This window comes from Haliotis asinina, chromosome 1, assembly GCF_037392515.1.
Source record: "Haliotis asinina isolate JCU_RB_2024 chromosome 1, JCU_Hal_asi_v2, whole genome shotgun sequence".
Lineage (NCBI taxonomy): Eukaryota > Metazoa > Mollusca > Gastropoda > Lepetellida > Haliotidae > Haliotis > Haliotis asinina.
The window spans coordinates 38,210,633-38,282,721 of NC_090280.1; the positions used below are offsets into that span (position 1 = coordinate 38,210,633).

Sequence of the window (72,089 nt, forward strand, 5' to 3'; positions counted from 1 at the left end):
TATAAACGTTTCTCATTCCTGCAAGGGTTATTGGTTCATTCTTGTCCACTTACAACAGGGAGACCATTCGAAAAGGTATGAAATGGTGTTTGTCACTGATAGTACTAAGGTCTTGTGAAGTACCCTGACCTACTTACAGGCCTTCATGGATTCTGATTTTGAATCCTAGGTCAACCTGACCCTCAATAGTGGTACCCTGCAAAAACCTGCATTACTTTGTGCTCTGCTACCACATGATGCCGCTGTGCCGGGATGTAACTGTAATATTGTGCAAAGCGACGATGATTTCTTCACAGACAAGATGCCACAGGGTCTTGTAGCATTCTGATATTGTGGTGAAAGCTCAGATGATATAAGGCAAAATATTGAAGTATGTAAAAAATATATGGAAAATATTTGACAGATTTTGTCAGAAAACAGCACATGTATTTAAAAGCAAACATACACTTTGTAACAGTAATATCACTTATTTGAGCTTGTGAGGAATTAAGGTGAGAAAATAAAAGTGGTTTCTATGGCAACAGTGACACCCAAATTTTGATGGGTTGCCATGGTTAGCATTATCAGCGGTGATATATTCTTTTACAGAGTGGAAATGTGGCAACACTGGAAAACACTGATGGTTATATTGATTACTGCTGTAAATATAGTGCTGATTCAGTATGAATAAAATAGCAGTAATAGGTATTAGTGTTTGTTTGAATGTAGATGTCTGCATTATCAGTTTACAAGCTGAGGTGTCAAGGATAGTGTCCGATTCATAGTTTGTTTAATTTGTTACTGTTTTGAGGTACTTTTTGAAACTAAAGAGATCAGAGTCTTTGCAAGCAAATCAAGCACTCAAAATATTTTTTGCGTGTTTGTATTTTGGAAGGCAGTGGGGAGGAATGCAGGTTTGTGCATTAGCAGGAACACTGCTGATAACGATCTTGGTTAGGATTAGTCATCAGCAACCCATACTTTTGTACATGGTGACTAGCAGGTCTGAATGGTCAGGCTTGCCGACTTGGTTGACACGTCATGGTATCCGTACTACATAAACTGATGCTGATGGAACACTGGATTGTCTGGATATTTTGGGGGGGTTTCTGCATCCACTTTCTAAACATACTCGTGCATCGGGTAAAACCCTGAGGTTGACTAATGGAATCAGCCTGGCTCATGGACTTAGCTGTCCAAAGTAATCATACCCCAGTTTTATTGTTTGATGCCGGTAGCATGGTGATAGAATCTTCATCTTCAGTAGTTCCCAATTGCGCCGATCAATGCTCCTGCTGTTGATCACTGGATTGTCTGGTCCAGACTCGAATATTTACAGACCGTGCCATATAGCTGGAATATTGCTGAGAGCGTCGTGAAACTAAACTCGCTCCCTCACTCACTCACTCACTCAGTAGTTGCTTAGTGAGAACAGTTATGGGTTGAAACAAATAGGCCCCAAACAACTGCTTGTTACAATGGAATCAGATTTGCTTGATTATTTGCAAGATTAACTGCAGACTACAGCAGAAACCCATTTACAAACGGAAGTTAACAAGTAATGCACCAACAATGTAACATTTTACATTTGAAGCACATTTAACTGGGGCATTTTGGAAGTTTCAGATACACCCTGTTGTTCAACAGGACAAAACAGACATTTTTAAATTTTTATTTGGTTATACTGTGAAAGATAATACGAATCAAATTCTAAGAAGTAATACATATACCAGGCATTACAGTATGAATGAACTAAGCATATATAAACTGAAGGAAACAAATAGCAACACAGGAAAATAAGGCGTTCCTTTAATGTTTTCCCGTTCTCATCACTAGATTTGAATAGGGCCTTGACAGGAAACATGAGAACAAGTAAACACTGGTATTCCCTTATTTGTCTTCCCCTGATGTGAACAAATACTAACACTGCAAAAACCACAATGTCACAAATGAAAACATCAACAACCCTATCACTGATAATTCCTCAAAGAAGTGATAGCCAAGTGGTCAAGGCATTCGCTCGTCATGCTGAAAACAAGCTCCACTCCTCACATGGGTTCAATACATGAAACCCATATCTGATGCGCAGCAACATCATAGCAATGATCCAGCAATATTATAGTGGGAACACCAAAAACGGGCTTCACTCATACTTGAACTTAGGTCTTCAGTGCAACAATCGAAACCTTTAACAACTAGGGCACAGGCCCAGTCAAGTTTTGATGGTCAAGCACAAACAGTGTCCAATGATAGGTTATTTGGAACATTCACACAGCACAAGCACGAGAAAAAAGGGTGAAATAATTATACAGTTCAGAAACTCACAGAAATTTAGAATTTGGGGTGCAACTTACAACCTGCATTGGTGCATGTTAACAATGTATGGCTGTAAGTGTAATCATAAACTTAATGTATAAAGAAGTACTAACTACCATATCATGTACAAAAGAACGCAAGTACAAGCCAAAGCAAAAGCAATCCAGGATCCCGTTTCACAAAACCCTTATAAGCTTAAGATCTCGTAACTTTTCTCGTAGCATTTGCACCTCCTATGTAACAGTATACCAGGTACAAATGTTACGAGAAAAGTTACGAGATCTTAGGCTTATGAGAGTTTTTTTAAATGGGCCCCAGGGAGAGAACTGAAACTTTTGTCAGTCCTTTATCTGCAGCTCACCTGTTTAAGTAGCCACTGAAGGAAGCCTCTAAAGCTGTTCATGGAAGTTGAGTGGGTTCAGTTTTACACCTCACTAAACAATATTCCAGCTATATAGCAGGGGTCTGTAAATACACACGCCAAACAAGTCAGTGAGTCTGACCATCCAATCCCTTATGGTAATCATCGGTCACTGAAGGCCAACATTCTAATCCGGACCTTCAAGTATTAACGGAGGTTTGCACTGACAGCAAATGTGGGTTTCATGCTTCTTCTGCAATATTCCATCAATATCATGGCGGGGAAAAACCAAAAGTGGGGAATCGAACTCGGGTCTTCAACATGACAGGCAAATACTTTACCCACTTGGCTACCCCAGCATCCCACTGTTAGTATGTTCTTTCAGTTTTCATACCGGGCTGCTTTATTTGTAAAACAAATTTACACCTGCAATGGTGACAAAAACTGTTGTGCTTTAGGGAGTGTACATACTTAATGATTTCAGGAGGAATCCCATAATTTGTTGTGCGGTGGGGTGTCGTCAATTTTCAAATTTGTACAAAATAAATGTATATAATAAAATATTAAAACTTTACACTTAAAAATTACGTAAAAGTGGGGGGAAAGGGTGTCATTGATTTTGTACATGACATGTGGTGGACGGGGAGGGAGGAGTTGCTTTGTATATACCACTTCAGGGAGACATTCACATTATACATGCTTCTCCATAAAAATCATCGACACCCCCTTCGAAACAGATGTGAACTGTCCCTGATGGTTTAGAGTCTATAGTTCTATGGTCAGTATCGCAGATCGATGCACATGATGCCATGGAATACTGCATCCCTAGCAACACTATAGATTAGTGAGATGACCAGCTGCAATCAATACATTGAGATTGTGGTGATTATCTTGCAAATAGTAAAATGCCTTTTTACTGCAAAACAATAAGCAAGGATACTCAATGATGCAGTGTAATTATTCATATATCACAAGTGTTAATGACTAGTCTATCACTGACAAGAGCAATATATATTATCACAGCATTTCACAATTCAGTGGGTATGTCAACAGAGTAAATGTTAGCAAAAACTCCTGATGAAATACAAGTCTTAATTATTACACAGACCTAGCAGATGTTTACTTCGAAAAACATGCCAAACATTTAGCCATCAGAAGCTGACTCTTTATATTGTCTTTGCAAAAGTCAAAATTAATTAACATAACAAATATCCTACATTGTTCCGTTTAATCATTATATTATGTGAGCTAATAATGGAGCATACTGGGAACTGTCTTACGTTTTGACAATACCCCAAATCCTGTGCAAAAGGCAAAAATTTAATAGAACCAAAACACAAACCTAAACAAAATATATTAACATAAATAGTAAAATAACTTTGCCTCTCTAGAAGCTTTGTCCTGCAGTCAATGATACCACCACCGCTGTAGTAGATAGTCAGAGAATCTGTAACCATGGTAACAGTCAGTGAAACCATAACCATGGCAACTATGTATTGACCTGGATTTGCTGAAGTTTCTGATAGCCATATTTGACACCAAATCGAATACCAACAAAGGCCAGGATTGTGAGAAACATGAAGAAACCGCTGTAATTGCCGCCAAGATTGTTGCAGATGTCCTGCATCGAAGCTACCTCGAACCTATAGGCATGTGTCTGCAAGTAGTTGCATGCTCCTTGTAACTTGCCCATATCTACAGGGGGCCTCATCAGGATCAGTAGAACGATGCCCAAAAGAACCGCCTCAATGGCCACCACGATGTAGAACACCTGGTCATGTGACAAATCCACGTCTCTCAGGAGGTGTGCCAAGCCCGTATCTTGTGCTGAAGTTCTGCTTGCTGGAGCTCCCCTTGCTGATCTTCCTCTATCTGACCTTCCTGTTCTGATGCCAGTGGAGGACTCTGGCTGTTGTCTAGGCGATGGTGTTGGATGTCGATGGTGTAAAATATTTCCAGGTTGATTTTCGTGGGCTGCGGGAAAAGAAGTTTTAGTGTCAAAATCAAATTTCATTGAAAACACACAACACAAAGAATGAATTTTAACTGAACCTTCACTGAGGTAGCATCACAAATTTGAGCTGAGATTGATAACCCATTTCAAAAAGTGAGAGAAAATTTAACAACATATTGGCAATGGTTCAGGAATGAAGTATGTTATTGACAAAATATGTATACCAAATAAAATCATGGCTACCATATATAGTAAAACAATCAGAATATCATTGACATCATTTATTAAAAATTAGCATTTGTCCATAAATTATTGTAAATTCAACATAATCAGTGTCTACCACACATGGCCTGCCAGTTTTTGCCTATGGCCCGGAAACCCCAGCTTTGCATCATAGTTTACTAGGGAAATAATGTAACCCTGGAAGCCCCAGTTTAGCATCACCATAGGTTACCAGGGACATAGTGTAACCCTGGAAGCCCCAGTTTAGCATCACCATAGGTTACCAGGGACATAGTGTAACTCTGGAAGCCCCAGTTTAGCATCACCACAGGTTGCTAAGGATCTAGTGTAACCCTGGAAACCCCGGTTTAACATCACCATAGCTTACTAGGGACATAATGCAACCCTGGAAGCCCTAGTTTAGCATCACCATAGGTTGTTAGGCACATAGTGTAACCGTGGAAACCTAAAATGGCAGAAAGAGGTTTGGTATTGTGATACAGTACCAGCATACGATTCCTGTTCGTTGATAACGTCGAACACTGGGTCTGACACTTGGGTCATGAACTTCAAGACTGGAAGGTCCAGTTCAGGCAGGACTGTTTCGGTACGGTGGCCATGGTCAACGTCATCACAGTAGTTGCTACATCGAAGCAGTCGGTGGCGTGATCCAACAAGCCCCAGAGCATCTATGAACTGTGCCTCCCGCTTGTTGTACAACTCCTTGCTGAGCACAGCAGTTCCCACTTTGTCCTGCTTCGTTAGAACCCCGAACACTGGGATTGCTGAAACAATAACACATTGTCTCACACCAAACACTGGGATTGTTGAAACAATGACACATTGTCTCACACCAAACTCTGGAATTGCTGAAACAATATCACACTGTCTCACACCAAACAAGGATTGCTGAAACAATAACACATTGTCTCACACCCAACACCGGGATTGCTGAAACAATACTAAACTTTCTCACACCTAACACTGAAATTGCTGAAACAGTAACACACTGTCTGACAACAAACACTTAGATTGCTGAAACTTTGACACACTGATCCACTCCCAGTACAGAGCATGCTGAAATAGTAACCCATTGTCTCTGGTGACACTGACCAATCACTGACCATGGGAATTCCAGAAAGAATAATTAATTTTCTCTGACTGTACACAGGGATTGCCGAATACATCACTTTTCAGTCCTCCTTCAAACGCAATGATTCTTGAAAGATACAGCTCACTGTGGTGCCAAACACACAGCATATTGCCTTTACAACCATCAACTGTATCAAAGTTCTCTGTGAAAATTCTCTGTGTCTGTAAATGAACAAGTCTGGACCAGACAATTCGTTGTTCAACAATACAAGCATCAATCTCGTAACTGGGATTGTAGTGGATAATAGCATCACGTGAAGATCTGGGTTAGAATTGGTCTTGCAACAAGGATATGATGACGTGTCAACAAAGTCAGCAAGTCTGACCACCCATCTTATTAGTTGCCTTTTACGACAAGTGTGGGTTGGTGAAGACCAGTTCTTACCAGATCCTCACTGCTAAGGCCACATCCAAGGCACAGTGGGAAGGCTTCAAATTTTTGAATGGTTTTTGAGCAGGATTCATTCCATCCAGAATTCATCTGGAGAATTAATCTTGGTTGGACTTTGTCCACTGTGAACCAACACTGTCAATCTTTGTCTGCAATCATCAGATTATATTTTCTCAATGTCCTGTTTGTAAACATGTTACCTATACTTGAAGTGTGATGTGAACAGTAAAGTTCTCAAGGAAACAGAAATAGAATGTTATTTTGGCATTTATTTGATTTTTACTTCATTAAAATAGGTAGTTTTAACAAACATTTAATAAACCATGTTCTTTCCAACTTCTTTTTAATTTTGTCCGCTAATCACCATCCAAATACCATTTTACAGGTAAAAATAACAAAAATTGTTAAAATCTAAATGTTTTAGATATTTAAATACTTACCTTACCATAGGTCTATAGCATATTACTTTAAGCTTTGCTTAATAGGAGATCTGACGGCGTTGAATTGCTATTCAATCTTGAATGGCCACCTTGCAATCTACCACTGTCATGATACGGAAGTATCTGGATCTCCCCACTGTGCATGCGCGCAGACTCCATGAGAACTTCACTTTCACTTCTCTGTCCAAAGAGTCCATAGTGGGGAGGAGCATCCAGCTTTGGGAGGGACTAACCACCCTATGGTAAGGTAAGTATTTAAATATCTAAATTATTTAGATTTGAACAAATTTTTCACTTGCCTTACCATAGGTCTGTAGTATATGGATACGACAGACAGGACAGTGGTGTAGGACTCCAGAGGACCGTCAGTGTCTTAGAATCCCACATATGCCTCTGGGCAGCCGGACCACTACTGATTCACTGTACACCGGTCTGCCGCAACATTCTCTCATGAAGGTACACTGGGACCAGAATCAGAGTAGTAGGTCATGCACTAACCACCGGAGGGGTGTGATATCTTATCTCATGTAAGTACAAGGCCCCTATAGACCAAGGTAAGCAAGATCGAACCTTATAGGGCGGACGGATGCGTGCGTTGCTGTGCAACTACCCTATGGTCCAAAAGACTGTAGCCCCTCCATATCATCCACTACAAGTAATGGCTGGCAAATAATGTAGAGGACCGCCAGAAGCATCCAGCTATAATGTCAGGAACTGTGCAGTTCCTTTGCAGGGCCATAGTCGAGGCTAACACTCGAATCTCGTGCGGGTTGTTTGCTGACGGGTGTGGAAGATTCTGTGCGCCGTAAGCTGCCAGGATGGTCTTCCTTAACCACAAGGCTATTGTGTTCCTGGTGACTTCCCCTCTAGTAGTCGTGGAAAAAGGCAGGAGCAACTTCTTCCTAGTTCCCTGACGACGAGAGGACTTCTTGATATATAATCTGACCCGAACCGGACAGAGTAACTGCTCTTCCCGATCCTCTGGTCCAATCATGGCCGTAAGAGGAGGGATGGTGAATAACCTGTCTGGTTGATCTGGCAGCAGGTTCTTCGCCAGGAAATAAGGGTGAGGATCCTTTCCGGACTTCAGTCCTTTGCAGTCCAAGTGCAAGTGACGTGTCATGCACAACTACTGTAATAAACCGAAATATAAATGTGATAATAAGGATAAAAGAAAAAATACCCCTTACCATGTAATGGACTGCTCCATTCACATGTGCAGCAGCATGTTTGCAATAGACAAGTGAAATGGCTGCCACCCAACAGCAACAATTGCACTAAATACAGTGCTAACTGACAGAAAAATAGAGCACAAAGCTTAAATACAGCGAAAAACAATCAACAGAAAAACAATCCGATGATAATTGAAACCGATCTGGTAACAATTGCGGAGGCAACAACAAAATTAGGAAACATGTTACCGTGTCTCATACGAGGTAGCCGACAAGTGTACAATAACGAATTTATACGTAAAAACTGACACAAAGAATGAAAATACTACATACAACACCAAAAACCCGTAAAGGAATCAGTGTAAAGCATAGTAAGTCAGACCTTTATTAGCTGAAAAAAGTTAGCAACCCAAACACGTCTAGACCAGACGATGCTTGAAATAAAAGTGAAGTTTCTCATGGAGTCTGCGGGCATGTGCAGTGGGGAGATCCAGATATTTCCTTATCATGACAGTCGTCGATTGCGAGGTAGCCATTCAAGATTGAATAGCAATTCAACTCGGTCAGATCTCCTTCTAAGCAAAGCTTGGGGTTATATGCTGTAGACATAAGGTAAGGTAAGTAAAAAATTCTCCATATTATCAACAATTTTGCAAACATTATAACCTACCTCACAATCAACAATGGGTGGCAACAAGTAGCTGCAGCACTGTTTAGATGGGAAGATGGTTTTGCATGTGTGTTGTTGCCATAGTGATTGTACAATTAACGATCAAAGCTTTGAATGAACTTGGAAAAATAGTAAACTGTACCTTGCACTAGAAACATGTTTGACTGAAGAAATTTCAAGTGGTAAAAATAACATGACTTCCTCTCCTGTAAACTTTTCTATGTCGGAACAAGAACTGTTAAAAACCAACTTTGGGGAAAATTGACAGTTGTAGAATATTTAACAATCAAACTGTAGTTGTTTTTAAAACTGCGAAATAAACATAAAAAAACAAACATTTTATTTCTACATGTATTTCTTTGAGTACACTGGTGTTGGAGAAGATGTTAACTTTGACCTACTTCTCTTTCTGCTGTAAATGACTCCTGATGGTCGGGCTGCTTGCAGTACACACTGGATCAGGTTCTGAGGGATCTCTAAAGTAGCTGATGACACAAAAACTACACGATCGACCTTCAAATTTTCATCATTTTCCGAATACTTCTGTCGCAGGCTTTCAAGACCATATTTCTTGTAGTACTCGTCTGCCTCTGCAATGGACTCCTCTTCTGGGAGACGGCCATAGAAGATGATGCGGAGCAACTCAACGTACCGTTCCCGCTCTTCATCTGTCAACCCCGCAATGTCAATGAGAGTAGGGAGGTTGACATCGGAGTACTTTGGGCTCGAGCCGTGACAGCATTTAGGAAAACTGTAATACAGTGAGTGAGTGAGTGAGTGAGTGAGTGAGAGAGTGATTTGGGCTTGCAAAATGCATCAGGGGCAATGGTGTAGCCTAGTGGTTAATGCATACACTTGCCTCACTGAAGACCAGGGTTTCATTCCCCACATGGGTGCAATGTCTGAAACCCATTTAATGTGTCATCCGCCGAAAAATTGCTGGAATATTGCTACAAGAGGCATAAAACCTTATTCACTCACTCATTCAGTCACAGCATTTCACTGCATACACAGGAGACAGACAACAGTAAAGACAGTTAGAGGCAGCATGATCAGTCGTGCATGATGGCGCCAGTGTACAAAGTAGCCTCTGGTCCCCTAGACTGTGTCTAGTAAAAATCCAGAGGAGCCAGCAAATCTCCACAGTCAATGGCAAGTGAATTTTCATTACCTAACTTTGTAAATATATCACTCTTTACCACTCATTACCAACTTTTTAAGATACAAAACACTTTTAAATCATGGAAGACTGTGGCCTGATAACAATTTTCAGATAGATCAATGTTCCTGATAACATTGTTCAGACAGATCAATGTTCCTGATTACAATATTCAGACAGATCAATGTTCCTGATAGCAATGTTCAGATAGATCAATGTTCCTGATAACAATGTTCAGATAGATCAGTGTTCCTGATAACAATGTTCAGATAGATCAATGTTCCTGATAACAATGTTCGGACAGATCAATGTTCCTGATAACAATGTTAATAGCAGATTAAGATGGAATCTGTCTACATTCAATTTAAGAAGTGAATTATTTTATGGGCTAGGAACTTTCAAGCATAGCTCATCTGTCCGCGTGCAAAATTCGGAAACTATTTCACTCAATGGATGGTAGGAGACTTAGTGACCAGACACATATACTGTTAAACACTTTCTGATAAGTCACACCTATTGACAGGTTACCTCTTGGTGAACACTGTGATCTGACTCGCATCTCCATGGTAACCAGAATACGCATATTCTCTCCAAGAGTCATCAGAAAATGAAGCAGCAATAGTGTTCACGAGTGATGATTTCCCCACGCCTGGTGGCCCTGCAAACACAAAGATACATGTTATAATCCAGATCATCACTGGCAATATATATAGGTTGGTTAGTGGATTTGTTGTTTAAAACTGCATTCCAATATTCCTGTATGGTGGCAGTCTGTAAATAATTGAATTCGGATCACATAATTTGATGATCAACCCATATATGAAATAGCGTCTGCCCGCTGCTTGCTAGTTATATGGCAGGCTTACAACTATATTTTATAGCCAGCCCTGTGAGCCAATCCATGGGTATAAATTTTACCATGTCACTGACTACTTGCAGTATTTTGAAAATAGTTTACAATTGTGGTAGCTAGATGACTGTATGTATAGCTCATGATCAATCAAACTGTAACTTCCACCGATCAGCCTAATCTTTTATCTAACACTAAATGTGATTGGTCTAAAGAATCCTTTCAGTTACCAAGTTGTTTTTGTTACATTTGCTGTTGCACATGTTTACTTTTCACAAGGAGAGTTACAAATCCCCTTTGCTAATTGCATGAAGAACATGTAGAGATACCATTCTGACTTTGCCTGTCAGTATTGTGACAGAGCATGGTGTTCTTTGTGCAATCAAAACTAATATCACTAAAACTCTTTATTCTTCTCCAGTAGTATAGGGAATGATAGTTCTGGCTCACTTTCAAGAAATGTCTCTACAAAGCCTTATTTAGTAAATAAGGCTTTGGTTGGGCCATTAGCTCTTGCTACTATTACCCCTACTACAAAAAAGTTGGCGGTAATTACTGTGCCTTGGTAGGAGGTAACACTGTGCCGTACGGTACGATTAATAATTCTTCTCTTACAAACCCCCTACCCGGCCCATCCCTCAAGTAGTACAAGTTAGGTTCGTCGGCTTTCATATCCACTTTATCTATGTTGTAAGTTTTGACTGACCATATAGGATCGGTGGCTCGCTTACGGCTATCGCCCTCGTGTTCCCCCGGCTGGTATAGATACCTCACTAGGGCCCTATCTGGTATCTGTTTCTCCTTCCCACGCAATGGAGCGGCCGACTCTGCAACTATTGATTTTAGTTTGATAGCGTCTGCCGGTTTCTTACCGGTGAGACGGGTGACTTCATGGTTGATTGCCGACACCACCTTGGGTAACCTCGTGACCCATTCAGTCGATCGTTTTCCAGGGGTGGTCATCTCCCTAGCATATTGATAGCCGAACAAGCGCTCAGCCAAAGTCCTATTAAATCTCTCAACTATGGCTTGGCTGCGATGGGCTCCGGCCGTGCCACGCCTGACCTTTGTATCGTGTTTGGCTAGCAGTTGTGACACGGCACCCATGAACTCCCGTCCGGGGTCAACTTGCAGCTCTGTTGGCCACGTCAGTGGGCTGCGTTTGTATATGCGTTCAAATCCTCTGGCTACCTGGGTCGAATCTTTCGTGGTCAAGGGTTCGGCTTCCTTGTAACGACTGGCTACGTCCACTACGGTTAAGGCATACTTGTACCTCTTATCGTGGGGTAGGAACAGTAGGTCTGCCTGGTGAATGCTATTAGGTATGTTAATACCGAACCTCCTTCTAGGCACGTAGCGTGGTGCCGGCAAATAGATCTGCCACAGGGCTTGTTTTTCAAGCCACGCTTTGGCTTCCTCCGGGGGTACTCGCGCTATTTTAGCTAGCTTATCTACTGCGTTAGCTCCTTTCCAGTACCCACGCGGGCTGTAGTAAATAGCCTCAAATTTTTTCATGTCCATACGCGTATGTGTTTATTCCATCAATAGCTATCCAACGTTTCGTGTCCATAGGCGACAGGGACGTCTTGTTTATAGTCAGTCCGTATATCTTATGTCCATCACTTCTAAGTGTGTTCATTTTATGTCTAAAGGTACGGGTCTTGAACAGGGCTTCCTTGAATCTGGCGTGTTTGATGTGTTGTTTCACCACATACTTCTTAACCCCCTTAGCCTTCCGGATCTCACTATTGTCGGCTTTCAGTATGGAGTACATCTTAGGTCTCAAACCTATGTACTCGGCTATGGGCGTGCCAGCACACTCGTCCTTCATCTTACCTAGGACCTTTTTATTTACCGTACTGTGTAGGGTATGGGTCTTAGGGTAGTCGCTGGTGTCGTATAAATCGAGGTGTTTTTTCATGTCCTCGTACACGTCCTCGGTTCGAATCTCCATCAGCAGGGAATCCGTGTCAGTGTACAGTACTTCACACCTGTCGCCGTACTGTTTCTTGAGCTCGTTGTAGTAAAAGTCGTACATCAGGTGTTTGGATAAATCGAGGATGCTCATCCCCACGTAAACAGGCCGGTTGAATTTTATGTGGCTTTTCTTCATGTGTATGGCAACCAGGTTGTCTGTAAATATTTTATTACGGTTGAATGCCGGACTGGCTATCAATTTCCTGAGCTTGTCTTCCTCACTAGATCTAACCAGCTTCACGGTCACGCGTTTCCTCAGGTTCTCCATAGTCTTACCAAACACCGAGTTGTTCATGAGCTTGTAGAGATTTTTCTCAAAATCACTGGTGGCTTTTTTTCGTAGGTCTGTGTTCATTCTGATGTAGGGCTCCATCCATGGGCTCTGGTCGAACATGAGCACCCTGTGTATTTTGGTCAGCCTCATACCCAACGACAGGTACAGCTGTAGGTTGCGATAGTGAACGATGTACTTGGTCTTATTCATTAAGTTAGGCACGAGTTTTTCAACGTCTGTCATACGACCACCTGACAAGTTATGTTGGTACTCAGACATCCAGTCTGTGTTAACCCTCATACGTTCAGGTGCAAGGGGATAGCTGTTGTGCGATGTGTGTAATTCCTTGGGATACTCTAAGTCAACTTCGAGGATATACCCTTTGTTCGAATCTGGTGCAACCTCCATAACATCAACGTGGGGTACCCATTCGAATCCCCCTGTAGGTAGATACTGACTCATGACCCAGCCGTACAGGTTGTTTGCGTCGAGGTATAGAATGTGATTGGTTGGTTTGTTAGGATCGTAACCTTTCACGTATTGATTATTTGCTTTCGCGTATCGTTTGGATGCCATGGAAATCCCACCTCGCAAGCCTTTCTCAATGAATAGGTGCATGTCGTAATCTGTGAGCAATTCCAAATTAACTCCGGTCTTTTTAAGCAAGGCGTCCCACGACAGACCTGGGCTGGTGTAATACCATGCGGGGTCGAGTTTATACTGCTTTAAACATGTCTGCCTAAACGTCTCAAACACGTCGGCTAACAGCAGTACATCTGTCCTCAAGTACAGGTCGTGATAATCACCCAGGTTCTTACAACCCAGTTTATTCCATACGTTAGTCGCGTGCGAGTAATCATCTCGTGAGACGGACGCCTCATTCAGCTTGCTATAAAAGCAGTCAATAGGGGGTAGTCTGGTCTCGGTGAACTTGGCCCAACTATCCATGTACTCATAGGGGTACACACCCTTCCTCATAAGCAGGGGTCTAGTCTCGGCGTCTGTGTATCGATTGGTGATAGGGAAGGTATTGTTGGCCTTGACCAGACTGTCGAGTGACGACAGGAGGAACTGAAACGAGTCAATGAACCTAAGTCCGTTTAAGCTGAAGGAGATGTATCTCTCCATGTTGTTGGGGATGCACGTTATATTACCATCGATTTTCGCGATGGCCTGCATGATCAAGTGTGAGTCGTACCCTCTCAAGTTGTGAAAGACAACGGGGATGTTTATTGTCCTAGGGTTGATTTTAAGCTTGAGGTTGCACGCGCTGTGAGCGGCGCCTCTATACTTACCAGTTATGTGGCAGTGATCTCTCACCGAATCACCGTTAAGTGGTGAGTCGCACACGTGACAGTTAGTGCTACTAGCGTGAGCTAGCCTGTCGACTCGGGTCATACGCATGGGAGCGATTCTATACAATGCATTCCTAATAATTTTTTCTTCCTCCTGCAAACACTTTAGAAACCTTTCAGCCGCGTCAGGGCCCCTATACACTACCGGAGCTTTCGTTTCCCCGTCACAACGGACGACAATGTATCCAAACGAACAGGCTTTATGCTCTTGTGTCTTGTGGGTGAAGCTACCACTGGGAGCCTCGCCGGCGGCAGCCACTAAGGCTTCGAAGTCGGCGTATATAATATAAGGTACAGACATTTGGTTCTTGTGGTTACTGAATTTTAGGATATTTTCACCTTCCTTAGGCATGTCGACTCGTATGGCCGTCTGCCCCACACCTTGACAATCATCCCGGTGGGATTCTAATAAATCAGCTCGACTGAAACCGTGTAGGCATCGTACACAAAAGTGTTTTTCCCCAACGTGTTTCGACTGGTCGTGCAACAACCAGCTGAGATGTTTTATCCACGTGTAGTGATACTTTTCACCTCGCTGGATCATGAATATATTGATAACTTGGCGATCCTTCACCGGGCTGACCCTGTGTACTATTGTTGTGTTACCTTCGTGCCCAAAGACATTTATAGCCAGATTATTCTGTTTTTCTACTTTAGTGATCTGGGATATTGGGGTGGGTTCATCTATACCATCCCAATTAAGGCCATCGTCTTGGGGATAGCTAGAAAGCCTATCTGAATTCTTGCCAGCTGGAAATAAGGCTGACCTGATAGCTAACCTCAGGCAATCGTTTCCTCTATTCTTAACGTTTACTATGGCATGTTTGTTCCTATAGTAGGGAGGCAAGGCTAGGTATGACCCGCCTCTGAACGGCACGTAGTTAGCTATGTCTAGATAGACATTATCGATTTTATCTACAGCCCACCCGGACCCTAAGTGTGTGTAGCGTTCTAGGTATTCTCGTATCTGCTGAAAACTTGTATCGATTGATGCGTCAATGGTCTCTGCATGTGTGACGACCTCTTGTTTACCTCGGAAGTAAGGCTGAACATACTCAGTGGTACTCCCAACCTGCTTATCGAGCGACATTTTCACTGTGATCTGAAACTTGATACTTCCTAGGTTATTTAGTTCCTGGTTGACCTTATCAGCTATCAGAGGCTTGATATCTGTAATGTCTATGTTTCTATCAACGTGCATGCGCCAACCTCTCAAATAATTGCCTACGGCGTGCTCAGTGCGCACGAACTGTAGGTCAATAGCTCTATTCTGTCGTAATAATTCTATAAGCTGTGGTTTTCTCATACGGGAATACCCGCCTAAACCCAAATCGTGTGCCTCGGTTTTCAGTTGTTTTACAGTGAGAGGTTTTGCTACGGGGGCATGTGATAACAATGCGGTTAACCCGGCTCTCCCCTGGTTTGAATAACCCGTGTGTCCAAGCTGTTTTGCTTGAGCTTTTAATTGTTTTACTGTAGGAGGGGCTTCTAAACCTAGTAATCTCAACAATGCTGACTTCCGCATTCTAGAATACCCGATCACACCTCTCTGTTTTGCGACCCGCTTGAGCTCGCTTACAGTAGACATCGTGTTTACACCTAAGAGAACCAATGTCTAATTGGTTCACAGTAAGGGGAGGTAACCCTTAAGTGGCTATCTTGAGCAGTCGCCTACGTTCTTTTATGTAGCCTTTTTTATTCTCGTAGATGAGTTGATGTCTGACTACGTTCGCTCCGTGAGCTTTACATAGACAGTAGTGTCCTTTAACCCCGATACCACACACAGAACACGTGTAGTTAGGACTTCCCATATGGAAACAACAGAACCCCTGATTCCTGCATTTCCTACCACAGGCCTCGGTCTTCCCCATAAGTATATATTCGCATCGGTATGGAGCGGGTCTCATGTTTACTTATATAGGTATTTTAATTTAATTGCTTCGCAACCAACGCAGTAGCTGCTATACCCAACACTATGAAGCCCAGTTCACGATTCATTTGTCCCTTGGATGGTGTGTAGTACTGAGCGAGTGTGGGTTTATTGAGCGGTTCCAATTGTTTACCAGTTAGTAGGTAGTATTCTTTCATTGCTTCATCGACATCGTTGAATGTTTGAACGGCATGGTTTTCACGCTGGAGTTGTTCGTTAATAAAATCGATCCTCTGGAGGCGTTTTTTAACGTACTCGTCCTGTGCTCTTTGTAATTTCTCAGTAGCGAGATCGTGTCGCTTCCTTTCTTCCTGTATTTCAGCCGCGTGATCATCTCGTAGTTTAGAGAAGAGGAAATTACTCCCGGAAAATGCCAGGGCATTCACTAACGCCCCACCGACCATCATAGCTATCGTGGCCATCCCTATATTTATTTCATTATATTATCAGGTATTATTCCTTGTTTTACTAGGATGTCTTTTGTGGCCATCGCCATACCAAGGTTCATTATGAGCATACCCATATCCTGCAGGTTGAAATCTAGCTTGATAGTTGGTTGTTTAAGCACCATTTTAGTCAACCGAGCGTACCCTACGGCTAGACTGGCTACCACTGTGGCGTGGTATGCGTCGTTGACGAACGTTTTCCCCTCAGACATTATGTATATGATATAAAATATTAAAATTATAACATGATATGCGGGTCGACAGTGGGGCCTGCCGGCGGCGTGGGGGGTACCCCCACACCCCCAGGGTTTCCCTCACTGTGGGAGGGTACCCCCACGTATAACCATGTTATAACCACGGCAGCAGTTACGCCTACAGCCAACAACAGTCGGGGGTTGGTCACTTTATGTTGGTTACACCACCGTTTTTTACCGGCAGCTACTCTCTTAGGATTCTTCTGCCTGGTCACATCCCTCACTGGTTCCTGTGAAGGGGTCTCCTCCATCACTGGTTCCTGTGCAGCATCCATCTATACTATTATTATTATTCTTTCTCTCAAATTGACAATGTTTTGCCGTGATAATCGCCGCCGTCACTGGAGCCAACAACATACCATATTTGTGGTACAGCCCGCAGCTGATAGAGCTCACGGCGTGTTCGATAAAAGGGTCTTTCTCGAGGTCCTCCCACAGGTAAAGTCGGCGCTCTGGTGGAATGGGAAGGAAGTGTGATACAATACCGGTGTATATCTGGGTCATAGCCGATCCTATTGTTTTTGTCATTTCTGCTCCGAGCCGGGACTCGTATCTAGCGTACAGCTTATCGATTTCTTCAGCTGACATTTTATGAATTTTATCCGGAGTGTAGTCTCCAAAGTAATGTTTGGCTTTGCCGCCAACAGCCAACGCCACCAGTTTCTCTCGCTTGGGGGAATCCCCAGTGGGGGTACCCTCCAACTGTTCGAGCAATTCCTCACACTCCATCTTATAATATAACAAGTAAGATTTAGTTTTAACTATATAATACCCGATGCAGACAAAACACAGAGAAATGAAGGTTAAGTTGCACACGACAAATACTTCAAATATCATAGCTATGCTTAGCATTTGCTTAGCTTTAGCTTAGCTTTGCTTAGCTTTGCTTAGCTTTAGCTTAGCTTTGCTTAGCATACTATATATGCTACTGGTTGGTCGGTCTTTAGCACGAGCTTAGCGTGTTTAGTTTCAGCGAGCTGTTTCTTCACCCGTTCCCGTTCTAATTTGCTCATCACATCGTTCTCTCTCAAACACTCCTCGAACGAATCCCTGTCCTTGCAGTGAAATAAGGCCACCCATCGCGTCTGCTCCCTGAGGTCTTTCAACACCGAGTTGAACTTCTGCGTTAGCACCCAGACGCTGTGATTTGCATGCCGGCCGGAGAAGGCCAGGTACGATAGCATGTCTCCCTTTTTTGTTATCTCGCGATTAGCGCTGCAGTCGTCCAGTATAAACAGCGTTGGTTCCCCTTTAAATTTCTCGTGAAGAGCTTTCAACCAGTCCTGCAGGCGTGTTCCAGGGTCGATTTTGTGTACGTCCGGGTCCATCATCACCCAAGGTCGCGCGTACGTTTTATTCATGCTCAGAGTAGGGCACATGATAACGATGTTATCGAACACATCCTTGTAGTAACCCTCCAACATATCCAACACGAAAACGGTCTTCCCACAGCCAGTCTGCCCGCACACTATGGCGCAGTGTGGGTCAGTGGGTAGTTGTGGGTACCCCTGGGGGTCTCCCCCACTAGTAGATGGCTTGCACGAATCTCCCATTGTCTATATTAAGTTGCGCGTCCATAATAACGTACAGATATAATTTCAACTTACCAGCGGTTTGAGCCTTCTTAGTAATCTGGATGGTTATCCCTTCGCTGCCGTTATCTATACGGCGCCCGCTACCGTGCAGTTTATCATCATCCATGGATCGCATGTCCAACCATAGGGCGTACTTGGTGGTCAGGTATTCACCGATCTGCACGGAGCCGAGGTCCAGGTCCTTTGTTATATAATCCCCCACTGGTAGCTTTTTTATCTCATCCCACTGCTGGTGTGGTCTCATACCATGACTGAACAGCTGGTTGGGCACGCCCTCGATGGTCACTTCCACCTTTTCAATCTCGGGGTTGAAAAACTTCTCGCTGTCCCTCCGGAATGGATCGTAATCCTCCACGGGGACGACCAGGATACCTTTCATCGATCGCGCCGGCACGTTCAGGTTGATATTCCACACAGTGTCGCTCTTATCTCGCACGACTGATCTATGCCTCAGTACGCGATCGTACAGGATGGCCATCTTCCCAGAGTACTGGCTTCGAACCTGCCTGGCCAGCTCCGGGCTAGTGACCATGTCGAACTCAAGAGAGATGTTGTCTATGGTATAACTGGCCTCATCACCGTTCGGCGTACGCACTACTTTGCTATAGTCGTTAAACGTGAGCTCGTATTCGAGCCTATCACCCAGCGCGGCCTGGTAAAACGGCGCGTGTCCAGTGAGCAACTCGAAGTCGAGCGGCACGCAGAATCGATTCCCGTATGCTAGAGCGATGGCCTTTTCACCGTCCGATAGCTTGTCTTGCTGGTCTTGCGTGAAGACATACCCTATGCGTGCCCGGGTTGATTTGCTGATGCCCTGGTACACATCATTGACTCGTTCTCTCTCGCTTTTCCAGAGATCCTTGTAGCAGTGAAACACGTCGCTGTCGTCGATGCTCAGCACCTCGTTACCGCTGATCTTGACGGTCGTTTTCTTGATGATAGCTCGACCCACGTTCCGCACTAGCTCGCGTTTGTCGTTGTCGGAGGTCAACGTGATATTGAACGCCAGTCGAACAGTGCCTGGTACAATGAGGTCATTCTCACCAAGGTTTGGAAATCTAACCAGCAGAGTTTGATTCTGGTCTATCTTGCTGGGATTGTTGGTGATGGTCACCGACTGGCGCACGGCTCTGGCTCCTAATGGCTCTCTCAATCTTCTGAAAGGATCTAATTTTCTACCGTACATTGTTATATAAAAGAAATATATTTTTAATACTAATGGATGAAGACATAGATATGACGGAGATACCGGGCGCTAGTGCCCAGGCATTCGATGAGCAGGAGACCTCATTTACTAGTTCACCATTGAACCAAGAACTCTTGGAAACAACGGTAAATGATTATTACGAAAGTTTAAGAAGAGATAAAAACTACGTTGAACCACAGGGTCGATACCATAAGAATTTTTTTATTGATACAAAGGGTGTTCTACGCCTTAAGTCTGACCCAGGGGTTGACCTCTTTAACAAGAGCAATAAAAAACCACTGGCCTTGTCAACTCTAGCCAGCCGCCATGGTGTCGAATTTATCCGTAAAAATCTAAACATGAATGATTACGGTGGTGCAATACCTAAGGCCGTTAAAGAAGATCTGCAAGCTACCAGATCCCACCTCACCACTAGAGATGAAATGACACCACAGCGTGCTACAGAAGCCTCGGACAGCATAGAAAAACTGTTGAGCACCTACTGGGACAAACCGTTACCGGGGTTTGACTTTCCGGTAAGGGAACTGCGCGGCTTAGACGAAGCCGTGAAACGCGTGCGTGGAGAACTCGTGAACAACATGGGGAAACTGAACGAAATCGACGAGCACATCGCTAGGGAAAAAACCAAACTCAACGAAACTGAAAACGATGATATGAAGCGTCGTATCAATGAACGACTACGCGATTTAGAAGACGAGAGACGTACACGATTGGAATCCGCTTCCTCAAATCGTGAACAGCTTCGATCCCAGATCAGTCGTATTCGGGAAACAATCGATAGAATACTGAATGAGGATACAACTTTAGCCAACAGGATTCGGATATTGTTCCGGGAGCAAGGGATCACCATCGCCAGTATTCTGACTGCATTGGGTTTCATTATATCAACCCTGGTGGTGTCACTGACAGGGGGAACCCCCACACCTGGCGGCGGCGGAACCCCAAGTGGCGGTGGTGGTGTTAAAGACTGGATAAAAAAACTCGGGGAAGGCCTAGCTAAACTGGCTGGTAAAGCCGCCGAAGCCCTTCCCGGCATCCTGGGTAGCATCGTCTCGTGGTTGTTGAGCGCTCTGTCTAAAACTGCCATGTGGCTCAGTCAAAACCTGTGGGCAGCCATCGTCGCCGTGGCGGGTCTGGTGTACGTAGCGGCTAAGAAATCTTTAACCAAATAAGTCCTAAAGTTACCCCACCAACCACCAGGGCCGTTTTATTATCAATATGCTGCTGATAGGAGGCCTGAATATGGGGGTGTGTGGGGGGCACATGAACTTTAGACTCCGGGGGTGGCGCCACTATACCCTTTTCACGTGGTGGGATGTGTGGGATATAGGGGGTGTTAATATCGGGGTTGATACCTAACTTTTGGTCCTCCGTGGCTATGACTATTTTGTTGTTATAACCCACCACTTTTTTTATTCTCAGTTGCATATCACTCGGAGCCATGTACAACCCCACGCCGAACACGTAATTGACTTTCGATCTGGCATATTCTAACACGTTTTGGTAACGGTCGATGGCCCTCGGGAGATCAACTGGAGAATTGATAGCATCCTCAACGTTGGAAACGAACTGTTTCTGAGCGTCGTAAGCAGTTCCCTTACCGAGGATGTTGGAACGCGTCATAGACTGCGCACCCAACAGCGCCCACACGTACGTTCGAATCGAGTCGTTCAACCTGACTACCCCGGCACGAGTGAATCCTTTCGACGTGTCCAGCATGAACATTTTCCACCCGTCTGCGGTTGACTGCTCCACTTTCTGGACTGTGAAAGCAACACCACCTTTAAAGTTCATACGATCATCCCTCCATTCATTACTCGACAAAGCAAAGTCCTGGCGTAGTATATCTCGTTTCAGTAAATCATCACTGACTTCTTTCACTGATCGCGCGCCATCATAAGGAATACCCAACCTGTGGTTCGGCCCCTGCAAACGCCAATCCGTCTTCGGGTTTATTTCGAATTCATTGCAAATACGTTCGTAGGCCCGTCTATCGTACGGGTTGTTTGTTGCGCCCCACGCTTTGTCCTGTGGGAGGGGGGCGCTGATCTCTTTAAGGATACGTCTGACCTGGTAGTACACGTGGAACTTGAACACAGACTGACTCAGCGGTCCACGCCGAGTGTCGGCCAATGTCACACCACACCCCGTTGTAGCGCACCACACGGCAAAGTTGAATTGATTCTGCCAGAACTGCATAGGGTTGTTGAACCAAGCGTGGACTGCCTTGATGTTATTCACCGAAAGCTTATACTTATCGAACACATCTAAAAGCTGGGCATTGAAATACAACTCAGGAGCAACCACGATCTTCATGGGGGAGAAATCTACATCCAGTTTAGGGTAAAACACACCAGGGGAATACATTTTAAAACTATTATATAATGAGCATATATACTCTAACATGTACATAACACTTCCAGGAATAACGAGCGGTGAGGCCGTTCAGCTGACGCACGCGATCGATAACACGTCAGGTCAACTCGAAGTCGCACTCTGCGATATCACCTACCTACCGCAATGGACTAACATCAACATCAGCAACAATAAGCTGTTCGTCAGTGGAACTCGCAGTCAAATAACTGACGGTTACTACAGCGTGTGCTCTCTAAACGACGAGGTCTTCAAACCCCTGGGGGCCGAACTCAAGATGAACGACTCAAACGGTACAGTGGTGTTAATCAACAACGGAAGAAACCCCTTAAGGCTAGGCCGACCATTAGCGAGGATACTCGGTATGTCTCCTGACAAGATAAAACCAACAACAACCGTCACAGGCACGAAGTTACCCGACCTAGTACCGTACCGAGAGCTGTACATTCATCTCGGTCAGGTGAGCACAACGTACAACATTCAAGGAGGTCACCCTTCCACTATACTGAGAGCAGTGCCGGTGAAAACTGAGAAATTCAACGACGGTAGAACCGAGTCGTTTTCACCACGGCAGTATAAGAGATTAACCCAGGGCAACATACCTGAGCTGACAATATCGGTGTTAGATATAAATCATAATCCTGTAAATATAGGATACCTCAGTTTAACGCTTCATGTAAAATGACCAGCGCACAAGGGCCCGGAGTGAAAAAATGCGTCAATATCGGGATCTCCGACCTTGGAGACACGCGCGGTTTCGACGCTCCCGGAGTAGATGGTAAATCGTACGCCTTGCAACTGAAAAACAACATTTACAAACGCGTTGAAATCCCCTCCGGTGGAACCCTAAGTGATATGATAGATACCACAAGAGCAACAGTCAACACTAAGTACGCCCTTGTCAACACCGGTGATAATAATTGGGTAATATACCCATCGTTCGGAGGTAAACTGTTCGACTTAGACGATGTTGAGAGCACTACCGTCGTCCAAAACAAACCATATATGCTCGTCTTCACCGAAGATGACAAGTGGGTGTTGTTACCCGATAACAACTGGTTTATCAATATTAGACTCGTCTCCCCCTACGTGTTCACTGATAACAAAGACAACCACCTAAACAAAGTCGTGAACAATGGAACCCTGCTCGTGGCTTACGTCCCAACTCAGAGACGTAGCATAGTCGTCAGCCCAGTCAACACTATAGCAGCCCACATGCTATCGAGTAAACCAGCCATACAAAACGTGAAATTGCAGTTGGTGTCTGAATTCGAAGGTGTGGTCACTATACTAGAGGATCTACCGGCAAACTCAACACTGATCATCAAAGTCTACCTAGGGGAACCATCGGGGAATGATGTCGAGATCGTGAAGGGGATCAAACTCGGGTGGGTGAAACGACACCAGTATCAAGTTTGCAACGTTTACGTGCGGGTGGGTGTCGACTCCAAGACCAGTCTGCAGGGGGTCAACGTGATCGTGGAAAACAAGATATCACTAATCAATATCTTCCTGCCTGACAACATACACTTCATGGGTATGAAGTTAACCCCTGAATTATTATCAGAAAACCAGTTGGAAATTATATCGTAATAGTATAATAATGACCAGTCATCATCCCAACACTACGCTTAACGACCTAGGAGATACGGAGGGATTCGATCAGCCTGGTGAGGAAGATGAATTATACATCCTACACTTCAAAGACAACGTGTACAGACGGGTGCCGTTATCAGATTTTAAAGAACCCAAATGGCTGATCAACTTAACACTCACCTCACCTTATATCACAATAGACGAAAATGAGTGGATCTCTAAGATTAGGAACAACGGTATCTGGCCCGGGGATTTCATTCCGGAGAGGGGATTAGTACACATGATATCAGGAGATATCGAAAAAAATGGGTTAAGGACTATAGTAAAAAATAAATTAACATTTAGCAATAATCCTTATATCGAAAATCTTGTTAATAGAAGATTCTCCCCTTTCACACTCATCATAGAAGTCTTCTTTTGGGTTTTAGGTAATGAAAACCCCCCAAGAGTATGCCAAATTTTACCCGGGGTGTCAATCCACTGGTATGACGAACACATACACCAATATTGTCGTATTATTATACAACAGGATACCCCCACTGGTCCTATAACCAGCTTAATAAGCCTCCGTGGGGTTTTTATTACAACAGGAAAGCCTATTAGATTCTCACCTATTACCCTGACTAGTTGTCTAGAACTTGTAGACTTCAAATTCATTGATAGACTTTTAACTGAACCCCAATTAAAATATCTTCCAAAATATATATTATAGGATGGGTCTGTACCCAGTCGTAGAGGAAGTAGCGAAGACGTTGGAAACCGTAGATGGGTTTCGCTTGAGGCAGTTATGTGATTTGAAACGCCAACTAGAACAAGACCGTGACACGCGGAAAGCACTATGTAAGAAGTACCATAGAGCTTTCAATATCGTGGACGGGGCTGACACTACCCTTATGGCAACCAGCATGGGACTAGGGGCGGCAGGCGTTGGGTTGTTAGCTACCATCGTGGCTGCACCTATAGTGCTAGGTATTGAAATAACGGCAGGGGTGGCAGGGTTGGCAGGATTGGCGTTTAAGTTAGTATCACGCAGACTTAATCGTAAGGCATTGAAACATGACGAGATCAGGGTTCTGGCCGAAGCAAAGCTGAACACAGTGAGTGAGCGAATTTCCACGGCACTCTCTGATAGTAAGATCTCAGAAGAGGAGTTTCGTTCAATCCTCTCTGAACTCAAAAAATATAACGGAATGAAACAAGATATTCGATCCAAGTCTCGTAAGTCTGCTATCAGCGAGGACGAGAAAAAAAAGTACATAGAACAGGGGATACAAAAAGCCCAGCAAGCCTTTATTATGAACACCAAAGAGATCGTAGGCGGTTCACGTTAAACTGTTTCATCGATATAAACATAACATAGGGGAACACGAGGGCGATAGCCGTAAGCGAGCCACCGATCCTATATGGTCAGTCAAAACTTACAACATAGATAAAGTGGATATGAAAGCCGACGAACCTAACTTGTACTACTTGAGGGATGGGCCGGGTAGGGGTTTTGTAAGAGAAGAATTATTGATCGTACCGTACGGCACAGTGTTACCTCCTACCAAGGCACAGTAATTACCGCCAACTTTTTTGTAGTAGGGGTAATAGTAGCAAGAGCTAATGGCCCAACCAAAGCCTTATTTACTAAATAAGGCTTTGTAGAGACATTTCTTGAAAGTGAGCCAGAACTATCATTCCCTATACTACTTCTCCACTAGTTTATGAATATCACTTTGTGATTAATAGTGAATGAATGTGTTTTGTCTTATGCCACTTCTACTGGTAACAATATTCTAGCAATATCAGAGCAGGGGACTTAAGACATGAGGGGAATCAAACCCAGGTGATAAACATGACAAGCAAACTATAAAGCTACCCCACAACCGCTGGTGACAGATATATAAGTGATTGCTTTTATCTTTAGAATTGAGAATTGCATTGGGGCAACTCACTATGAGCCCTCAACATTGCTAAAAGTGTCATGTTAAACATTCTGATGACTGTCCTGTGTCACATCTAAACATTCTGAAGACTGTCCTGTGTCACATCTAAACATTCTGATGACTGTCTTGTGTCACATCTAAACATTCTGATGACTGTCTTGTGTCACATCTAAACATTCTGAAGACTGTCCTGTGTCACATCTAAACATTCTGATGACTGTCCTGTGTCACATCTCAACATTTCTACGAGTGCCTGTGGCATATTAAAATATATTCATGAGTTCCATGTGGCACATCTAAACACTTCAATGAGTGCCAAATGTTTCATCAAAACATATCTGTGAGTGTCATTTGGCACATTAAAGTAATTCTGAAAAATCTAAAGCAACTAAATGAGACACATCATGAGCAAAATAAGGTAAGTACATAAATATATATTTAAATATTTTTTTCAGTTATGAAACAAAACAATCACGCAAAAAGAGAAACCTTCATTTCGTGAACAATGTATCACAAAACTCGTGTCATACACTTCCATTTGGACTTACCAATAATAGCAACATTCAAGGGGTGTGACCAACTTTTGTTCTGGCAGTTCCTGATTATTCGCTCCTGATATTTCTTCTTCTCCTCTGCTAGTTTTACATCCGAGGCCTTTATGTCAAACTCTAGGTCAGACATGGTGGCTTTTTTCATTCCCTGCAAACACAGATGACAACGATGCTGCTGCTGCTGCTGCTGCTGCTGCTGCTGCTGCTCCTGATTATGATGGTGATTAGCATTCACAGAAAGAAATTTCTTTGAGGCCCAATTAAAAAAGGATTTGAATAGTTGTATTTCCTCAAGAGTAAACACTTCACATCACTTTACCTTCTGATATGAAAAAAAAATATTATTAAACTGTATCCCTAAAGTTTACGCTTCTGCAAATAAGATATGTCAAAATAACTTACTTTCGCCTAACTGGGCTTTTAGTGGGATGGTAAGAGGTTATCCACAAAAGAAGGTTTACACATAAAATCTGGCAAAACTTAGAAAAACTGATGGCAATTTTGGCAACAGACATCAGCTCACCTTGCCTGAAATGCATGTGCTGCCTACTGGCACAAGGGCCCATAAAAAAGATTTTTTTTTTTTGCTTTTGCGTCTTTGTTGAATGTCTTTCTTTCATAAATGATTACACAATGCCATTTAGAAAGTGGTCAAATGTAACATGTTATATTTGGGACTACACTTTCTTGGTAAATTACAAATTCTAGTACTTTGTTTTAGTTGAATCCCATTCGGTTTTCGAACCCACACCCTCAGAGTCAGAGGGTGAAGTGTAACATATGCTATACATTTGACCACTTTTCTTTATGGCATTGCGTGATCATAGCTTTCGGCCATGGGAGACTTGCCAATTAACATTTATCAGAGGGGTACACAAAGCCCGCAGTCTAGACTACCGGTTGTCCGACTTTCATTTTGTGTAAGTCGTGTTGGCTGAGTGGGTTAGGCAGTTGACTGTGTGCTGAAGATTAGATGCCTGACTCTCAGGGTGTGGGTTCAAATCCCGGATGGGACTCAACTAAAAAAAGGCACTAGAATTTGTACTTTACCAAGAAAGTGTCATACCAAATATAACATATGTTTCTTTCATAAAGTGTATGCTGAGATATGCAAAAGGTTATGACACCCCATACAGTCAGATATGAACGTTGGGACAAAGGTGACAAAATATATAGGGCATCAGCGTCGTTTATACTCCTGTTTAGTCATCATAAACATGGAAAACATCTTACCTCCCAGTTTAATTCCCCCTAAAGGATTATCAAATCTCAACTGATATCCCTATACCCCATTCTCTTCCCACAGTGTTTACTTGTCATATCTTCCTATGAACCTCTGTTCTAATACGGCCATATTTCGCAGTTCTCATAAAATACCCTAGCGGTAAAAAATGGCAGCAGATTTATCTCCATTTTTTCTGTCCAATCAGAACAAGTGTTACATCAACCTAGATCCAACTTGACAAATGCAAGCAATGTGGAGAAACAAACATGGCATGACTGAGTCCTGTCTAGAAGAAACATTTGAGTATCGCGCTCGGGAAGAGGTTCTAGTTTTCATGGTGCATCCATAAATTACCAAGAACTTGCAAACGATCACTTCTGAAACAAGTTCTCTGATTGCACTACTAGATCTGATTGCCTCCAATCACGAATCTTGAACACTTGCACCATGAAAGGGTCGTATTAGAACAGAGGTTACATAGGAAGATATGACAAGTAACCACTGTGGGAAGAGAATGCCTATCCCCTAGCCCCACCCCTACCATTGTCTGCTACACCCATCCTGGTTTTGCTTTTGAGGCAAACCCTTCTATCGGCTTCTTTTCATAGTGATTGTGAGACTCCATGGTAGCTACATCCTAAACAGTTTCAGAATGAAACTTATTATTTTTTGGTCATCTATCGCTCATTGTGTAGATAAGTCTAATTTCAAAATCTGGCAAGAGTGTCCTTTGTAATTTTGTGTTACAAACCCCCTGACCCCCACCCGCCCCTCCGCATCTGCCCATGCAATACACTTTCACATATCAAATACATAAAATGTGGACATAATTGTAAAAATAACCCCAGTTTCTTGTCCACTTCCGACAGTACTTCCCAGACTGCATTCAGACGTTAGTCTGGACAACGTACGTTGGTAGTGGTTGGAAATCATTGTCAACGTTGGGCCAACGTCTGAATGCTACACCCAGCGCTCCCCCCAGCCCCACATCACCCCCTGGAACCACTGTCCTGCAGAGTGCAGTGATGGTGTGACTGTCCGCCTGCGTTTGCAGTGATCGCGTGCTTGTTTTGGTGGCAAATGTATGATCTGTGTTAAAAATCTAGTCACTATCTATGAAACACGAACAGTATGGTTGAAATATTAGCATTTCACAAATGCACTGGATGTGGTGGTTACAAATAGAAAGTTTCAAGTTGGTAGGTTAAACACGGAAGAAGTAATCGTTGATTATTGACAGAACATATCTGGGAATGCTGAACTCATTTGGTACTTCCTTGTAGTAATTCTTTATCACGTGTGACAATGAATCACATACATTAAACGGAAATTACCGATATTTTGCGAATGCGATGGAAGGGGGACAACTCTAAATTTGGTTTTCTTGGCAAATTCTAGCTATGGCTATAAAAAGTATTGTACCCTTGCTTCAAACAATTCAAAATCTACACAGCAAACATAAACAAACATCCTGGCCAGTGAACAGCTTGTATTGTGTGTATGCTACATTAAGTGGCTACATGGGTTTGTTATCCTGAGGAGGTGGGGAGGAGATACAATTAATGCCTTATCTGTCTGTCCTCTGCCGACAACCTTGGACGTACAAATTCAATCTGCTTTTATCTTTAAAGAGCACATGAAAACACTGGCCATGATGTCTTGCCTGTGACGTGATGTTAGTGGTGGACGGAATGCAAGTAGCCTACAGCAGAGTCTGGCTGCCTTTAAATGTCGACGACAGATACTCCTGGATCCTTACATTGTTAATACTGAAGTGTTCAGTTGGAAGATCTTCTGCATTAAGGAATCAGTGTCATAATGCAGCGTTAATCATGTGCCTATCATCTAAGATTGCTGACTAGTTTGAATTCTTGAAATCTCTGTCACAGTCTACCAACAGCACCCTGACTCACATAAAAGCGGATAGCAACCTACTGCTGAATTTGACCAGGCCTATAGTCTCACATTCTCACAGTCCCTGAACCACATGATTTTCCCTACATTCTACCCTCTCTGCAATGGTAAAGTCTTAAAAGAAGCAAGTCTAGATTTCCCCAGGTTCAGAATCCCTGGTCTCCCAATGGGTTCCTTTCCAATTTATATTAGGTTTGTTGGTTGCCATCAAAATTTATGATTATCTATTCAGAGACTACGCATTAGTCTAGGTCTGATACCTTTCAGCAAGTGTCAACAAATGGATTTCCATGTCAACATTTTGAATAAAACGTGTGCCATTTGAAACAGAATGTATCAGACATTAAAGAAATAAATGTGTTTTTCCATACTGTTAAGAAGGTTTGTGAAAAACCCAGTTGTATTTATTTGAAACAAAAATGAATATTTTACAACTTTTAAGAAGTGTTGTTACTAATAGCTTAGCCCTTCATTAATGACGCTAATACACTTAGGGGTGAATTTATCCTTCCTTCAACACCGTTGCTGGGGCGGTTGGGTATCCTAGAAGTTAAAGCGTTCACTCTTCATGCGGAACACTGGGTTCGATTTCCCACATTGGTACACGGCGTGAAGCCCATTTCTGGTGTACCCCGACGGGAAATTGCTGGAATATCACTAGGGGTGGCGTAAAACTAAATTCACAATACTAATGACATGTAATTCTTTTAACATATTTGGAACTACAAATATCCCTGAATACTCTCATGAAAATTATTCAGAGAATACTTAAATAGTACAAAAAGTATGAATTGTTCTCTTTCCACGTTACACATGATACACGGATTGATTGTATGTACTCCACATTGTGGAAACCTACATGTTTGTCTGTGTGGTGACCACTGATCAGTTGGTCAACAACAAATCTCTGTGAGTAGTTGTGAGTAAGTTAATGGAAAGTCGGAGTATGGCGCATATTTCCGCAAAATGACATCACTGATCAATTTTCACACTTTGGCGATACATCCATGTGTCTCTGGTTCGTGGTTTGCATAGGGGACTAGCTGTGGTTTAAGGTACTATGGGTAGAGATATTGTGTTTTTGCAGATGGGTAATGTCTTTTCAGTACCCTCAAGTTGGCTTCATATACATTGTCATATGTGTACGCTTGGTAAATATTAATTATTGCCTTTGTTTTTATTAAGTGTTATGGTCATTGTCTCTATTTTCAAATCTCAGTGTTTCTGCACACAGTGATTGAAAACTGCAGAAAAGTCATCCATAGAAGGGCAATATCCACACCTAACCCCCTCATTCATGTTGCTAAGTCTGAAACTGACTGAAAATATGCTTTGCTACATCGAAAACCCTACTTATTTCATATTTTCGATAAATTTGTACAGTGTGTACAGAGTGTACAGAAATTTCTGATCACTGCATATTCCAGATTTCCAATCACTAAATTATGTGTTCACTGTACTCCCACGATCACTTCACTGAATATCAGGTTTACACGTTAGACAATAACTTCTTCAGTTTTCATCTGAATGACTTCCTGTTTTCATACAAGGTACTGCTGGTGATACCTATATTAACTCTGTCATTCATAGGAAAATGGAAATATGCTTGAAATAAAATCAGTATTTGTCTACCTGAAAAGATGTTCTGCCGATAATCGACGATTGCTTTCTTTATGTTTAAAAAGGGATACTCTTCAACAGGGATAGGTCATTAGCTTGCTTTCTTTACCATTTGTACTAATTAATGTGTGCCTCGTCATGCTCCAATGCACACAGGGACTTGGCTCGTTCCTAGTGCAACTTCAGTTGTGTTTAACCAGGGAGACTCTATAGAGTATATATATTGTATCAGTCGGAATTTTACAATGAATGAATGAATGAATTATAGTAAGAATTAAGAGCAAGAATTATGTGAATAAATGAACAAAGAAAAAGAATAAAAGAAAGTACATGTGTGAATGAATGAAAGAATAAATGATACACCGCCGCCTTCCCTCCCAAAACATGGTATTGCGAGAACACGTGTTAACATCAGCTGTCCTTTTAAAACATCTACTTTGAAACATTTTGTTTACATTAATAATTAATTAAGATATCTTATTGCATGTGGGGAATGGAATGGACATTAACAAAATGTTAACTGACACTGTCATACTGCCCTCAAAAATAGAGTGTAAAACTCTCACAAAGCGTTCTAAAACACCTTTCCAATTTTGTCAAATAATAAGATCAACAAGAAAGAAAGACGTTATGGAACTATAACCGTCAAGCATCAATGGCGAATCAGATCAGATCGGCAATATGTCATATTTTTCACACACCTCAAATACACCCTAACAATTTGTTTTAGATTATGGAACTATCACTGTTACTTGCAAACACATTTCACCTGATAGTATATTCCCCTCATAAGAATTAAAGGTGTATGTGAAAGATGTTTTTGAAGTAATAACTAGAAACACTCAAACAACAGCTTGTAGTATTTCAATGGCGGATCAGCAGATCTGCAATAAGTCACATTTTTCACCCACCTCAAATACACCCTAACATTCTTTTTTTAGATTGTGAAACTATCACTATTACTTGCAAACACATTTCACCTGATAGTATATTCCCCTCATAAGAATTAAAGGTGTATGTGAAAGATGTTTTTGAAGTAATAACTAGAAACACTCAAACAACAGCTTGTAGTATTTCAATGGCGGATCAGCAGATCTGCAATAAGTCACATTTTTCACCCACCTCAAATACACCCTAACATTCTTTTTTTAAATTGTGAAACTATCACTATAACTTGCAAACACATTTCACCTGATAGTATATTCCCCTCATATGAATTAAAGATGTATGTGAAAGCTGTTTTTGAGGAAGTAACTAGGAATACTAAAACAAGGACATATAGCATTTCAGTGGTGAAATGTCATGTTTTTCACACACCTCAATTACACTCTAACAATTTTTAAGTCATAAAACTGTCACTGTTACTTGTGAATACCTTTCAACTAAAGGTACGTTCTCCTTCTAAAAGTTATATGAAAGTTTTTATCGGCACAATTTAGTCTATCTCCGCGGTGAATCCAGAATAGAAGCCAGTGAGCTATAACTTACTGACCTGAAACTTTACTACAAATCTGCTGTCCTAATACGGACACCAATACCAATTATTTGACTTACACTGAAGTGACAAAATAGTTAACCTATCTTATATATATTGGGTTTCAGTTGTTACAACACTCAGCGATACACCGCCGCCTTCCCTCCCAAAACATGGTATTGCGAGAACACGTGTTAACATCAGCTGTCCTTTTAAAACATCTACTTTGAAACATTTTGTTTACATTAATAATTAATTAAGATATCTTATTGCATGTGGGGAATGGAATGGACATTAACAAAATGTTAACTGACACTGTCATACTGCCCTCAAAAATAGAGTGTAAAACTCTCACAAAGCGTTCTAAAACACCTTTCCAATTTTGTCAAATAATAAGATCAACAAGAAAGAAAGACGTTATGGAACTATAACCCTCAAGCATCAATGGCGAATCAGATCAGATCGGCAATATGTCATATTTTTCACACACCTCAAATACACCCTAACAATTTGTTTTAGATTATGGAACTATCACTGTTACTTGCAAACACATTTCACCTGATAGTATATTCCCCTCATAAGAATTAAAGGTGTATGTGAAAGATGTTTTTGAAGTAATAACTAGAAACACTCAAACAACAGCTTGTAGTATTTCAATGGCGGATCAGCAGATCTGCAATAAGTCACATTTTTCACCCACCTCAAATACACCCTAACATTCTTTTTTTAGATTGTGAAACTATCACTATTACTTGCAAACACATTTCACCTGATAGTATATTCCCCTCATAAGAATTAAAGGTGTATGTGAAAGATGTTTTTGAAGTAATAACTAGAAACACTCAAACAACAGCTTGTAGTATTTCAATGGCGGATCAGCAGATCTGCAATAAGTCACATTTTTCACCCACCTCAAATACACCCTAACATTCTTTTTTTAAATTGTGAAACTATCACTATAACTTGCAAACACATTTCACCTGATAGTATATTCCCCTCATATGAATTAAAGATGTATGTGAAAGCTGTTTTTGAGGAAGTAACTAGGAATACTAAAACAAGGACATATAGCATTTCAGTGGTGAAATGTCATGTTTTTCACACACCTCAATTACACTCTAACAATTTTTAAGTCATAAAACTGTCACTGTTACTTGTGAATACCTTTCAACTAAAGGTACGTTCTCCTTCTAAAAATTATATGAAAGTTTTTATCGGCACAATTTAGTCTATCTCCGCGGTGAATCCAGAATAGAAGCCAGTGAGCTATAACTTACTGACCTGAAACTTTACTACAAATCTGCTGTCCTAATACGGACACCAATACCAATTATTTGACTTACACTGAAGTGACAAAATAGTTAACCTATCTTATATATATTGGGTTTCAGTTGTTACAACACTCAGCGATACACCGCCGCCTTCCCTCCCAAAACATGGTATTGCGAGAACACGTGTTAACATCAGCTGTCCTTTTAAAACATCTACTTTGAAACATTTTGTTTACATTAATAATTAATTAAGATATCTTATTGCATGTGGGGAATGGAATGGACATTAACAAAATGTTAACTGACACTGTCATACTGCCCTCAAAAATAGAGTGTAAAACTCTCACAAAGCGTTCTAAAACACCTTTCCAATTTTGTCAAATAATAAGATCAACAAGAAAGAAAGACGTTATGGAACTATAACCCTCAAGCATCAATGGCGAATCAGATCAGATCGGCAATATGTCATATTTTTCACACACCTCAAATACACCCTAACAATTTGTTTTAGATTATGGAACTATCACTGTTACTTGCAAACACATTTCACCTGATAGTATATTCCCCTCATAAGAATTAAAGGTGTATGTGAAAGATGTTTTTGAAGTAATAACTAGAAACACTCAAACAACAGCTTGTAGTATTTCAATGGCGGATCAGCAGATCTGCAATAAGTCACATTTTTCACCCACCTCAAATACACCCTAACATTCTTTTTTTAGATTGTGAAACTATCACTATTACTTGCAAACACATTTCACCTGATAGTATATTCCCCTCATAAGAATTAAAGGTGTATGTGAAAGATGTTTTTGAAGTAATAACTAGAAACACTCAAACAACAGCTTGTAGTATTTCAATGGCGGATCAGCAGATCTGCAATAAGTCACATTTTTCACCCACCTCAAATACACCCTAACATTCTTTTTTTAAATTGTGAAACTATCACTATAACTTGCAAACACATTTCACCTGATAGTATATTCCCCTCATATGAATTAAAGATGTATGTGAAAGCTGTTTTTGAGGAAGTAACTAGGAATACTAAAACAAGGACATATAGCATTTCAGTGGTGAAATGTCATGTTTTTCACACACCTCAATTACACTCTAACAATTTTTAAGTCATAAAACTGTCACTGTTACTTGTGAATACCTTTCAACTAAAGGTACGTTCTCCTTCTAAAAATTATATGAAAGTTTTTATTGGCACAATTTAGTCTATCTCCGCGGTGAATCCAGAATAGAAGCCAGTGAGCTATAACTTACTGACCTGAAACTTTACTACAAATCTGCTGTCCTAATACGGACACCAATACCAATTATTTGACTTACACTGAAGTGACAAAATAGTTAACCTATCTTATATATATTGGGTTTCAGTTGTTACAACACTCAGCGAACTTAATCGGCTGTTGAAAATAAACCAGGCTCAATCTTAAATACTACGCTGCCACCATATTGCCTACACTGGCTACGTAAGGACCCGAGACATACGTTCAACGGTTTTTCGAGGAGTTTCTTCTCCCCCTCTATATCGGCTCCCTGGTTTAACCTAGCAACTTGAAACTTTCTATATATCACCATCAGAACCTGTGCGTTCGTGAAATGTTAATATTTTAAAACGTTATTGTTCGTAATACAAGACACTATTATGGATGACAACTTCTTTAATTCTTTTAACACGACGTTTCAAGGCTAATTCTTGCCCCTTCGTCAGGTGGATGAGGAAGGGGCAAGAATTAGCCTTGAATCGTCGTGTTAAAAGAATTAAAGAAGTTGTCATCCATAATAGTGTCTTGTATTACCTCACCAACTTCTAAATGCCTTTGAAGAAGTTACTGTTCGTGTTTCGCAAATGGTGACTAGATTTTAAACACCGATCATACATTCGCCACCAAAACAAGCACGCGATCACTGCAGACGCAGGCGGACAGTCACCCCATCACTGCACTCTGCAGTAAAGTGGTTCCAGGGTGCATATATACACCCTCGGGATCCGCCCCTTTGCACATACAGTGGTACAAGTTACTTGTAAACTGCATCAACTGCCGTTCTTCTTCAATGACTCCATTAATATCTCCGCACTTGTTAAAACGAAAGTAAGAAAACATACAGCAAACAGCAATCACTTCGTCATCGAGTCTTGAAAGCCTGCTGTCATAAACCCCGCATGTGACGTCAACTCGGCGCAGAGTGTACTGCAATGTCTACAACGCTTTCCGTTACCTATATATTACCTGGACCCTGCCGGACTCCGCTTTCAAGAACCCAACACGCAGCACTCGCCTGGGACCTCTTTGATACTATTTTTAGCTTGTCTATATCCTTCCGCTTTTGGGGTAACCTATAGATAGAAAGGCTTGTATATGTTGTCTTAAAATGACAGGATTGTGTTTTTTATGCTTCACAGGCTTCTTGATACATATTTCATTATGTTTGCGCTTTCAACGGGGTCAAAGTTCCAATATTGTTATGTACTATATTTTGCACGCATTCGAAAAGATAGTGTTTCGCTGTCAGGGGATTTCCCATGACGTAATCACACTACGTTACCATACGTTAAATCCGGGAGACTGTGTACGATGTAGGGATGGAGGAGAAACTCCTCGAAACGCCCCTGAACGTATGCTGCGGGTCGTTACGGGCACAGTGTATCAATATGGAGGCAGCTTAGTATTTAAGATTGAGTCCGGTTTATTATCAACAGCTGATTAAATTCTCATGCAGATTGTTGAGACAACTGAAATTATACATGCAGAAGATAAACTGAAGTGAGAAAATAGCTACCTTAAGTCAAATAATTGGCGTTAATTAGTGTCAGTGTTACGACATTAGATTTCCAGCAAAGTTTCGAGTTGATATGTTCTAGCTCACTGACTTCCATTCTCAATTCACCACGAAGATAGACTAAACTGTGCCGATAAAATCCTCTTTCACACATTCGTTTCATTTTTCGAAGGGAGACATAGTTTTATGACTTTAAAAGGTGGTTAGAAGGTAACTGAGGAGTGTCACCAGAGGCAAACTGTAGCGCAAATGCGGTTGCACAGCAAAGAGAAAATGACCAGTCTTCTTATACGCGAGTGAAGCGAGCAAAGCTTGGCAACGTACTTCCCTCGCTTCGGATCAAAAAATATTTTTCATGTCAAAATAAAATATCGCCACCATCCATGCACCCATTTCTTCACCTGCTTGTGTTCTCACATTTCCAAACCCATGTTTAATAATTACTCACGTGAAATATGCTTGTGGTGCTTGAGGGTCATAGTTCCATATTTCTTGTTGATCTTATTATTTGACAAAACTGGAAAGGTGTATACAACGCATGGTGGCATTTTACACTTTCTGTTTTTGAGGGGTGTGTGACAGAGTCCGTTAACAGTATGTTAATGTCCACGCCATTCCCCACATGAAATAATATATCTGAATTAATTATTAACGTAAAGAACAATGTCTCAAGGTAGATGTTTTAAAGGTCAGCTGATCTTACACGTGTTCTCGCGATACTTTTGCGTTCTTTGACATGTTTTGGAAGGGAAGGCCGCGATGTATCATTTATTCTTTCATTCATTCATATATGTACTTTTTTCTTTTTCTTTATTTCTTTCATTTATTCACATATAATTCTTGCTCTTAATTCACTCGTTGTAAAATTCCGACTGATACAATAAACTGGCTGAAGTTCTGCTAAACACAGCTGAAGTTGCGGTGATACCCCATTAGTCAGAACCCCCAATAGTGAGAACCCCTATTGTCAGAAGGATTAGTTACGGTTGACCAACTCCTTATCTATAGGAATAATGGGACATTCCTAATTAGGCTAGCGCAATTACACATAAGCGCGTGTGTTTTAAATGAATTATTTCAAATTGAGAAGTGAGTGAGTGAGTGAGTTAATATTTTACGTCACATCGGCATTATCTCAGCCATATCGTGACGAGAACATTTACATGAAATATATGCATGTGGTAAAATCTGTCAACGAAGGACAGTAAAACAACTAGAATATCACAATTTCAATTAAAACTAGCATGGAAAGTTAAAACTAATAGCACTATTTAGACAATACAATATAAAAAACAGACTATAGATCACCACACTAGGGACCATGGGGACTTACAGTGCCTTTGCTTCCTACATAGACCCTAGTTGGATTTACACCATCCCTTCAGCTGCTGGCGATTGTAGGAAAATTTAGCCAAAATTAAAAGAACATGAATACTACGATTAAAAACCTGGTAGACTTAAATTTACTGTGAATGTTTGTGGACTTACGTACCCTCTCAGGAGGACAATAATTTTACAATACTTCAACCCCTTTTGAGGGTACAGCCATCAACAATTCAAGTTACTAATCTAAACTACCAATAATTAAAATGCAACTATCTACAGAACATAATAATCAGAATTCATTCATGAAATCAATTTCTTTTAAAAATCCAATGATTAAATGAGCACTAATTGTGTTAAAAAGATCTGACATTGTTTTAACATTAAAATATTTATCCCTTGTGATGGAGAATTCAACACAGTCAAGCAGGATATGCTTGACCGTGGTTCTCTCATCACAAGGGATGCAAAATGGAGGATCCTCACCTTTAAGCAAATATTTATGGGTATATCTTGTGTGGCCAATACGACATCGTCTTAAAATAACCTCTTCAAATCTGGACCGACGACCCAAGTAGGCGTAACCAATATACGGTTTTATTTCATGTAATTTATTTATACCTACTTGGGTGTCCCACGTCTTCTGCATCAGGTCACCGATATAAGATCTAATGCAAGCTTTGTAATCTGAATATGGAATAAGAAGAGGCGTCACAGATTTGGTGAGTGCTGCTTTAGCAGCAAGGTCAGCCAGTGTGTTACCAGATATGCCTACGTGGCTGGGTAACCAACAGAAGACGATGTCGTACTGGCCAGTAGCAAGATCATTATAGAATTCAATAATTTCAATTAAAAGTGGATGTTTACAAGAAAGATCTTTAATCGCCTGAAGGCAAGAGAGAGAGTCGGAATAGATTATATATTGTTTATGTTTATGGCGTCTTTGAATATATTTAAGAGCTGTTAATATGGCGTTAGCCTCAGCGGTAAAAATAGAACTGTTGTCTGGTAATCTAGAAGATATTGTTCTGGATCCAATGACAGTGGCACAAGCTACTGCGCCACCGTCCTTGGACCCATCTGTAAATAAAGATTTGTATGTATTATAGTTACTTTTTAATTGATTATATTCTTGTTTATATTGTAATTCATTTGTTTCTGATTTTTTAAACCTCGTCAGTGTTAGGTCAACTTCGGGTCTAACTAACTGCCAAGGTGCAAACGAAAGTAGACGGGAAGGAGATATATTGGCTAGCTCAATGCCGCAAGCAGACAGAAAAGGTTTTACTCTAAGTCCCAGAGGCGGAACAAGAGAAGACGTTTTATTGTATAGATCCTCATAGTGAGTGAGTGAGTTAACATTTAACGTCACATCGGCAATATTGCAGCCATATCGTGACGAGAACAATATAAGTTATAGTAATGTTAGGATGAAAAAAGAGAAAAAGTAAAACCTGTCAGCGAAGGACAGTAAAAACACTAGAGTATCACAGAACATAAAACTAGCATTGAAAGATAAAACATTGGAATTAAAGAAGACAATACAACATAAAACCGGGGCTATAGATCGCCAACAACTGAAGGTAGATCACCATACTAAGGCCCATGGGGACTTACATTACTTCTGCTACCTGCATGAACCCTAGCTGGATTTACACCATCCCCTCAGCTATTGGCGATAATCCTGAAATTTAGCCATTACTTAAAAGAACAAATATTCTACGATTAAAAACTTGTAGTAGATTTAAATTGACTATGAGTGTATTGGACTTACGTACCCTCTCAGGAGGACAATAATTTTACAATACTTCAACCCCCTTTGAGGGTACAGCCACTAACAATCTAAGTTACTAATTTAAACTACCAATCATTAAAATACAACTATCTACAGAACATATCAATTACAATTCAATAAGAAAATCAATTTCTTTTAAAAATCCAAGAATTAAATGAGTACTAACTGTGCTAAAAAGATCCTTCATTGTTTTGACATTGAAATAGTTATCCCTTGTGATGGAGAATTCAACACAGTCAAGCAGGATATGCTTGACCGTGGTTCTCTCATCACAAGGGATGCAAAACGGAGGATCATCGCCTTTCAGTAAATAACTGTGGGTGTAACGCGTATGGCCAATGCGACATCGTCGCATAATGACCTCTTCAAATCTGGACTGACAACCCAAGTGAGTGTAACCAATATAAGGTTTTATGGCATGTAATTTATTTATTCCCACTTGGGTGTCCCACTTCTTTTGCATCAGATCACGAATGTACGTTCTAATGCTAGCTTTATAGTCACTGTATGGAATAAAAAGTGGTGTCACAGATTTGTTGAGTGCAGCCTTAGCAGCAAGATCGGCCATTGCATTCCCAGAAATACCTACATGGCTGGGTAACCAACAAAAGACGATGTCGCACTGGCCAGTTGCAAGATCATTATACAATTCAATTATGTCAATTAAAAGTGGATGTTTACAAGACAAATTTTTAATAGCCTGAAGGCAAGAAAGAGAGTCAGAAAAAATTATATACTGTACATGATTAGGATGTCTTTGAATATATTGAAGAGCCGTTAATATTGCGTTTGCTTCTGCAGTGAAAATGGAGCTGTTATCAGGTAATCGAGAAGATTTTGTTCTGGATCCAATGACAGTGGCACAAGCAACTGTGCCACCATCCTTGGACCCATCTGTAAATAAGGATTTGTATGTACTATAATTATTTTTTAATTGCATAAACTCTTGTTTATATTGTAATTCGTTTGTGTCTGATTTTTTTAACTTTGTTAATGTGAGGTCAACCTGTGGCCTCACTAATTGCCAAGGAGGAGAAGAAAGAAGACGAGAAGGCGCTATACGTTTCAGCTCAATGCCGGCAGCAGAAATGAATGGTTTAATTCTGTGCCCAAGAGGCGGAACAAGAGAAGTCTTTTTGTTGTATAAATGCTCATAAAGAGGATCGAAAACACAGTTAAAAGCAGGGTTGGATTCGTTAGAGTATAGTTTTGTAATATATTGTAAAGCTAATTTGATACGGCGGTGTGTAAGAGATGGTTCGTCGGCTTCGACATAGAGACTGTCAATAGGAGAAGTTCGGAACGACCCAAGACAAAGTCTCAGACCTTGGTGGTGGATAGAATCAAGGAGTTTTAGATTGCTGTTACAGGCTCCACCATAAATGATGGAGCCATAATCAAGCTTCGAACGGACAAGTGAATGGTATAGGTGCAGGAGAGTAGCTTGATCCCCTCCCCATTTTGAGTTTGACACAACTTTCAATAGATCAAGTGCCTTCAGGCATTTTGTTTTCAAGGATTTGATATGCGGAAGAAAAGTTAAATGAGAGTCGAAAATCAAACCTAAGAACTTGGCCTCCTTAACGACTTTGATAGGAGTGCCATTTAAAAATAATTCTGGGTCCTTATGTGGTTTATACTTACGGCAGAAATGGATGCAATTAGTTTTTGTCTTAGAAAATTTAAAACCATTCTCAAGACACCATTTATTTATTTTGTTTAAACATAATTGCATTTGCCGTTCAATAGTATGCATATTCTTACCGCGACAGGAAATATTAAAATCATCCACGAAAAGTGATCCATCTATTGAATCGTTTAAAACCTTGGATAAACTGTTGATCTTGATACTAAATAAGGTCACAGACAAAATGCTGCCTTGTGGAACACCCTGATCCTGATTGTAATGATCAGACAGGGTAGAACCTACCCGGACTTGAAATTGCCTGCCTTGTAAAAAGTGTGATATAAAAAGAGGTAAACGACCCCTTAAACCGAAACCATGTAAATCCTTTAAAATGCCATGCTTCCAAGTGGTATCGTATGCTTTCTCGAGATCAAAAAAGATCGATACAGCATGTTGCTTATTGATAAATGCATTTTTTACAAAGGATTCTAAACGTACCAAATGATCAATGGTACTACGATTCTTCCTGAAACCACACTGAATATTTGTGATAAGGTTGTTAGTTTCAAGAAACCATGTTAATCGATTGTTTACCATACGCTCCATGGTTTTACAGACACAACTCGTTAAAGAAATTGGTCTGTAATTCGACGGATCAGTATGATCCCGGCCAGGCTTTGGAATAGGAACTACAATAGCATTACGCCAAGAAGACGGGAAATTTCCTGAAGTCCATATTGAATCAAAAATATTTAGCATTGTTTCCAAACATGATTTGGGCAAATGTTTCAGGAGCTGATAGTGAATACCATCAGCTCCTGACGCTGTATCATGAGCTTGCTCAAGGGCAGTGTGTAGCTCATGTAATGAAAATAATTCATTATAGTCTTCGCCATTGTCTGAGGTAAAATTTATTCTCTTCTTCTCCTGCTGTTTCTGGTAGTGTTGAAATTCAGGTACGTAATTGGACGAAGAAGAATGTTTGGCGAGAGTTTCACCAAGCTTGTTGGCAATATCAGATTTATCAGTTAATAACCGGTCACTATCCTTCAGATGATGAACAGTAGATCTGGAACCTTTGCCCTTAATTCTTTGTATCATATTCCACACCTTAGACATAGGTGTACGGGAATTAATTTTGGAAACATAATTCCTCCAAGACAGACGCTTACTCTCTTTAAAAGTGCGTCGAGCCTTGGCATTTAAAATTTTTACTCTATCTAAATTATGTACTGTAGGGTGGCGGCGAAAATACTTTTCCGCTTTCCTCCTACTCTTTCTGGCCTGTTTACAGTCATTAGTAAACCATGGTTTGCGAATATGTGGAATTGCAGAGGACTTGGGGATAGTTTGGTCAGCAATGTTATTGATTATATCTGAAAACAGCTGTATAGGATCTTCGCTGTTTACAAAAACATCAGGTTTTAAATGATCAATACAAAGTGTTTCATATAAGGACCAGTCAGCCTTCTTGAAGTTCCGTCTGGATAAGGGTGGATCATCCCCAGGGATAATGCCTTTAAGAATAGTTGGGAAGTGATCACTCCCACATAGGTCATCATGCACCTCCCATTCGAATTCATTACATAAATCTGAGTCGGCAAATGATACATCCAGGGAAGAATACGTTCCCGTAGCTGGATGTAGGTAAGTAGCTGAATCGTCATTGAAAATGCATAAATTATTATCGGAAATGAATTCCTCAAGGATTTTACCTTTAGTATTTGTGGTGACACTACCCCAAAGTGGGTTGTGCCCGTTAAGATCGCCCATGATAAGACATGGTTTCGGAAGCTGATCATATAAATTTTGAAGATCTGAATGTTGAATATTTGAAGAGGGAGGTATATACAAGCTGCACAATGTCAGTGCCATGTGCAGAGTAAGACGAACAGCAACAGTTTGTAAATGTGTATTCAGAGCGACAGGGCTATGGATGACGCTCTGATGAACCAAAATAGAAGTGCCTCCAGTAGCTTTATCTCCTGCAGGAGAAAAAGAGTGATAATCACTGTACTGTCTCAGATTAAAGTTATCTGTATTTTTAAGATATGTCTCTTGAAGACATAATGCTGACGGTTTAAGATCTTGTATGAGTAACTGGATTTCATTTAAGTTATTCTTCAATCCTCTGCAATTCCACTGAATCAAAGGCTGAGAAGTATTCATCTCTTGGGCGGGTTAACAGGAGATCTTGTTCGCCCATTACGTTTCGGCGATAAACTTGTTCTCTGAGGGATGCTCTCTGAGACATCCATCACTTCAAGTGATCCAAACTTATTATAAAGTTTGATGGGATCATCAGAACCTTTTGATACTCTAACCGTTTCGTTGTTACGAGAAGAGTCAGTTTTATATCTAGATAACGAATTTTTCCCCTTCCTAGACTGTGAACTGGCTGAATCATTCTGTGCTCCTGTGTTCTGAACTGAAGTTACAGTAACAGCTGATAATGTAACAGGAACTTGTTTAGCTGAAGAAGGCTCAACAGGCGTTTGTGTACTGGACTCTGACGTGCAGGTGGGCTCGGGATTGATAGAATGTGTCCATGTCAGATCTGTTTGACAGCCAATTGAAGATGTTACTGCAGCTACTTTTCTAGTTACAGAAGCATATGAACCATTTGGATCACTGGATGGTACGAGTTTCCTAGCCTCATTATAACTAATGTTCTGAGCAACTTTGATTTTACTAATCTGCATCTCTCTTTTCCATATAGGACAATCTTTAGATGAAGATGAATGTTGACCAGAACAGTTAACGCATTTCTTAATGTTGCTGTCGCAATCTTCCGTAACATGTGTTTTCTCTGCACAGTGAGCACAAGTAATAACATTTTTGCATGAATTTACCCCATGACCAAACTTATGGCATTTAAAACACCTCAGTGGGTTGGGGATATATTGCTCAACTGCAAGGCTGCAATAACCTGCTTTGATACTTCTTGGTGGAGACGGAGACACGAAAGAAAACAAGTAAGTATTGGTTGGAATTACTTCCGAGTTTTTACGCCGAGTAAAGCGTTTCACATTTGTCACGCCTTGATCCTTTAATTCACAAACAATATCAAGCTCAGACATGTCATCTAGGAGGTGATCTCGGTCCTTTACAATGCCTTTGCTTGAATTAAGTGACCTGTGAACTGACACTGAAACAGGGAGTCCCGCCAATGTATCAAGAGAGAGTAAGTTGGTAGCTTGCTGTCGCTTAGCACATTCAACTAGAAGTGATCCAGATCTCATACGCCTGATGTTCTTTACATCTCCTGCTATACCATATACAGCTTTTGAAATCGCAAATGGATTTAACTTTATAGGTTGTTTGTCCGGAGATTCTATGACAAGAAATCTCGGCCAGTACTCAATTTGTTTAGGAGTTTGACAACCATCATTGTCATCATGATCATTATCAAGTTGACGCTTCTTTTTCAAGGGGGTTTCAAGAGCCATGTTGAAGTTGTAAAAATTCATCACCTCAGCTCCCCACCCACCACGGAGTATCATAAAGACAATGCTATATACAAGTGGGTCTCCGACTTGCAGCACCAAGGATACTGAGGTGATATACTCCAGCAGAAGGATTAAACAAGTAATCAGTCTACCAGATTGGCCCATGAGCCATCGCCTTCTGGGCACAAGACTCTAGGCAAATGAAAGAAGACATATTTCAAAATTGAATGACATTGTACAACCAAAAGAACGAGCCAAGACCTAAGTCAAAATATAATTCATAAGATAAATTGTACAGATACAAGTAATACCACAGGGCTTGGCATGACCAGCCGATTGATAGAATCGGACCCATTCTACCACCCGTCTAGGTGAAGTAAGGGGCGAAGTGGTGTGTTGGACAAAGGAACGCTATTCCTGGAACCAGTGTCCTCAACCACCAGCCTACCGTCCTCCACCGACACGGGACGCAACCCACGGCAAACAGGTTGCCCAATTCGATCGCTCCTTGCGACCAGCAATGGGATGCTATGGACCAAATTGACCCGGGTCCACACGGGGGTTGGCAAGCTCTTAGCGTTATCCAGCACCCACCACGAGGAGGTGGCTTGCCACGGGTGCCAGATCCTCATAAAGAGGATTAAAAACACAATTAAATGCAGGATTGGCCTCATTAGACTATAGTTTTGTTATATACTGTAAGGAGAGTTTTATACGTCGTTGAGTAAGAGATGGCTCATCGGCCTCGACGTAATGACTGTCAATAGGAGAAGTTCTAAATGACCCAAGACATAGTCTTAGACCTTGATGGTGGATAGAATCAAGTAGTTTGAGGTTTGCTTTTACAGGCTCCGCCATAAACGATGGAACCGTAATCAAGTTTCGAACGGATGAGAGATCTGTATAAATGGAGTAGGGTAGTTTGGTCTCCTCCCCACTATGAATTGGAAACAACTTTTAACAGATCAAGTGCCTTCAGGCATTTAGTTTTAAGGGATTTAATGTGGGGTAGAAAAGTTAGATGTGAGTCGAAAATAAGACCCAAGAACTTGACCTCCTTTACTACTTTGAGTGAGTGAGTGAGTTAATATTTAATGTCACATCGGCAATATTTCAGCCATATCGTGACGGGAACAGACCACTGAAAACGAATATGTGTGTTATAAAACCTGTCGACAAAGGACAGTAAAACAACTACAGTATCACAATTTGAATTAAAACTAGCTTGGAAAGTTAAAACTAATATCAATATTCAGACAATACAATATAAAAACAGACTATAGATCGCCAGCAACAGAAGGTAGGTCACCATACTAGGGGCCATGGGGACTTACAGTACCTTTGCTACCTGCATGGACCCTAGTTGGATTTACACCATCCCTTCAGCCGCTGGCGAGTGTACAATATGCTAGCCACAATTAAAACAACAGGAATACTACGATTAAAAGCCTGGTAGAATTAAATTTACTATGAATGTTTTGGACTTACGTACCCTCTCAGGAGGACAATATTTTTACAATACTTCAACCCCCTTTGAGGGTACAGCCACTAACAATTCTAGTTACGAATCCAAACTACCAATTATTAAAATATATCTTTTTACAGAAACATATTGCTCACAATTCAATCAAAAAATCAATTTCTTTTAAAAAACCAATAATTAAATGAAAACTAACGCTGGTAAAAAGATCCTTCATCGTTTTAACTGTAAAATACATATCCCTTGTGATGGAGAATTCGACACAGTCAAACAGAATATGCTTGATCGTGACTCTCTCATCACAAGGGATACAAAATGGAGGATCCTCACCTTTTAACAGGTACGCATGAGTATATCTAGTGTGGCCAATACGACATCGTCGTAGTATGACCTCTTCAAATCTGGACTGACAACCCAAGTGGGTATAACCAATGTAAGGTTTTATCTCATGTAATTTATTTATACCAACTTGGGTGTCCCACTTCTTCTGCATCAGATCATGGATATAAGATCTAATGGTAGCTTTATAATCAGTGTAGGGAAGAAGAAGTGGTGTCACAGATTTGTTGAGTGCTGCCTTGGCAGCAAGATCGGCCATTGCGTTACCGGAAATGCCTACATGGCTGGGTAACCAACAGAAGACGATGTCGTATTGGCCAGTAGCAAGATTATTATACAGTTCAATAATTTCAATTAAAAGTGGATGTTTGCAAGAAAGATTTTTAATAGCCTGAAGGCAAGAAAGAGAGTCTGAATAGATTATATACTGTTTACGTTTCGGGTGTCTTTGAATATATTTAAGAGCTGTTAATATGGCGTTAGCTTCTGCTGTAAAAATAGAACTATTATCTGGTAATCTAGAAGATATTGTTCTGGATCCAATGACAGTGGCACAAGCCACTGCGCCACCGTCCTTGGATCCATCTGTAAATAAGGGTTTGTAATTGCTATATTGATGTTTCAGTTGATTATATTCTTGTTTATACTGTAATTCATTCGTTTCTGATTTTTTAAAAGTCGTTAATGTTAGGTCAACTTGTGGCCTAACCAACTGCCAAGGAGGAGAAGAAAGAAGACGGGAAGGAGCTATGTTTTCCAGCTCAATGCCAGCCGAAGAAAGAAAGGGTTTAATTCTGTGCCCGAGAGGTGGAACAAGAGAAGACTTTTTGTTGTACAGGTCCTCGTAGAGAGGATTGAAAACACAGTTATATGCAGGGTTAGATTCGTTAGAGTATAGCTTCGTGATATATTGTAAAGATAATTTTATACGACGTTGTGTAAGAGATGGTTCATCGGCTTCAACATATAGACTGTCAACAGGAGAGGTTCTAAAGGACCCAAGACAAAGTCTTAGACCTTGATGATGAACAGAATCTAATACTTTTAAGTTGCTGTTGCAGGCTCCACCATATACGATGGAGCCATAATCAAGTTTAGAACGGACAAGTGATCGATATAGATGGAGAAGGGTAGCTTGATCACCTCCCCATTTAGAATTTGATACCACTTTCAACAAATCAAGTGCTTTCAGGCATTTAGTTTTCAGAGATTTAATATGAAGCAGAAACGTAAGGTGTGAGTCAAAAATTAATCCCAAGAACTTGGCTTCCTTGACAACTTTAATGGGAGTGCCATCTAGAGATAGTTCAGGGTCTTTATGTGGTTTGTACTTACGACAAAAATGTATGCAATTAGTTTTCGATTTAGAAAATTTAAAGCCGTTTTCAAGACACCATTTATTTATTTTGTTTAAACATAACTGCAACTGCCGCTCTATGGTATGCATATTTTTACCACGACAAGAAATATTAAAATCATCCACAAATAAGGATCCATCAATGGAATCGTTTAAAACTTTTGATAAACTGTTCATCTTTATACTAAAAAGTGTGACTGACAAAATACTGCCTTGTGGAACACCCTGATCCTGATTGTAATGATCAGACAGGGTAGAACCCACGCGGACTTGAAATTGTCGGTTATTTAAAAATTTGCCTATGAAATGAGGCAAACGACCACGCAAACCGAAATCATGTAGATCTCTCAGAATGCCATACCTCCAGGTTGTGTCATATGCCTTCTCAAGATCAAAAAAGATAGACACAGCATGTTGCTTATTAATCAGCGCGTTTTTCACAAATGATTCTAAACGCACTAAGTGATCGACTGTACTTCTGTTTTTACGGAAACCACATTGTATATCTGTGATAAGGTTATTTGTTTCCAAGTACCAAACAAGTCGATTATTTATCATGCGTTCCATGGTCTTGCAAACACAGCTGGTTAATGAAATCGGACGATAACTGGATGGATCCGTATGATCACGTCCAGGTTTAGGTATTGGTACCACTATAGCATCACGCCACGAAGAAGGAAATTTCCCGGATGTCCAAATATCATCAAATATTGATAAGAGCGTCTCTAAACAGAATTCTGGTAAATGCTTCAGGAGTTGATAATGTATGTTATCAGCTCCTGTAGCAGTGTCATGAGCTTGATCAAGAGCAGTATGGAGTTCATGAATAGAAAATGTTTCATTATAATCTTCCCCATTATCTGAATTGAAATTAATAGTTTTCTTTTCTTCTTGTTTTTGATACTGCTGGAATTTAGGTAAATAATTAGAAGAGGAAGAGTGTTTAGCGAGGGTTTCACCCAGTTTATTCGCAATATCTGATTTATCCGTAAGTAACTGATCTCCATGTTTAAGATGATGGAGTGTAGATTTAGTACCCTTACCTTTAATTTTCTGGACCATGTTCCATACCTTGGACATGGGTGTCCGTGAATTTATTTTGGATACATAATTTTGCCAAGATTGGCGTTTATTCTGTTTAAATGTACGCCGTGCTTTAGCATTTAAAATTTTAAATTTATTTAAATTATGCACCATAGGATGGCGACGGAAATAATGTTCTGCTTTTTTCCTTGCCTTCCTAGCTTGTTTGCATTCATCGCTGAACCATGGTTTTCGAATATGTGGAACTGCAGAGGACTTTGGTATACACTCATCAGCTATGGAATTCAGTTCCTCAGAAAAACATTTAATAGCATCAGGAACGTCAATAAAACGTTCGGGTTTAAGTTTTTCAGCACACAGTGTTTCATATAAAGCCCAGTTAGCCTTTTTAAAATTCTGTCTTGATGATGGAGGAACATCAGATGGAGTTACAGCTTTTAATATAGTAGGAAAATGGTCACTTACACAGAGGTCATCGTGGACTGACCATTCGAATTCATTTAATAGTTCTGAATTTGTAATTGACAAGTCGAGAGCAGAATAAGTCCCTGTACCAGATATGTGTTGGAACCATCATTATAAATACACAAATCATTGTCAGAACAAAAGTCCTCCAACAATTTCCCTTTAGTGTTTATATTTACACTACCCCAGAGTGGGTTGTGCCCATTTAAGTCTCCCATTATAATACAGGGCTTCGGGAGTTGGTCATATAGAGCTTGAAGATCAGTTTTGGCAAATGTCGAAGATGGCGAAATATAGAGGGAGCATAGCGTAAATGCTACATGTAAAGTAACTCTCACAGCAACAGCCTGCATATTAGTATTAAGTGAAACGGGGCTTTGAATAACGTTTTGTCTGACTAGAATGGATGCTCCGCCAGTGGCTCTATCACCCGGAGGTGAAAAACAATGATATGTATTAAAGTGACGAAGGTCAAATGTATCTGTTTGTTTTAAATATGTCTCTTGGAGACATATCGCTGAAGGTGTAAAATCTTGGACTAATAGCTGTAATTCGTGTAAATTAGTCCTCAATCCTCTGCAGTTCCACTGTACAATATTATTGGAATAAACTATCTTTTGGGGGGATTTATTGGGGATCTACCCCGCACTCTTTTAGAGGGCGACAAGCTATGTGCCCTAGAATGGACGTTTTCAGAAACGTCCATGTCTTCAAGAGATCCGTATTTATTGAACAATTGAATTTTGTTCTGTGGCCCTTTAGGAGTTCTACCACTTTGATGTTTTGAAGCATCAGGCTTTGGCTTCGGTTTACTTTTCACCGTTTGCTGACTATCAGATGTCGATTGAGACTTTGAGTGTGACTGAGATGATGATTTGTGATCATAAGACCTTGAGGTACTAGGAAGTGATTCCTCAGTCTGTGATGATATAGCAGGGTACAAATGCTGTGGAGAATCGCAATTTACCCAAGTCAAGGTAGCTTGGCAGCCTGTGGTTGATGTTGTTTTAGAGCTAGAAACCGATGATGTTTTTGCTACTGTTGCATAACTTTCTGTAAGATCAGATGTCTTTACCAGTTTTTTGGCCTCCGCAAAAGAGATATTTTGTGTAAATTTTATTTTATTGATCTCCATTTGCTCTTTCCAAATAGGACACTGTTTAGAAAAGGACGAATGGTCGCCTGCGCAATTGGTGCATTTTTTATAATCGCTGTCACAATCTTCTGTTGTGTGTGTCTTCTCACCACAGTGAGCACACACAACAGACAATGTGCAGGTAGATACACCGTGTCCATATTTCTGGCATTTAAAACACCTGAGCGGGTTGGGGATGTAGGTATCAACTTGTATGTTGCAGTAGCCTGCCTTCACTGATTTTGGAGCATTTGGACATGAGAAAGTAAACAGATACGTATTTGTTTTGACGGTTTCATTGTTTCTGCGAGTTGAAAAGCGCTTGACATATAGAACACCTTGATCCTTCATTTCAGATCCTATATCAAGTTCCGACATGTCATCAAACAATCGATCTCTATCTCTCACGATACCTTTACTTGTATTCAAGGTTTTGTGTGCAGAAACCGAGACGGGAATGCCCACGAAAGATTTAATATTCATCAGATTTGTTGCTTGCTGCTTTTTCCCACACTCGACTAGCAGGGCACCCGAACGTAAGCGTCTGATGTTCTTCACATCCCCAGCAATGCCTTGAATACCTTTGGATACAGCAAAGGGGTTCAACTTCAAAGGTGTGTTATCAGGAGTCTCAATCACAATGAAACGTGGCCAATATTCAATCGATGCAGATGGTCTCAGGTCAGTATCAACAGGGTCAATATCAAGTGGACGTTTTGTTTTTTTAAGTGGTATTTCGTAGGCCATGGTTAAGGTAATATGGTTCATCATCCGAGCTCCCCACCCACCACGGAGTATCACAAGGACAATGCTAAAGTAAGCGGGCCTCCAGCTTACAGCACCAAGGATACCCGGATGATATACTCCAGCAGAAGAATTAGAAATAATTAGTCTACCAGATTGGCCCATGAGTCACCGCCTTCTGGGCATAAGACTCTAGGCAAAAATTTAGAACTTCAAAAATGCATTTTAAAATTCGAAAAGCTCAATGAACAAATAGGCCAAGACCGAAAGTAAAAAACCAAATAAAATTTGTGCAATGATATATATACTCCATGCACAGGGCTTGGCATGACCAGCCGATTGGTCGAACCGGGCCCATTCGACTACCCGTCTAGGTGAAGTAAGGGCCAAAGTGGTGTGTTGGGCAATGGAACGCAGTTAAAAGCCCCAGTGCCCTCAACCACCAGGATCCCGTCCTCCACCGACACGGGACGCAACCCACGGCAAACGGGTTGGTGGACCAAATATCCCCCCGGGTCCACTACGGGGGTGTCGGCGAGCTCTTGGCGTTACCCAGCACCCACCACGAGGAGGTGGCTCGCCACGGGTGCCTACTACTTTGATGGGGGTGCCATTCAGAAATAGTTCTGGATCTTTATGCGGTTTGTACTTTCTGCAGAAATGCAAACAATTTGTTTTTGTTATAGAAAATTTAAACCCGTTTTCAAGTGACCATTTTTCAATTTTATTGAGACAGATTTGTAATTGCCTCTCTATTGTATGCATATTTCTACCTCTACAAGAAACATTAAAATCATCCACAAATAGTGATCCATCTACTGAATCACTTAAAACCTTAGAAAGACTATTGATTTTAATACTAAATAAAGTCACAGACAAAATACTGCCTTGTGGAACACCCTGATCTTGATGAAAATAATCTGAGAGGGTTGATCCCACACGTACTTGAAACTGTCTGTCATTTAAAAAATTAGATATAAACTGAGGCAAGCGACCTCTCAACCCAAAAGAATGTAAATCTTTCAAAATACCATGCTTCCAAGTAGTATCATATGCTTTTTCGAGATCAAAAAAGATTGATACTGCATGTTGTTTTTTAATGAAAGAATTTTTTACAAATGATTCCAAACGAACCAAGTGGTCAATTGTGCTTCGGTTTTTACGAAAACCACATTGTATATCAGTAATCAGATCGTTGGTTTCCAAAAACCAAACTAAGCGATTATTTACCATTCGCTTCATGGTTTTGCAAACGCAGCTAGTTAAGGAAATAGGTCGGTAGTTTGATGGATCTGTATGATCCCTCCCAGGCTTTGGAATAGGAACAACTATGGCTTTTCGCCATGAAGGGGGAAAATGTTGTGTTATCCAAATATGGTCAAAAATGCCAAGTAACGTTTCGAGACATGATTCAGGCAAGTGTTTTAAGAGTTGGTAATGGATATCATCAGGTCCTGTTGCAGTATCGTGAGCCTGTGATAACGCAGTATGAAGTTCATGTAATGAAAATACCTCATTATAATCTTCACCATTATCAGATTTAAAATTTACTGGTTTCTTCTCTTGGTGTGTTTGATAAGTCTGGAATTTTGGATGATAATTTGAGGAGGACGAATGTTTAGCCAAAGTTTCACCCAACTTGTTTGCAATATCACATATTTCAGTTAGTATGCTATTATCATTTTTGAGATGCTGAATACTACTGGATTTGGAACCCTTGCCTTTAATTTTTTGGATCATATTCCATACCCTTGACACAGGAGTACGGGAATGTATTTTGGAAACGAAATTTTTCCAAGTATGACGTTTAATGTGTTTAAACGTTCGTCGAGCTTTAGCTTAACTGATTTTTACATTATTTACGTTATGAACAGTGGGATGAAGACGAAAATATTTCTCTGCTTTCTTCCTCTTTTTCCTAGCCTGTTTGCATTCATCATTAAACCATGGTTTACGGATGTGCGGATTTACAGAGGACTTAGGAATAGTTTCATCAGCTATATGTTTTAGTTTGTCTGAGAACATTTTAATTGGATCAGGTACATCCATGAAAAGGTCTGGTTTAAGTTCCATAAGGCAGGTGGCCTGAAATAATGGCCAATTGGCCTTTGAAAAATTCCATCTTGTTACAGGCGGATCATCGGAATTGCTGCAAGTACTGAAGGAAAATGGTCACTACCACAAAGATCATTATGGACTGACCATTCAAACTCATTATAAACGTTTGAATCAGTGAGTGACAGGTCTAAGGACGAATATGTTCCCGTTCCAGGATGTAAATACGTGTCAGAACCATCATTGAATATACATAAATTATTATCAGATATAAACTCTTCAAGAACTTTCCCTTTACTGTTGGTATCAGGACTTCCCCATAATGGGTTATGTCCATTGAGATCACCCATTATGATACAGGGTTTTGGTAATTGGTCATACAAATCTTGAAGATCACTCTGATGGAGAATGGAAGAAGGGGAGATATACAAGGAACAAAGAGTAAGGGTTATATGTAAAGTAAGACGAACAGCAACAGCCTGAAGATTGGTTTCAAGTGGAACAGGGCTATGAATAGTACCATGTCTCACCAATATGGAAGATCCACCAGTGGCTCTGTCACCAGGGGGTGAAAAAGAATGATAAGAATGGTATTTACGCAATTCGAATTTATCAGTTTGTTTCAAGTATGTTTCTTGAAAACTAAATGCTGATGGTTTATAATCCTGTGCTAGTAGTTGTACTTCATTAAAATTGGTCCTAAGTCCTCTGCAATTCCATTGGATTAAGGAATTATTGTTCATTTAATAGCAGGTGGTAGTACTGGGGACCGACTTTTCCCCTTCCGAGGCGAACTGCTTCTATTTCGCGCACGGGGATGAGGAGAGACGTCCATGTCTTCTAAAAGTTGAAACTTGTTATAGACTTGTACAGGATCACGTGATCCCTTTTGTACTCGATCAGATTTTTGTCTATAATCTACTTTATGACAAGGATTTTTCACTGCAGGAGATACTGTTTGTGAGTCAGTCTGGCAAGCTGATGTTGCATGATTCTTATCAACAGCAGAATCTGATGTACTTAAAGTATGTTTGTCAGCTTTAACCCAGGTGATATCTGTCTTGACATGAAACAGACTGAACAGATTTAGCATGAGGGCGAGCAACGACAGCAGAGTATGTTATACTTGATGACTGAGGCGAGGCTGCATTTACTAAACGTTTTGCCTCATGATAGGTGACATTCTTTTGAGTTTTGATTTTGATAATTTCATATTCACGTTTCCAGATTTCACACGACTTTGATGAAGACATATGGTCTCCAAGACAATTAACACATTTTGGAGAAGACAAACAGTCAGAACCTTCATGATCTTCTTCACCACATCTGTAGCATGTTGCACGATTCCTGCAAGATTGGGCACCGTGACCAAACTTTTGACACTTGTAACAACGAAGTGGATTTGGAATATATTGCTCCACTTTCGATATTACAATATCCAGCTTTGATATACTTTGGGTGTTTCGGTTGTGAAAAAGAAATCAAATAAGTATTTGTATTGAAAGTTTCTCCGTTTTTCTTAAAAGTGAATCGTTTGACATGAGTGACTCCTTGATTTTGTAGTTCAGTGGCGATTTCTGTTTCACTCATGTGGGCAAGCCACCGGTCTCTGTCTCTCAAGATGCCTTTGCTGCTGTTTAAAGACTTATGTGGAGAAACAGATACTGCAGTATGTGCAAGCTGTTTTGTACCTATGAGGGTAGCTGATTGTTTCGCTGTTTTACACTCTATGAGGAGAAACCCAGATCTAATTTTTGTTACAGCTTGTACATCACCAACAAGTCCATAAATTGCTTTTGATGTGGCAAATGGATTGAGTTTTAGAGGTTCACCGTCAGTAGAAGACGCAACCAAAAATCTACTCCATGTATCCGGTAATCTGTTTGTAGCACTGTCCTCGTCAGAGGACAAACACTCATCTAGTGCTCGTTTGTGTTTTTTGGGTTGAGCCATGGTTAATAATAGAAAGTTCACCATCCCAGCTCCCCACCCTCCACCGAGTATCAAATTGAGAAGTATAAAGAGTGTGTTTATATAAGTATGCACATTTTCACCTTAAAAACAACTGAGGGAGAAGTGAGAACCCCTATTGTCAGAAGGATTAACTACGGCATCACTTAACTATCTCAACTATCTCAACTGATATCTTGTGTTGAGACATGTTATATATGTGCTGCAAAATGTCCATCATTAACCACAACCATGGCAGGTTTGCAGAAAGTGGAATATATTACATCCCAGAGAGGTTCTATTCAAGTTTTGTTCGATAACTACCTGTTCAATAGGAACAAAACCACCACCACCACTGCCCTCTGGAGATGTGTTGTCAAGACTTGCACAGGCAAGTGCACTACAGTAGGAGATTATGTAAGGAATTCCACAGAACACAATCACCCGCCGCCGGACAGTACAAGACTGAAATTCGTCAGTTCCATGAGGAAGCGTGCTCGAGAGGAACCTACAACAGCCATGCCAGCCCTTTACCAAGACGAACTCCTGAAGTACCACCAAGAAGATGCATCCCACCTTCCTTCCTACTCCACTCTCGACAGTACAGGCATAGGAGTCACACCATCCCGAGACAACCCCAGACCCTTGTGGACGTTAACCTAGATGGAGTGTGGACACAAACATTGGACTCTGAGCGATTCCTACTCTTTTCTGATGGTGATGACGACAAGATTGTCCCGAGACTACCCCAGACCCTTGTGGACGTTAATCTAGATGGAGTGTGGACACAAACATTGGACTCTGAGCGATTCCTACTCTTTTCTGATGGTGATGACGACAAGATTGTCCCGAGACTACCCCAGACCCTTGTGGACATTAACCTAGATGGAGTGTGGACACAAACATTGGACTTTGAGCGATTCCTACTCTTTTCTGATGGTGATGACGACAAGATTGTCTTTGCGACTGACGCCCACCTACAAGCCCTTCAGTCAGTGTCAACCATCTACATGGATGGAACATTTGCTGCCAGTCCTGATCTGTGGGATCAGTTATACATCATCCATGCGGGGGTTGGCTCGTCATCTTATCTCTTGGTGTATGTCCTTATGCCGAGTCGGACCATTGCTGCCTACCGTCGTCTCCTGAGTCTTCTCAAGACTCCTGAACAGACCTCTAGCTCCAGCCAAAGTTCAGACTGACTTTGAGATGGCCGCTATCAGAGCCGTTCAGAGGGAGTTTCCTGCTGCTGAAGTGAAAGGATGTTTCTTTCATTATTCCAAGGCTGTTTGGCGCAAGGTACAGAACCTCGGTCTTGTTGACAGCTACCGCGACGACCCCGAAGTTGAAAGATGGATTCGGCGTGCGTCTGCCCTGCCTCTACTGCCTCAAGCCTCTGCCCAGGATGTTTGGATTGACGTCATGAACTCAAGCCCTGATGTGCCAGCTGCTGTTGCCTTCCATGACTACATGGTCACGACATGGGTAGACGATGATGCTCTCTTCAGGCTTCCCATATGGAATCACCATGAAACCTTTGGCCCGAGGACTGCCTTGAGGGTTTCAACAGTCGCCTGAATGCCAGCCTCTCAAGTCGTCACCCAAGCATCTACAGACTCATCGAGATCCTCAAGAAGATTGAGAAGGCTGACAAACTGAAGATCTCCCAGATTGACTTTGGTGCCGCTCCCCCGCCACGCAAGAGGGTCTACAGAGAGATTAACCATCGGCTCGGTTGCTTGAGGGATCAGTTGCAACAAGACATTAAGACCTCCACACTGTATTTGGATGCTGTTGGGAAGCTTGTAAAACTTGATTGAAGTGAACAGTAGACAGTGAACGATGGACAGAAGTGAATGAAATGATACAGTGATAGTGCTAAAATGACTCTTATTATTACTCTGACGTTTTCATTGTAAACAAATAAATGCTTGAATCAAAGTTGTGTTATGTTTTCTTGGTAATTAATGAATGGGGTTAGTCCATTTAATTATTAGGGGAGCTGTGGTCAGCCTACCTTGAAAAATACCTTCTGACTAATGGGGCTTCTGACTAATGGGGGGACACCGCAACTTCTGCGGTGGGAACGATCCAAGTCCCTGTGTGCGTTGGAGCATGACGAGGCACATGTTAATTAGTACAAATGGTAAAGAAAGCAAGTGAATGACCTCTCCCTGTTGTAGATTATCCCTAGTTAAATATATGCCAGTGTCTGCACACGAAGCAGACCTTTGGGTTTCAAACTATGCACATGAATCAGACCTTATTTTTCCTTTGACGTTCACTATTCTGTTTTTTTTTAACTGACTGGTGTTTGTTTAGGGGCGTAACTATGAGATGCCCTAAGTGGCTAATCATTTCCCTGAATAGTGTTAAATCAGGAATAGTTATCAGGATTAACTCTGAACTTTATTCAAAATAAAAGTATTCACATGTCACTTATATTTATCTGAATGAGTTTTGTTTAGGCACAGCATCATTCCCATCATGGCAGAGGTAAAGCTAGATCACAAGTTTACACCAACTGCTAGAGGAGAAAGATATCTATGTGTAGGAGGATTCATGTACAGGCTCAACAAAAGAAAACGAGATTGAATTTCCTGGCGCTGCCTTGACAGGAACTGTGGATCAACAACTGATACATCAAATGACATTGTGACAGTGGTTCACTACCATCTACCTGTACACAATGAAATAAAGGTAAATAGAAACTACTTGTTGGAATAAGCGAGGAGCATATTGTGATGCTACAAGGAAAGAGCTTTGTTTTTCAGTGCATGATGATTGCGTTTCATGGACAACAAGTTCTACTTGTATTCTTTACCGTGAGAAACTCGGAAAATGATAAATCACCAATATCTGCAAATAGCAAAAGACACCACTTTGGGCTCTTTACACATATCTACCAAGTTTTTCTGACAGATATTAAGAAGTGTTCCAGTTGTCCGGAAACGAAATACACCTCTCTGAAACGTTTCCATGGAAACCGAGGAAATAATACATCACGAAAGAATGTAAATATCAAAAGGCACCATTTTAGGTTCTGACTGATATATCTGCCAAGTTCTGAAGAAAAAAATATGGAACAGTTTTTTTAGTTATGCTCCGCAAACGAAGCCCACCTTCCAATTAGACTAAACCGTTCCATGGCAAAACAAAACAAAAATGTCAAATATTTGTAAAATAGGTTCTGATACGTCAGTCACAAGTGACCTCCCTTTCCATTGTCGCGTTAGTTTTATTAGAGTTAAATCCCTATCGCATTTCACTCCCGCATGACGTTTGCCGCCAAACGTTTGCTATTTTGTTAATAATTGTTTGTTTACGACCACCAAGTGGTTTGTGATGGCCGACGTGAAACCCTATCGCAGGAATGCACATCGTGAAATGAGTTAAGTTGTAGAATTAGTCGAATAGAGTTATCTCCCGTATATGACCTTTCCAAAAGCATGGCGCAACAGGCTATAAGATGGCGGCTATGTCAGAGGCGGCAAATATCGCATATAGATGGCAGTCCAGTCACTTCTTACGCGTAAGTAGGGTCACTCACATCACTTTCAACACAATAAACTGTTCGTGTATACGATAACGCTCTCGGGACTCAAAGGTTCCCACAAGCTAAAATCGAAGGTACAGATTTGAAGTTACAGTATAAATAACACAATATCCAAACACAGGAAACATACAAATGAGAATGGCCTACACATGTTATATATGGACAGCAGATGACTGCATTTTTATGTTTCAGAGATTTGGCTGACGTCCGGGTGCCCCGAACCAGACCAACCTCAAATCAAAACACTTGGACTCCTGGACTTTATCCGATAAATATAATAAACAGGACCAGAGACGGGTATTGCCGCGTGCACTACATCGGTACTTACGTAATATATACTATGTGGGTTGTGAAAATCGTGATTTCAGAATATGTACTAATATGTCAGGGTTACCAATTTCCGGCTGCTAAGATTCTAGGAACATATGGAGAGACATAGATAATGTACTTATTGTACTGTACCGTATAGTATAGACTATCAATAATAAAGGTAAACATGATTTATATGAACACATTACATTATGTGAGTACAACCTACACCAATATGCCAAAGACATTATTTCGTAATCTTAATTGTACAATTGAAATCTATGTCTTAGAGGGACACTGCAATTTTCAGTGAAACATAAGAACTGGTCATTTCGCTTTATAGCTCAGGAGACCCAGCCACCACCAATATCCCCAACACTAACACTTCCCTTTCCATAACCCCTCAAATTAACATTATTTCCCATACATGGACTTTGTCAACAATAAGCTGCCCCATACACTGTTCGGATTTGCAGTGTGTCAAGTTCATACATGAAACAGGCAAATAATAGTCAGTCAGTTTTAAAATACGTTCAACCAATTTCATATTACATGTGTTTTTCATAAGAATCCAGCCTATCTGGGGTTCTCATTTTCCTTTATTTAAGTTGCCTTTAATCATAATATTTCTGTGTCAAGTATACAAGTAATGCCTCTTTAATCAGGTGTGCCTATACTGCAACTGCATAAACAATTACCTGTGTAGCTTCATTTACATGATGTTCATAACGTTTAAAACGAATTAAAAACTTAGTTTGTCAGCAAGTCAGACACCGTTTGAGTATATTCGAGATATTGTACATGTACATTTCAGGTTGGAGTAGCACCTATGACCTGCCATTGAAGTTAGAGGACATTGTAGAAACGACCCCACCAGCTAAACAACCCCTTCGTCAACTCCAGATCCAAATAAAGGAGCATCAATACTAAGTCAGACAGTCGAGTGACACTTCATGTGCCCATGACAGAGCAAGAGCAGATAAAATCTGCTGGCGAAGTTTACAAGATAAGGAAGGATCGGACCGTATACGCAATACGGTCAAGGCAAAACCTTGAAAATCTACTAGGAGTTGGATGGGACTGCAGAATTCTCAATGAATCAGGCGACTGTTTCTATGTGAAGACACAGACTGTTACGTACTGGCTACGTAAGAGAAGACCTCTTCTAGACTTCACCTTGTTTCCTGATCACATTGGAGAAAGCTATCTAGATCCATGCCACCAGGTTTCGTTTTCGTTCGTCAGAGCCCCAGGAAACTCCTCTCTCACAGACAGTCTCCTTAATGCATCGTGTTTATAACTCTATCATGAAGATCGTGACATTTATATTGTTAGCAGTCGCTATGGTCCTAATTTGTAAACAAACGTTTTTTTTGCATACTGCATGAACAATATTGGGACAACATTAAGTACAAAAACAGTTAAAGACTACGTAACTAGTTTGGAGGGTGCTTTAGGTATATCCTTCGACACCTGCAGTAGCGACGAGGAAAGACTTAGATCGGAGCTTTTCAGACTTAGAAGGAGAGGATCTAAATGTAAGGCAAAGGATGGGAGGCAATTCAAGGCGTTTAAGGACGGACTTGCAGCATCGTTGTTTACTTGGGTTCTTCGTGTTCACCAAGACATGTGTGACCAACACAATCGGAGCCTTAAATGTCAACCGAAGTGAAACAGAAGAATAAGGACCTCGAAGAAAGGCTGAGATTATTGACCTATTCCAGAAGCATGGAAAACTACAATGATTCCGCTAACAGTACACATGAAAAGATACCATGTCCGAAAGACAACGCCCGTAAAAGGAAACAATTTCCTGATTGTTCTAACACTGGAAAATGTAAACGAAGGAGAGATGTACAAGAACGATGTGAAGCCGCTTTGTCGTTCCTTGAAGAAGATAACACAAAGGTAATTTCTGTCATAACGGAAAGGGAATGAAAAAGAGTGATAAAGGTTCATGGCGATAATGAAACAGAGAATGACAATTTACTAAAACTTATGTATATACTTGATATTTTTAACATTAGCCATGAAGCATATCACAAACTGACAATGCTGTATGAATCCCTTCCTCCTTCATACTCTGTTAGACGAGTGTATTCCTGATTGAATGAGGCTTTCCATATCAAGGACATTCCTGGTGGGCTAGGCGCCCATCAGTCCATCCGTGAGAGACTTAACCAGATTGTTCCTGCTTTAATAAATGCGAAACCCGAGGAATTTGAAGATACAAAAAGCCTTCAAGTGAAGACTGCTGCAGATGGCACCCTTATTGGTAAGCGAATACAGGTTGTAAATGTAACCTTTACCATTTTGAATGAAAAGAGGTATGGTTCAGCACAGGGGAATTACACCCTTGCAATCATTTAAACAAAAGAGAAATATAATGAACTCAGCATAGCACTGCAGACACTGAGAGAAGAAACAAAACATCTACAGGGAGCAAAGATGATATTTGCAGGAACTGAATTTGACATTGAACTATATTTGGGAGGTGACTATAAGTTTTTATTCCTTGCTGTAGGAATAAGTTCAGTACGAGTACTGTAAATATTCCAGACCAGAAAGGCATCAGAAATGTCGTGGTAGACACCACTTCTTGAGGATTAGTGATAAACTGTTCAACTTACTGGTGGGTGAACTTCGGCTGCTGGACAACATTTGTGATCAGACAAGGTCTAGAGACCGTCTACCTACAGACATGGTAAGCCACATAGCTAAACTCGAAAAACAGCTGTAAGATGCTGGAATATAATCCGAGCTAAACGTCAGCAGTGAGACAAATAAACTTGAATATCGAGATTTACAAGGACCTGAAAAACTGAGGTTTTTCAAACACTTTGACGCTGCTGAGTTATTCAACAGTGAGGAAAAAGCATCAACTGTTCAGTCCATATGGGATGGATTCTCGTCACTTAATGACATGTTACAAAGTGCATCAACTGCTGTAAAAGATTTTACAGATAAGGTTAAATCGTGGTATTCAATATACGTCGGTGCGTACCACAGTTGTGACATACCGCCATACATCCACGTCCTCTGTCACCATGTTCCTGAGCTCATTCAAATTCATGGGAATGTTGTGAAGTTTACGCAGCAAGGATTAGAAAAGCAAAATGACATCCTCACCAAGCAGTATTTCAGAGCTTGTAATCATGGGAGGAATGCCCTGAAACAAGTGCTTCAGAAACAGAATCGCATCACGCTGCTTGAGAAATACAAACGTCCTAAGGAAAAGGTCGTAACGTGTGGACATTGTCACACAAAAGGACACAGAAAAAACAAATGTTCTACAGAATGATATCTGAACTAGCCTGAACTGATGTGATTCAATAACTGAAACATTATATGTAGACCGAGAACAATATACCGTTTAAACCAAGAGTTGTATAAGAAACTGTTGATTGGTTTTATTTGGTTAAATCTTTTCACCTAAACCTCTAGTCATTCAAGTACGAAGACTTCAGGAGTCTCATTTCTTTACTTTAGTAGTCACATAAGGTGTTATGTGATGTGTGCTTTGTTTGAAAGGGTATGACTAATGTACCGACTATAACACTTATTTTATTTGTAGCTGAAAAGTGGAAGTTTATGTTTTACTTTCTCAGCTGAAGGTTTCTATCGGATCATCTGGAAAGTTGGAACACCACTGTCCTATCATAAATGATTTTAACAGTGAGTGGTAGTTTCATGATGAAGGAATTCATCCTATGAGAATATTATTTCACATGTCAATGAGATATGATCATCGAGACATGAATGTTTTCTTTATTATCAGTTCTCAACACGTTCTAGACCCTGTAGTGACAATAAACAATACTGCTAATCCGATGACGTTGGACATACGCCCATGGCGATCCGTTGCCATTCTGTTCACGCTTTATCCGGTCAACTCCCGATTAATACTCCATGATGTAAGGCTAAAATCGGCTACTCTTCCTGAAAATGAAAATGTGGGTATAAAAGTCCCAATCGCAGCGGCTCTTCATTTCTCCATTTACAACTGCAATTTAAAAAATGAACCCCAAGCATTACAACTATTGCTCATCCTCCAGAACCAGTTTGAGTGAGTGAGTGAGTTAAAACTAAAACACTGCAGTGGGAGAAGACAATACAATATAAAACACGGGCTATGGCTCACAACTGAGGGTAGACCATGGGTACTTGCATTACTCTTGCTACCTGCCTAGCTGGATTTACATCATCCACTCAGTCGCTGGGGATTGTAAGACAATTTAGCCAAAATTTATAATAACAAATATACTACGTTTAAATACCTTTTACGTGAAAATTAACTTGACTGCTTACGTTCAAATATTTATCTTTATGAAGGAAAATTCAACCAAGCAAACGCGACAGGAAGCGTTTGGTCTATAAACCTAAACTTTAGGTTTAGTCATTAGAACAATTGTATATACCTTCACGCCTCAAAAACGGAAATTCCCCTCATTTCATGAATAAAACAGATACACAAAACATTGTTTTGTTTAGTGCTTCAGAAGTTGTAATGAATGTTAGCAGCTCTTTTATCGGAACTTGATATTGAGCTCATGAAGTTTGCATTGTAATTTTAAGCATTATTTGAATTCGAATTGATGAGTTTCTTTTCATGTGTTTGACGTTTTGAAATTGAGACAAATAAATAAATGCAGAAGAAGCTAAGGCCCAGTTTTACCAAGTTTATATGCAGTTTCAGATTATATGGAAGTTTGCACAATGTTTAAAACTGTATGGATCTTTTTCCATAACTTTGATAAGGTCATTCGTGAGTAGTTCTTGGATACATTCTTAGTCATTGATTCAGTCAACAGACGACGGGGGAAAGAGCAAAACAGCATGTTAGCATAATCTTAAGATTCGAGATGGCAACCGACGGTTCATGTTCCTGCCTGGAAATCATAATCCTTTGGACACGGATCTTTCACTTTTGCAGCAACCATAAAATGGAAGACATATCAAGTCAATCTGACGATATGTCAAGTCTTCACTTAAATCTGTTTAAGTGTTTCAGTTAAGCTTCAAAATTTTCCGAAACGCTTCCTGTCATATTATTATCAAGAGTAGGTATATAATTATTAGTAATATCTTTACTTCTGTTCTTCTTACTGGCATCCTTCCATATTACTAATAAGATGCACATACGTATGGCAGTTGTTGTGTTCTAGAATATAGCAGGTTAGAGTTAGAACCTATAACATGACTTCAGAAGTGTCCAGGAATTCTCCTCAGTCAAATGTAAGTGATGCATAAAGTTACATAGTTTGATTTTTTATGGTACTGGTGCATATAGGATTGACATGTATAATGGTGCATAGTAATCCTTGGTTTGCAAAGCTTACTTTCTTATTACAGGAAGGGATCCAGCGTTTCTGCGGTGATGTCATCAAATCATCATACGCCAAGATGCCAGAAAAAGAATGCAATAGTCCTTGTGCAGGCGACAGGAGCTTGATCTGTGGAGGATACTTTAAGATATCCATCTATAAGATTAACGCTTAAATTCATATGCACAACACTTCATGCTTTTCCTCTTAACGTGTTTCCCCCGTCTTTCAGGCCCTCTTGCCCCGGAAATGGAATCTGTTTTCTTATAGAAAGTATAGAACAACTTTTACTGCCGTCCACATTTTACATTAATGCAGTTCAAGAGTTCAAGATGCAATAGTATTTCATCTGCGAAATTTGTCGTCAACGGTGTACAAATGCAACACTGCCGGTGGCCCGAAAACTTTGTCTGAGGGGACCAACGGTGTATGGATGCACATTACAGTGCCTGACAATCATCACATCTTAAGGAACGCTGCTAACCACACCGAGAATCTGATTCTTGTGTTTCAACGTGATTCACATGACCTGAGAGCAAGTAATGCACGTGCACAACGAGTTTCATGAATGTGGTTGTGTTTACGATAAACGTCAAAGGTCCAGTTTTAAGCATCAAAGTTCATAAAAGAGGAGCAAGTGAATGAGTTGAGTTTTACGCCACACGCAGCAATAGTCCAGCTGCATGGCGGCGGTCTGTAAAAGGTCGAGTCTGGACCAGAAAATCCAGTGATCAACAGCACAAGAATCGATCTGCGCAGTCGGGAACCTATGACGCGTCAACCAAGTCACCGCGTCTGACCACCTGATGCCGTCAGTCGCCTTTTATGACAAGCATGGGTTGCTGAAGGCTTATTCTACCTCGAGACCTTCACGGGTTCATAAAAGAGGAATGCTCTCGGACTCAAAAGGGGCAAGAATATCAGCCTTTTATCTCTACATCCCCTGTATCGTAGGAAAAAAATAGAAGTTTTGTAAGTTTCAAGACAACAAATACCTATTGCGTTTTTAATGGCTTTCAGTTTATCATCAATAGTATTAAATTGTATTATTTATGTATTATTTTACGTATGTATTTATGTTTTTTATTTTTTTAAAACACGTTTTCAAAACATCATGCAGCCACTATCACAGTGCTTATACATCCCTACATGTAAAGAAATATCGGGAATAAACATAATGATAGTAAAAATTGTAATGTTTTTGTCTACGTGGTGACGGCTGAGTGATGCTAAATGACCATTCCACTTTGTGGACCAGGGTGCCCAGCATCTCATTGCTGGTCGTTAAAGTCAAACACTTTGCTGCGTTGGTAGACGATGGGATTCATTTGACAATTCACAACTTTGTCCTTACTGCGTTTAGACGGACGTCAGTCTTACACACTGTTCAGGGTGTCACCCACCCAATAAAAAAGTCTTGATTGGACACAACAGTGAGTGAGTGAGTTAATATTTATCGTCACATCGGCAGTATCTCAGCCATATCGTGACGAGAACAATACAAAAAAACATGATATATATCAATAATACTTGAAACAATCTAAAATCTGTTGACAAAGAACAGCAAAATCACTAGTATATCACAGACATTCATTTAAATCTAGTAATGATATCTAAAACAGTTTAATTACTGAGAACACTACAATATAAAAACGGGCTATAGATTGCCAACAACTGAAGGTAGATCACCATACTAGGGACCATGGGGACTTACAGTACTTTTGCTACCTGCATGGACCCTAGCTGGATTTACATCATCCCTTCAGCCGTTAGCAATTTCGTCATATCTGGCCATATATTAAAACTACACGTATGCTACGAGTAAAACAGTGGAGAGCTTTAATTTACTTCGAATGTTATGGGGCTTACGTACCCTCTCGGGAGGACAATAATTTTACTGTACTTTAACCCCCCTTGAGGATACTGCCACTAACAATGTCAGTTACTAATTGAAACTTCCAGTCGTAAAATATTTATCTATTTACAGCTCAGACAACAAATCTAACTCTTTTAAAAAAGCAATAATTAAATGAGAACTATGATTAATAAAAAGATCCTGCAAAGTTCGTGATGTAAAATATTTATCCCTTGTGATGGAATACTCAACACAGTCAAGCAAGAGATGCTTGACTGTGATTCGTTCATCACAAGGGATACAAAACGGAGGATCTTCACCTTTAAGCAAATATTTATGTGTATATCTTGTGTGGCCAATACGACATCGTCGCATGATGACCTCCTCAAATCTGGACTGACAACCCAAGTAGGTGTAACCAACATAGGGTTTTACCGCATGTAATTTATTGATACCTACTTGAGTGTCCCACCTCTTCTGCATGATATCCCGGATATAAGATCTGATAACAGCTTTATAATCAGAGTAGGGGATAAGAAGTGGTGTCACAGATTTGTTGAGTGCTACCTTCGCAGCACGATCGGCCATTGTGTTCCCAGTAATACCAACGTGGCTGGGTAATCAACAAAAGACGATGTCGTACTGGCCAGTAGCAAGATCATTATATAATTCAATAATTTCTAATAAAAGTGGATGTTTACATGATACGTTTTTAATCGCCTCAAGGCAAGAAAGAGAGTCTGAATAGATTATATATTGTTGATGTTTAGGGTGTCTTTGAATATATTTAAGAGCCGTCAATATGGCGTTTGCTTCAGCCATGAAAATTGAACTGCTATCGGGTAATCTAGAAGATATTGTTTTAGATCCAATGATAGTAGCACAAGCCACTGCGCCACCGTCCTTGGATCCGTCTGTAAATAAGGATTTGTAATTGCAATATTTATTTTTTAGTTGATTATATTCTTGTTTATATTGTAATTCATTAGTTTCTGATTTTTTAAATGTAGTCAGTGTAAGGTCTACTTGTGGCCTAACCAACTGCCAAGGAGGAGAGGAAATCAGACGGGAGGGAGCTATGTTGTCTAGCGCTATGCCAGCAGCAGAAAGGAAAGGTTTCACTCTTAGTCCAAGAGGCGGAACAAGGGAAGACTTCTTGTTATACAAATCCTCATACAGAGGTTTAAAGACACAGTTAAATGCAGGGTTTGACTCGTTGGAATATAATTTGGTTATATACTGTAAAGATAATTTTATACGGCGTTGTTTAAGAGATGGTTCATCAGCCTCAACGTACAGGCTGTCGACGGGTGAAGTTCGAAATGAGCCAAGACAAAGTCTTAGACCTTGATTGTGAACAGAATCTAAAAGTTTTAGGTTGCTTTTGCAGGCTCCGCCATAGACGATGCAGCCGTAATCAAGTTTTGAACGTATCAATGATCGATAAAGTTGCAGGAGAGTAGCTTGATCCCCTCCCCACTTACAATTAGAAATGACTTTCAACAAGTCAAGGGCCTTCAGGCTTTAGTTTTAAGGGACTTAATATGTGGTAAAAAGGTTAAATGCGAGTCAAAAACTATACCTAAGAACTTAGCTTCCTTTACCACTTTGATGGGAGTGCCATTGAGAAATAGTTGAGGGTCCTTATGCAGTTTATATCTTCTACAAAAATGTATACAATTAGTTTTCGATTTAGAAAATTTAAAACCGTTTTCAAGACACCACTTGTTAATTTTGTTTAAACACAACTGCAGTTGTCTTTCAATAGTACGCATATTTTTACCGCGACATGAAATATTAAAATCATCAACAAAAAGTGATCCATCAATCGAATCATTTAAAACCTTAGATAAACTGTTGATTTTAATGCTAAATAAAGTGACAGATAAAATACTGCCTTGTGGGACACCCTGATCCTGATTATAATGATCAGACAGGGTAGAACCCACTCGGACTTGAAATTGTCTGTCATTTAAAAAGTTGGAAATAAATTGAGGCAATCGGCCTCGCAGTCCAAAGTCATGCAAATCTTTCAAAATGCCATATTTCCATGTAGTGTCATAGGCTTTTTCTAAATCAAAAAATATAGAGACTGCATGTTGTTTATTAATTATAGCGTTTTTGACAAATGATTCTAAACGCACTAAGTGATCAATGGTGCTTCTGTTTTTACGAAAACCACACTGAATATCTGTTATGAGGTTATTGGTCTCTAAGTACCAAACTAGTCTATTGTTTATCATTCGTTCTATGGTTTTGCAAACACAGCTTGTGAGAGAAATTGGTCGATAATTTGAAGGATCAGTATGATCACGTCCAGGTTTAGGGATTGGGACTACAATAGCATCTCGCCACGAAGACGGAAATTTTCCCGAAGTCCAAATGTCATCAAATATATTTAAAAGGGTTTCTAAGAAAGATTCTGGTAAGTGTTTCAGGAGTTGATGATGTATATGATCAGCTCCTGTAGCAGTATCATGAGCTTGTTCAAGAGCAGTATGAAGCTCATGAATAGAGAATATTTCATTATAATCTTCACCATTATTTGAACTGAAATTTATAGCTTTCTTTTCTTGCTGACTTTTATATTTCTGAAATTCAGGCACATAATTTGAAGAAGAGGAGTGTTTGGCGAGGGTTTCACCTAGTTTATTTGCGATATCGGATTTGTTTGTCAGTAGCTGATCACCATCTTGAAGGTGTTGAATGCTGGATTTAGTGCCCTTACCCTTGATTTTCTGAATCATGTTCCATACTTTTGATATCGGCGTACGTGCATTGATCTTTGATACATACGTTCGCCAAGAATGGCGTTTACTTTGCTTAAAAGTACGCCGAGCTTTAGCATTAAGAATTTTATATTTGTTCAAATTGTGGACCATAGGATGGCGGCGGAAATAATGTTCAGCTTTTTTCCGTGCCTTCCGAGCCTGTTTGCAATCATCGTTGAACCACGGTTTTCTAATATGTGGAGTTGCGGAGGACTTAGGGATACACTCATTGGCTATGTTGTTCACCTCATCAGTAAAACACTTTATAGCGTCAGCAACATCAGTGAAAAGTTCAGGTTTAAGTTTGTCAGCACAGAGAGCTTCATATAAAGGCCAGTTAGCCTTCTTAAAATTCCATCTGGATGACGGAGGAACATCAGAAGGGGTTACAGGTGTTAGAACTGTAGGAAAGTGATCACTTCCACAAAGGTCGTCATGGACGGACCATTCAAATTCATTCAGGAGGATTGAGTCAGTGACAGATAAATCAAGACTAGAATAAGTACCATTCCCAGGATGTAGATAAGTGTGAGAGCCATCGTTATAGATGCATAAATCATTATTTGAAATGAACTCTTCAAGTAACCTTCCTTTATTGCTTGTATGCACACTACCCCATAGTGGGTTATGACCATTGAGATCACCCATAATGATGCAGGGCTTTGGAAGTTGGTCGTAAAGTGCTTGAAGATCAGTTAATTGAAGCAACGATGTTGGGGGAATGTAAAGAGAGCACAAAGTAAAAACAATGTGCAGCGTTATTCTAACTGCAACAGCCTGAAGATTGGTATGAAGTAAAACAGGGCTATGAATCACACCCTGTCGAACTAAAATGGAAGATCCACCAGTAGCTTTAGTCCCTGGTGGGGAGAAGGAATTGTAGGTACTGTACTGACGTAAATCAAAGTTATCAGTTTCTTTAAGGTAAGTCTCCTGCAGACATATTGCTGATGGCTTATATTCTTGTATCAATAAATGCAAATCATTGAGATTGGTCCTAAGACCTCTGCAATTCCACTGAATAATTGAACTAGAAACGGTCATGTTAAAGGTGGTTGTACAGGGGATCTGTGTTTCCCTTTTCTAGGCGACTTACTGGTGGTGCGCCGATGAGGGAGAGGAGATACATCCATGTCCTCTAAGGTTTGAAAACGATTCTGTATCCGTACAGGGTCACGCTGACCCTTTGGAATACGATCAGAACGATTAGAATGGTCAGATTTTTTGGTTGTCGTTTTCAAATCAGACGATGGTTTCGGTACCGACTGCAGGTTCACTGTTGAAGTCATCGGCGAGTGTGAGACAATTGTAGATGGGTCATCCGTTTGAGATGAAGAACTAGATGACTGTCGAGGAGATGTAGTGAGGATCGGAGCAGAGGATTCCATCCATGTATAATCAGTTTGACAGCTGCATAAGATGGGCCTGGTTTTTCAAGAGCTAGTACAAGTTTCCTTGCTTCTAGGAAAGAGACATTTCGTTCATGTTTTATTTTCGAAATTTTTGACTGAAGTTCCCATGTAGGGCATGTTCTGGACGACGAAGGATGATTTCCAGAGCAGTTTACACACGCTGGAGGTTTATCACAGAGTTTGCCATCTTCACAGGTGCCTCCACATCGATGACAAGCAGCCGGACTACGGCATGATTTAGAACCATGGCCATATTTCTGACATCTGTAGCACCTCAGGGGATTTGGGATGTAAGTATTAACCCTTAAGTGGCAATAACCAGCCTTCAATGATTCCGGACGTGTTGGAAGACCAAATGTAAATAAATAGGTATTGGTCTTTACGATGTCATTTTCTCTTTTGTAAGTGAACCGCTTAACAGCAGTTACACCTTGTGAGCGTAATTCTGAAATGATGTCACTCTCATCCATATCTGAAAGGCAACGTCCCACATCACGGACAATGCCTTTACAACTATTGAGTGTTCTGTGAGGGGACACCTCCACAGGAACATTAGCCACTGATTTGGTTGAAAGAAGTATTTGTGACTGGCTTTTCTTTTTACACTCGATCAGAAGAGATCCAGAACGTAGCTTCTTGATTTCTTTGACATCGCCAGCTAAACCTTCTATACCTTTAGAAATGGCAAAAGGATTCAATTTTAGTGGACCATCATTTGGTGCTGACATGACCAAAAAGCGTGACCAATGATCAGGATTTGGGAGAACGTCTTGAATTTCATCCTCAGAAGATACTGAATCATCAGATTCATACGAACGTTTTTTCAGTGGGGGTGCCATGGTGGTATTGAATATGATTCACCCTCCTAGCTCCCCACCCACCACGGAGTGTCAACGAGGACAATGCCTACTGTATGCGGGTCTCCAGCACACGGCACCAAGGATACTAGGAGGGTATACTCAAGCAGGAAAATATCACAAAAAGATAAATCCGACCAGATTGGCCCATGAGCCATCGCCTTCTGGGCATGTAAGACTCTAGGCAAATTTATATGTGACATATTTCTACTCAAGTAAAGTTTGACAAATAAAAAGAGTCGAAGCCTAAAAGTAACAATACAGTTCATTCAGAATATAAGTTTTTTGTGCAATTACAAGTAATGCACAGGGCTCGACATGACCAGCCGATTGGTTGAACCGGGCCCATTCAACCACCCGTCTAGGTGAAGTCAGGGCCAAAGTGGTGTATTGAGCAACAGGAACACGGTTACAGGTTCCTATTGCCCTCAACCACCAGGATCCCCTCCTCCGCCGACACAGGGCCGCAACCCACGGCAAACGGGTTGGTGGACCAAATATCCCCCCGGGTCCACTACGGGGGTGTCGGCGAGCTCTTGGCGTTACCCAGCACCCACCACGAGGAGGTGGCTCGCCACAGGTGCCTATAGCGACGTGAACATTGAGAATCCAGACAATATTCTGCCAACAAAGGGCAGTAAAAAGTTACTCAGTAGCATAATATTAAAAGGCAATACAATAATCTGCCAATGAAAGGCCGCAAAATGTAAGTCAGTATCATAATATTAAAAAGCAAAACACTAATCTACCAACAAAGGGCAGTAAAACGTTAGTCAATATCACAACTGTTGTAAAA

The 72,089-nt window shown here is 40.8% G+C and overlaps 1 protein-coding gene across 7 annotated transcripts; it reads right to left on the minus strand.

Annotated features, from left to right (window-relative positions):
• Positions 1-1,635: 1,635 nt before the first annotated feature.
• Positions 1,636-35,981, minus strand: LOC137291098 (uncharacterized). Of its 7 annotated transcripts, none has more exons than XM_067822408.1 (6): positions 35,897-35,981; positions 26,150-26,300; positions 10,345-10,474; positions 9,059-9,408; positions 5,339-5,617; positions 1,636-4,630 (listed from the first exon to the last, which is right to left on the minus strand). In XM_067822408.1, exons 2-6 carry the CDS (start codon positions 26,295-26,297, stop codon positions 4,146-4,148), a joined length of 1,392 nt encoding a protein of 463 aa, XP_067678509.1. In that variant the 5' UTR covers positions 26,298-26,300; positions 35,897-35,981; the 3' UTR covers positions 1,636-4,145. The 7 variants fall into 7 exon arrangements, with proteins under 7 accessions (XP_067678509.1, XP_067678504.1, XP_067678496.1 ...); XM_067822403.1 differs by having other exon boundaries at positions 26,150-26,360; positions 35,897-35,975; XM_067822395.1 differs by having other exon boundaries at positions 35,886-35,975.
• Between the last annotated feature and the right edge of the window lie 36,108 nt (positions 35,982-72,089).

Bases quoted from the DNA above. Each gene is read 5' to 3' on its own strand.
- LOC137291098 (XM_067822408.1), bottom strand. From the start codon at position 26,297: ATGAAAAAAGCCACCATGTCTGACCTAGAGTTTGACATAAAGGCCTCG. The intron at 9,409-10,344 runs GTAACCTGTCAA...ACTGTATTACAG, and splicing joins ATCACAGTGTTCACCAAGAG to TTTTCCTAAATGCTGTCACG. The intron at 4,631-5,338 runs GTACTGTATCAC...CTTTTCCCGCAG, and splicing joins CGAACAGGAATCGTATGCTG to CCCACGAAAATCAACCTGGA.